The 70,981-nt window shown below is 48.8% G+C and overlaps 3 protein-coding genes, 1 long non-coding RNA gene and 1 other non-coding gene across 10 annotated transcripts in view; 3 read left to right on the forward strand and 2 right to left on the reverse strand.

The window, feature by feature from the left end:
• Positions 1-19,781: 19,781 nt before the first annotated feature.
• On the forward strand, positions 19,782-28,264 carry LOC125538884 (gamma-tubulin complex component 2). Of its 2 annotated transcripts, XM_048702198.1 has the most exons (21): positions 19,782-19,939; positions 20,027-20,091; positions 20,190-20,247; positions 20,990-21,124; positions 21,189-21,320; positions 21,571-21,654; positions 21,751-21,849; positions 23,469-23,560; positions 23,749-23,821; positions 23,949-24,101; positions 24,190-24,309; positions 24,393-24,446; positions 24,719-24,802; positions 24,940-25,014; positions 25,090-25,233; positions 25,316-25,441; positions 25,520-25,627; positions 25,706-25,768; positions 25,852-25,926; positions 27,409-27,602; positions 27,698-28,264. In XM_048702198.1, the coding sequence occupies exons 1-21, from the start codon at positions 19,871-19,873 to the stop codon at positions 27,822-27,824; spliced, it is 2,130 nt and encodes a 709-aa protein (XP_048558155.1). In that variant the 5' UTR covers positions 19,782-19,870; the 3' UTR covers positions 27,825-28,264. The 2 variants fall into 2 exon arrangements, with proteins under 2 accessions (XP_048558155.1, XP_048558154.1); XM_048702197.1 differs by having other exon boundaries at positions 19,810-20,091.
• A 742-nt stretch (positions 28,265-29,006) lies between these two features.
• On the forward strand, positions 29,007-31,646 carry LOC125538885. Its single transcript, XM_048702199.1, has 3 exons — positions 29,007-29,543; positions 29,770-29,793; positions 31,012-31,646. The coding sequence occupies exons 1-3, from the start codon at positions 29,327-29,329 to the stop codon at positions 31,332-31,334; spliced, it is 564 nt and encodes a 187-aa protein (XP_048558156.1). The 5' UTR covers positions 29,007-29,326; the 3' UTR covers positions 31,335-31,646.
• Positions 31,647-32,113: 467 nt separating this feature from the next.
• TRNAI-AAU lies at positions 32,114-32,187 on the reverse strand. The gene has a single exon. It is a non-coding gene; the product is annotated as a tRNA-Ile (tRNA).
• Positions 32,176-33,089, reverse strand: LOC125533675 (heavy metal-associated isoprenylated plant protein 20-like). The gene is made up of 3 exons (XM_048697047.1): positions 32,921-33,089; positions 32,694-32,775; positions 32,176-32,605 (listed from the first exon to the last, which is right to left on the reverse strand). Exons 1-3 carry the CDS (start codon positions 32,948-32,950, stop codon positions 32,295-32,297), a joined length of 423 nt encoding a protein of 140 aa, XP_048553004.1. The 5' UTR covers positions 32,951-33,089; the 3' UTR covers positions 32,176-32,294.
• A 37,281-nt stretch (positions 33,090-70,370) lies between these two features.
• LOC125538886 overlaps positions 70,371-70,981 on the forward strand; it is a 4,161-nt gene continuing 3,550 nt past the window's right edge. For all 5 annotated transcript variants that reach the window (XR_007296529.1, XR_007296528.1, XR_007296526.1 and 2 more), the window contains exon 1: positions 70,371-70,909. This is a non-coding gene — a long non-coding RNA (uncharacterized LOC125538886). The remainder of the gene's footprint in view (positions 70,910-70,981) is intronic.

Here is a 70,981-nt window from a genome sequence, read left to right on the forward strand (position 1 = left end):
TGTAGTATTAATGTACAATGTCGGTAAGAGCATCCTTTGAGGGCTTTGAGCGTTGATTAGCATGTGTGCCCGTGTGCGTTTTTTGTGTTAATCATTAGAAGATCACAAAACACACAGTTTCTATGCCATACCCGTCTACCTTTTTGGCGTTAATGACCCATAAGTCAATTACCTGTGTGATATTTCCTAATAAACTAGGCATATCATTGACCGAAAAAATCAAGTACACGTGTACATTTTTTTGGAGACGGGATCTGCCAACTTTCTTTTTTCTCGCACATGAGTATTTTACGCGCTTCATCTGCATTGTGTGTTTCCCCCGCCCAAGTTTCAAATTTCGCACCGAAATTTTCATTAGGTGCGCGATTTCAGAATTTATTCCTCCAACCACATCCCCTTCCCCTCAGTATCCCCCCTCCCTCGCGCCTTCCCCTACCGGCATCTCAAACCGCCGCCACCGCAACCACATCTTCAACCACATCTACATTCTGCTCGGATCCAGTTAGGTAACCCACCGATCTCTATCATGTCCCCAGCCTGATTGCTTAAATGGCGCCTGCGAAACATCCTCATGCCTCCAAATCCCCCCCGCCAAGAGCTGATGGCGGTCCATGCTGCGATGGCCACTGTGCGTGTTGACCCGGAGGAACACCTCGCCTCCGCCACCGCCGACGACATGGTGCAGGCTCTGGCCCAGATGAAGTCCCCCAGCGACTACCCCCCAGGACTTAACAGGTAAGATCTGACCAGCTAAATCTTACCAATACCACTTGCAACGGCTATGATTTGTACGGTTGATGTATTAAGCATGTTCGTGCCTTGTTTATTTCAGTACTACACACTGTGTGATGTTCAAATATTACCGTGTCCAGCTCAATTTCACCAATACCAGCAACAAACTTATAATACATGACTCAAGATATCACTAGAGATGCTGCCCATTTGCTATTTTTAGTGGATGCTAACCCTGTTGCACTTAACATGCATGTCCATGCACTTACGCAGGGTCATAACGGCCGATGCTTTTGTTTGCCGTCGAGGTGAGTTGCATCCCATGTCTTATAGTATTTCACATAATTTGTGCAATTGCAGTTTAACTTCTATCCATTTACTGGTTGCGTGTAGGTACACATGTCAGTGGCACCGATCCACGCTTCGACCCAGAGGAACAGCTCGCCTCCTTCATCGCTGACTTTGGGCGATCTCTGGCCAAGGTGAAGTGCCCCAGCAACTACCTCTCAGTACTTACCAAGTATGTACTCACCAGTTCAATCTTACCAATACCGGTTGCAATTAATGGCTATGTTATGTACGGTCGATGTATTAAGCATGTTCTAGTAAACATGCCTAACACGTTTTTGCTACTTTCCCTACCTTTTTATAGACATATGCGCCATTCTCTGCTCTGGCAGCACCTGCCTTGTGATGTTTAACTATGCCAATTGCATTTTTATCAGTACCGGTTTCAATGTCTATTAAGCCTGTTGCAATTAACAGTTGAATCCATTTTTAAACAATTGCATTTCAATGGCTACAAACTTACAAAACATGACTTGGGATGTTGTTAAGCCTGTTGCAATTAACAGTCGTATCCGTTTTTTAATCTATCCATTTGCTACCATGCTACTCTCCGCAATGAAGATATACTAGAGATGCTTCCCCATTTACTTTTTTGGTGGATGCTAACCCTGTTGCACTTAACATGCTTGTCCATATACTTACGCAGGGTCATAACGGCCGATGCTGTTGTTTGCCATCAAGGTTAGCTGCATCCCATGTCTTACAGTATTTCACATCGTTTGTGCAATTGCCGTTTAACTACTACCATTTACTCGTTGCCTCTGGGTACACATGTCAGTGGCATTGATCCACGCTTCGACCCGGAGGAACAGCTCGCCTCCGCCGCCGCTGACTTTGGGCGGGCTCTGGCCAAGATGAAGTGCCCCAGCAACTACCTCTCAGGACTTACCAAGTATGTACCCACCAGTTCAATATTACCAATACGAGTTGCAATTAATGGCTATGTTTTGTACTGTCGATATATTAAGCATGTTGTAGTAAACATGCCTAACATGTTTGAGCTATTTTCCCTACCTTTTTATAGACAACTGGGCCATTACCTGCTCTGGCAGCACCTTCCCTGTGATGTTTAACTCTGCCAATTGCATTTTTATCAGTACCTGTTTCAGTGGCCATTAAGCCTGTTGCAATTAACAGTTGTATCCATTTTTAAAGAGTTGTGTTTTAATGGCTACAAACTTACAAAACATGAATTAGGATGTTGTTAAGCCTGTTGCAATTAACAATTGTATCCATTTTTTAATCCGTCCCTTTGCTACCGTGCTACTCTTCAAAATGAAGATATTTTTCACAACCCTAGTTCAGTAATGCACTTGGGTTAGTTCTGCTTGTTGCATCATGTTTAAATTCTTTTGAATAAAAAATGGGGACTGTTAAACCCTAGCAGCAAATGAAATTCAACTAGGGTCAAAATTAAATCTTTTCAATGAACCAAAAATGCCCTTAATAAATGTTCATCATTTTTTAATTGGTCTAGAACCTCTTCCAAAAATGGCGCACACTTTTCTAGGACATCCTGGATTTTTGAATTAATCCATATTGTATTTGAATTGGAGCAAATAAAATCTATAAATAATTTTATAGCTCCAAATGTTTTGAAAATAATTGTGGGTCTCTAGAATAACTTAGTTAACATCCACAATAATTTTTAGCATTTATAAAAATGGTTTAGTGCCTAAACTAAATCAGAACACAGAAAACAAAATAGAAAACAGAAATAAAAGAGAGAGAGAGAGAGAGACTCACCAGGCAAACTACAGAGCGGCCCAACACTGTAGCTGCCGGCCCAGCCCACCTGGGCCTCCCCTGTCGTCTTCTTCCTCTGCCAGGAGGACGAGCGCATGGCCGCAGCGCACCGGCACGTGCCCCGGCCACCTCCTTCTTGCCGCTTTCCCCCTCGATGCCTTGGAGATGCCACGCGACCCCCTGGAGCCGTATGGATCCCCCCACTCCTCTTCCCTCCACTACTCTTTCTCTCACCCACCCGAGCGGAGTTCATCGCCGCCGACGCCATTCACCAAGGCCATCGGACCTCCCTCTCCCATCCAATGTGTTCGGGAGAACCGCCACAGATCCGTACTCCTCATCGTTGATGTACACAAGCCGGGACGCACCGCAACACTGCCACCGTCGTCATCTTCAACCTCGGGTGCCAGAGATTGTCATCGCCGCCCGTGCGTAGTGATGACCCGAGGGGTGGGCTATGATGCGGTAGGCACGTGGCCGGGTATGTCGGGCGCCCGTTTGGTGTCGCAGAACCCTATACACATCGTTCGGGCCGTATGTGGAAACCTCGGCCGGACTACCTGCAGATGGAACCTGAATAGGCGATAAACCTGGACTAGGGACTTGTGTGGTTAGTCAGGTCGTGGCCGACACCCTCGCTAGGCTTCCGCTTGAAGGTTGCCGAGATACATGACGTGTACATGGTGGTAAGTGGCGAGAGCGTGTGTGAAGAAGTACACCCCTACAGGGTTAACATCATCTATTTGAATAGCCGCGTCCGTGGTAAAGGACCTCTGGGTTGCCTGTACAGTTCATAGACAAGTGAAAGTGGATACTCTAAAATGCGCAAGATAAGCGTGAGTGCTATGGATGGCGTTCTCGTAGGGAGACGGGAGTGAATCCATAGTGGTGTATTGATATGGTGAATATGTGAACTCGTGTGCGCCACCTCAAAAGAGTTACTTGTAGCCGTAGTTTAGGATAGCCACCGAGTCAAAGCTGGCTTGGTGTAGTTAAACTCCACCACCCCCTTAATTTGTTGATACCGATGCATATGTAGTTAGTTCTGATGTAAGTCTTGTTGGGTACATTTGTACTCACATTTGCTTAATTTATGTTTTTGCAGAGAGACTTCAGTCTCGCTAATAGTTCCGCATGGACTTCGATGTCTAGCTTGTTACCTCAGCTACGATCTTGTGCCCTCGGCAGGGTCTTGTAGATAGTCAGGCTTCTCGGCCTTTTTCATTTGTAGTTGTCTGTACTCGGACAAGTTAAGCTTCCGCATGTGCTTGTTGCTTGTATGCTCTGTATGTTGGGTCATGAGACCCATGTTTGTAATAATTGGCTCCTCGGAGCCTAATGAATAAATACTTTGAGTAGAGTTTTGTTGTGATGCCATGTTGTATTTGCACATATCGAGCATATTGTGTGTATGATTTGAAATGCTTGGTATGTGTGGGATCCGACAACCTAGTTGTTTATCCTTGGTAGCCTCTCTTACCGGGAAATGTGTCCTAGTGCTTCCACCGAGCCATGGTAGCTTGCTACTGCTCCGGAACACTTAGGCTGGCCGGCATGTGTCCTTCTTCATTCCTGTGTCTGTCCCTTTGGGGAAATGTCACGCGGTGTCTACCGGAGTCCTGTTAGCCTGCTACAGCCCGGATTCTCCGGAGTCCTGTTAGCCCAGCTGCTACAGCCCGGATTCACTCGCTGATGACCGACATGTTCGTTGCTGGGTCATGTATGCCTGTCCCTGTAAGTTAGTGCCACTTTGGGTTTACGACTAGTCATGTCAGCCCGGGTTCTTTGTCATATGGATGCTAGCGACACTATCATATACGTGAGCCAAAAGGCGCAAACGGTCCCGGGCGAGGTAAGGTGGCACCCATGGGAATACCGTGCGTGCGCCGCAAGGTGATATGATGTGTTACATGCTAGATCGGTGTGACTTAGGATCGGGGTCCTGACAATATCACTATAGATGATGTCGTTTTATTACCATTTGCTATTTTTGGTGGATGTTAACCCTGTTGTAGTTAACATTGGCTTCCCATGTACTTACACAGGGCTACAATGGGCGATGCTGTTGTTTGCCGTCGAGGTTAGCTGCATCCCATGTCTTATACACTATCTATTCCTAAATGTAAGTATTTTTAGAGATTCCAATATAGACTACATAAGGAGCAAAATGAGTGAATCTAGATTCTAATCTAAACTATATCTATAATTCTATATACATCCGTATGTAGTTCATATTGAAATCTTAAAAACAATACTTGTACTTAGGAACATAGGTAGTTGTATTTTACATCATTTGTGCAATCTCAGTTTAGCTTCTAACATTTACTGGTTGCTTGTAGGTACATATATGAGGGGTATTGATCCACGCTTCGATCCCTTTTGTGTATGGGGCAATGAGATTTTCATGAACAAGCGTCAAGTGAGGAAACTAAGAAAGATTGTTAGGCGAAAGAAACAGGTGATTGGAATTAAGCTCTTTATTTACACTTTGTCGAAGACAACAGTGAACTTTAGGATGGTAATTAATGTGTTGCCTTTTCCCCCTACCCACAACAAGTTACTCTATTAGACCTCAGTATCTGATATTTTTCTCTTTTCAGTGGTTTTCGAAGCTATTTACTGATGATTACCTTGCAAACTACATGGCCGGAGTGGAGGCAACTAAGGTTAAAGTATATAATTCATGCTACCATGATAATGCTCTAGAAGTCTTCGTGAAGGCGGTGAAGGATGGGCGGGCGATCGTCACAAGGGGTTGGACAAAAGTGGTTCGTGCCTATGGCATGCAGGAAGGCACATTATGGGCATTCCGCTTCTTCAACACCGTCGACAATCAAAATGATTTACACTTGTCTCTTCACCTTTACCGCCTTTAAATACCGCGGTTCATCATAGTTAATTGCTGCCTAATCCTGTAATTACTGAACATATTGTACTGGCAATTTTATTTATGGATTCGTTGTTGAACCATTGTGTTGAGAATTTGAATTGCATGTTTTGTATTTCAAAATTTCCAATTCGAATAATAAATTATAGGCAAAAATAAAAATAGAACAGACGGTCATGGACCTTTGCAAATGGTTCTAGCAGTAAAAGCGCTTGCGATGGATAGCCCAATGCCACACAGTTTTCTACATCAAATCGTCTGTGATGTAGTTAATGAAAGCAAACAGTTAACCAAGGCAGAGCGTGTGTGATAGTTACACCTTTCACACACGAGCGTATACATAAAACCGTGTGGGATGTACATCCGAACGAAAACGTTTTCCCTGGATTGACTGTGTGGGATGTACATAAGAACGGAAACGTATTCCTTGGATTGACTATGTGTGATATACATACGAACGGAAATGTTTTTCTGGGATTCACCATGTGGGATGTACATGCCTACGAAAATGATTTTCTCGGATTACCGTGTGGGATGTACATACCTACGGAAATGATTTTCTCGGATTACCGCGTGGGATGTACAGACCAATGGAAATGATTGGGTTTCGATGCCTCGCCCGATCGCACACGGCCCCAGCCTGGGTCCCAGGAGGGCCTATCCCCGATGATTTTTGGGTCGTGTGGGAAGGAAACCCTATCGCACACACTCACTTGGCAACGGTTCCAAATGCCGTCGTGGAAAGGGGTAAAAAACCGTTTGTTTAGGACCGACGCGCACCAGTGTGTGATCCTCTTTCGTGTTACCTTCTGCAGAAGTTTGATAACCACAAGCATACGAAGTCAACTCTAGATCTTTTTGACAGAGAGAGTGTCGAACCCAACACGGAGCAGGAAGAATTGGCTTATGAAAATTAGAAAGAATCAATGCAAAAGTTACAATGGTAATTTGTATGTATGTTTGATTGACAAAACAAATGATGTAAATATATATATATCAATGAAAGTAAATAAGTGCACTGAATGACCAGATCCCTTGTGCTAAGGACATGTCAGTTGTATTCCATATACAGATTAAGATTAGATCATTCTGAAGGATGGCAGGTATTTTGCAATGTTGTTTTCACCTAGTTCCATTGACAATATCTCTCATTACTTTGACACGTATTGTGTGGTGGAGCCTGATTACCTTTTGAAAGGGCTTGTTGCCCCCATGTTTGGTTTTGGTAATTGATGACAATCCCTATGGACTAATGGTTGCTTTGAGTTATACTTTGAGGTTTGTCCATAGGCTTTTCTTGAAGACCATTTGTTGGTTTCAAGGTTATAAGAAGGATATTATGTGTTGACAAAAGTGTTATTCAAGGAGTTATCCAAAGATTGTTCATGGAGAGTATAGTGATGTCTACTGTGCAACTTATTTCTTATAGACTCGTGTTGGGCCTCCAAGCGCAGAGTTTTGTAGGACAATAGCAATTTTCCCTCAAGTGGATGACCTAAGGTTTATCAATCCATTGGAGGTGTAGGATGAAGATGGTCTCTCTCAAACAACCCTGCAACCAACTAGCAAAGAGACTCTTGTGTCCCCAACACACCAAATACAATGGTAAATTGTTAGTTCGGCGAAGAGATGGCGATACAAGTGTAATAATGATAGTAGATATTGATTTTTGTAGTAGGAACAATAAAAAACAGCAAGGTAGCAAGTAACAAAAGTGAGCACAAATGGTACTGCAATGCTTGAAAATGAAGTTGTCGGATTCGGGGCTTCGCAGACCCAAGAAAGATTCAAACTCTGGGGGTGTGCGAAGAACTCAATCTCCACAGCCTACCAACTCGACGCTCCCACAACCTAGCTCGATGAATAGGAAAGGAAAGAGACACGGCAGTTTACCCAGGTTCGGGCCACCTTGCGGTGTAATACCCTACTCCTGCTTTGTGGTGGATTGGCCTCGAGGTGGGTTGAGGATGAACTAGTACAGAGGAAGAACAACCTCAGGAGCTCTGTTCTTGTGTTGGTGTAAGCTGGTGAGGGCTCGGATCAATCCCCCCCCCTATGGTGGTGGCTAACCTATATTTATAGTGGCCTTGGTCCTCTTCCCCCAAAATGAAGGCGGGAAGGGATCCCACAATGGCCAAGTTTGAAGGGAGACAAATAGTACATCTTAATCTGACGAAAGGTGGTCTTCGCCTACAAAGCTTCTCGTCGTGACATCGTGGTGGGCTCGGCGATGACCTCCGTCCTACCATCCTGGCGGTCTTGGTCTTGTAGCACGAGAATGGAAACCTTTGGCTGATTCCTCGGGACTCCACGCCTATGCTTGCCTCCTTAGCACCAAAGAGGAAACCTGTTGTACTGCGCCTGCTAGCGCCCGCCTGGCCGTGGTCGTCATGGCTTACGTCATCCGGACCTCATGAGATGGGCGCTTGCATAGGAATCTCCGCTCCTCAGGAGCCAGCCTAGGAGGCCGCTCCCTTTGGAGGCCTTGGCGTCATCCGCCTCACAAGGCTTGGCCCCTCGTGAGGGTCTTGTCTTGTCGATGCTGAAGATGGGCCGTACCAGGCCATTGACGGAGCCACGCCGGGGGCTGTAGGCAGGCATGTCTGGGTACCTTGGTTCCTAGAATGCTAATAGAAGCATAGGGTTCATACTTCTGCTAGTGTAATCTCTCAACAGTGCTAATATAATTGGATCATATAACCATCCCTCAACGTGCGATGAAGATACACTCGAAATTTCTTATCTAGCAGAGAAGTTTGGGTACCATGGTTCCCAGAACACCGACAGTATCCCCTGGGCCCAAGGCGCGCTCGGACTTGGCTTCAAGGCGAAGCCAAAGGGCAAGGGCGAAGCTCCATGGGCCCAATCGCCTGCGGGCCCGGTCGACGCGTGGCGCTTGATGGGATGTGGGCGTCTCCGCTTCCCCATGCTGCCTCGGCAACCGTCTCGGGCTGACAAAAGGACTGGCGCTCGCCACTGAACCTTCATTGCCTTCCCTTCGTCTTGCTCCAGATCCCCTTTTCTTCCTGCTGAGAGCGCTTCAAGATCTATCGAACCTTTCCCCAAGTTCACCACCGATGGCAACCGAGAAGGCGAAGCTCGCCGCTCCTTCCGCGTGTTCAGCCTCCTCGCCCGACCCAGCCCTCAGTGTGTCCACCATCACCGTGGAGAAGCACCTCACCGTTGTGCTCCCGCTGACAGTGAGTGGTGACAATGAGGGGAGGGAGACAGTGCTTCGGGTTGGCTCCACCAAGCAGGGCACCTTGACGAGGACCTTCTACCCCTTCTTCATGCACAGCGTCTTCGTGGGGCTTGTCCCTCCTTTCTCCAATTTCTTCTTCGTCGTCCTCGAGCATTACCAAATCCGCTCCCTTCATCTCCATCCCAACTCCATCCTCCTCCTGTCGATCTTTGCCTTTTACTACGAGGCATTCATGGGGGTGGCGCCCTCCGTTGCGCTGTTCCGCCACTTCTTCTACCTCCGGGTGCGCAGCTCAACCCAGTGCTCTAGGTGTGTCTATCTTGTTGCGTCCCATGGCAGCAACGCGCTCTCGAGGGCCGGAAAGAAGGTGGATGACTTCTGGCGCAAGTGGATATTAATGGACGCCAAGCGCCTCCATGCTCGGCTGGAGCTGCCGACCGCGATGCAGGAGGAACTGGACTGGTGGGCTCACGAGAAGCTCCCCGACCCTCGGGCGGCGTCGGTCCTAGAGAAGATGACAACGGATCTGGAGGCGGAGAAGCTAACAGGGCCATGCTCGTCAAGGAGTTCCCGACGCAGCGCCTGGCTCCATTCCAGGCGCACTCACACCCCTTGTGGGATCTCAAGGGTGCGGAATACGACCTCCGGCTGCACCCAGAAAGCTTGACGGACGAGGAGCTGAGCAAGGCCATGCACACCTTGCTTGAGAAGGACCCGGGTGGCCTCCCGGAGGCCTACCTCCCACTGTACCGCTGCGACAACGGGGCAGAGGTGGCCGCTGCCATGCTTGTCTTCAACGAGCCAGGGCTTGTGCCGCCTAAGCTCCCCAAATCCCCGGTGCCGATGTCCTCCGGTGAGAGCTCTGGGGTGGAGGGGGAGGAGGACTCGGAGGCGACCATGGAGGAGGTGGGGGAGACCTCTCCTCCGCTGCAGAGCGAGCTCCTCCGCGATTTCTCCGATGACAATGACACTGATGACCCACAATTATAGGGCATCAATTGTAGCTCTTTTCGATAAGTAAGAGTGTCGAACCCAACAAGGAGCAGAAGGAAATGACAAGTGGTTTTCAGTAAGGTAATTAATGTCTGCAAGTGCTGAAATTGTAAGTAGCAGAGTAGTTTGATAGCAAGATAATTTGTAACGAGCAAGTAACAAAAGTAGCAACAAAAGTTATGAAAGGTAGCCCAATCCTTTTGAGGCAAAGGATAGGCCAAAACGGTCTCTTATGATAAGCAAAGTGTTCTTGAGGGTACACGGGAATTTTATCTAGTCACTTTCATCATGTTGGCTTAATTCGTGTACGGTACTTTGATAATTTGATATGTGGGTGGACCGGTGCTTAGGTAACGTTCTTACTTGAAAAAACCTCCTACTTATGATTAACCCCCTCCCCCCGCAAGCATCTGCAACTACGAGAAAAGTATCAAAATATCGAACACATATCAAGTTCACATGATTACTTGCAACATGATTTCTCCCGTGACCTCAAGAACAAAAGTAACTACTCACAAATGATAAGCATGCTCATGATCAGAGGGGTATTAAATAGCATATTTGATCTGAACATATAATCTTCCACCAAATAAACCATATAGTAATCAACTATAAGCTATAATCAACACTACTAGTCACCCACAAGCACCAATCTATAGTTCCGGTAACAATATTGAACACAAGAGATGAACTAGGGTTTGAGAGGATATGGTGCTATTGAAGATGTTGATGGAGATTGCCCTCCCCAAGATGGAAGAGTTGTTGGTGATGATGATGACGATGATTTCCCTCTCCGGGAGGGAAGTTCCCCCAGCGGAATAGCTCTGCCGGAGGGCAAAAGTGCTCATGCCCAAGTTCCGCCTCAAGGAGGCGGCGCTCCATCCCGAAAGTCCTCTCCTTATTTTTTTCTAGGTCAAAATGACTTATATACCAGAAGATGGGCACCGGAGGTGGGCCTGGATGAGCACAACCCACCAGGGCGCGCCTGGGCTCCCTGGCGCGCCCATGTGGGTTGTGCCCACCTAGTGGGCCCCCTCTAGTGGTTATTTGCTCCAATATTCCTCAAATATTCCATAAAAAATCTCCGTGAAGTTTCAGCTCGTTTGGAGTTGTGCAGAATAGGTAGCCTGACGTAGCTTTTCCAGGTCGAGATTTCCAGCTGCCGGAATTCTCCCTCTTTGTGTATACCTTGCATATTATAATAGAAAAGGCATTAGAATTACTCCAAAAATCATTATTATGGATAAAAACATTATAAATAATAGTAAGAAAACATGATGCAAAATGGACGTATCAACTCCCCCAAGCTTAGACCTCGCTTGTCCTCAAGCGAAAACCGGAATCGAAAAACATGACCACATGCTTTGAGAGAGAGGTGTCGATAAAAACAAAATACGAACATGGAAGCATCATGTTGATTATTATAACAACAACAAACTTAAATATAAAACTTTTATCATAGGAATTTTATCATATACTTCTCATGAATAAGTAAGAATTCATCACACAATCAAAATATGAAGCAAAAACTCTATTAGAAACCAACAAACTATGTTCTAAGTCAACTTTGCAACTACAATTCATCATCTTTTCAGGAACGGTCACGTGTCGGGGCCTTTAGGCAAGTCCACATACTCAACCATCATATAGTCTTCTATGATTGCTGATATGTCTCCGTCGTATCTATAATTTTTTATTGTTCCATGTCAATATTCTACAACTTTTACATACTTTTGGCAACTTTTTATACTATTTTGGGACTAACATATTGATCCAGTGCCCAGTGTGAGTTCCTGTTTGTTGCATGTTTTTTGTTTCGCAGAAAATCCATATCAAACAGAGTCCAAACAGGATAAAAACTTACAGAGATTTTTTTGGAATATATGTGAATTTTGGGAAGTGGAATCAATGCGAGACGATGCCCGAGGGGGCCACGAGGGTGAGGGGCACGCCCCAGGGGGTAGGGTGTGCCCTGGGCCCTCGTGGCCACTCCGTAAGGCGGTTGGTGCCCTTCTTTCGCCGCAAGAAAGCCAATATCCAGATAAAAATTGTGACAAAATTTTAGCCCAATCGGAGTTATGGATCTCCAGGAATTTAAGAAACAGTGAAAGGGTAGAATCAGGGAGTGCAGAAACAGAAGGAAACACAGAGAGAGATCCAATCTCGAAGGGGCTCTCGCCCCTCCGCCGCCATGGAGGCCATGGACCAGAGGGGAAACCCTTCTCCCATCTAGGGGGAAGGTCAAGGAAGAAGAAGAAGAAGGGGGTCTCTCTCCCCCTCTCTCCTGGTGGCACCGGAACACCGCCGGGGCCATCGTCGCGACAATGATCTGCACCAACAACTTCACTGTCGTCATCACCAACTCTCCCCCCCTCTATGCAGCGGTGTAAACCCTCTTTTACCCGCTGTAATATCTACTTAAACATGGTTCTCAACACTATATATTATTTCCCAATGATGTATGGCTACCCTATGATGGTTGAGTAGATCCACTTTGTCCTATGGGTTAATTGATGATCGTGATTGGTTTGAGTTGCATGTTTTATTATTGGTGTTATCCTATGGTGCTCTCCGTGTCGCGCAAGCGTGAGGGATCCCCGCTGTAGGGTTTGCAATATGTTCATGATTTTCTTATGGTGGGTGGCATGAGTGACAGAAGCATAGACCCGAGTAAGTAGGTTGTTTGCGTATGGGAGTAAAAGAGGACTTGATGCCTTATAATGCTATGGTTGGGTTTTACCTTAATGATCTTTAGTAGTTGCGGATGCTTGCTAGAGTTCCAATCATAAGTGCATATGATCTAAGAAGAGAAAGTATGTTAGCTTATGCCTCTCCCTCAAATAAAATTGCAATAATGGTTACCGGTCTAGTTATCGATTGTCTAGGGACAAATAACTTTCTTGTGACAAAAAGCTCTCTACTGAAACTAACTTAGTTGTGTCTTTATCTAAACAGCCCCTAGCTTTTATTTACGTGCTCTTTATTATCTTGCAAACCTATCCAACAACACCTACAAAGTACTTCTAGTTTCATACTTGTTCTAGGTAAAGCGAACGTTAAGCGTGCGTAGAGTTGTATCTGTGAGCGATAGACTTGAGGGAATCTGTGTTCTACCTTTAGCTCCTCGTTGGGTTCGACACTCCTACTTATCGAAAGAGGCTACAATTGATCCCCTATACTTGTGGGTTATCAAGACCTTTTTCTGGCGCCGTTGCCGGGGAGCAATAGCATGGGGTGAATATTCTCATGTGTGCTTGTTTGCTTTATCACTAAGTGGATTTTATTTGCTGTACTAAGTTGTTCTCTGTCTTTAGTTATGGATATGGAACACGAAATACCAAAAAAATTAGATTTACTTGCTACTCATGGAGATGGGGAACCTCCTAAAACCCTCGATGCTCATTACGTGAAAGATATTATGCACTACTTTAATAATCCCGAGAAAACCCCATTCAATTATATAATGGGAGACACGTTGGATCAACGTGAATACTTTAGGTATTACCGCTTGACTCAAAAAGGGAAACTATTATGGCAAATTTATATGTTGCATTGGTATGCTCGACAACTATGCTTGAGATATGATTATACTTGTTGCTCTAGGATGAAGGCTCCACACCTCCCCTTTTCATGCAAATTCAATGATAATGAAACCTTAGCTTCTTATGCTAATGGTATATATGATTACTATGATGTGGAATGAATAGAAGAATTTGTTGCTTTTAAGGGTGCGTGTGGAATTGGATCTTTGTTTAAAGAGTTTAAAGATTTTGATGATTCAGTTTATAGACCTGAAAATTTAGCTATCCTTAAATATTGCTATGAGAATTATAAATACAATTATGATATTTATGAATTTATTGAGAAATTCTCCGCTGTCCGAGAAGAGACTAATATTTTGCAGGAGTCTATGGAAGAAGAAATTGATGAAACTATGAGCTCATTGGATGAAAAAGATGATGAGGAGAGCGAAGAACAAAAGGAGGAAGATCGGATTAGCTACCCGTGCCCACCTTCTAATGAGAGTAACTCTCCAACTCATACATTATTTAATGTCCCTTCGTTCTTACCGAAGGATGAATGCCATGATAATTGCTATGATCCTGTTGATTTGTGTGAAATATCCCTTTTTGATGAACTTGATGCTTGCTATTCTTGTGGCCAAGATGCCTATGCTTATGGAGATGAACTTGTTATTGTTCCTTATGTTAAACATGAAATTGTTGCTATTGCACCCACACATGATAGTCCTATTATCTTTTTGAATTCTCCAAACTACACTATATCGGAGAAGTTTGCACTTATTAAGGATTATATTGATGGGTGGCCTTTTACCATTGTACATGATAATTTTGATGAATATAGTATGCATGTGCTTGCTGCTCCTACTTGCAATTATTATGAGAGAGGAACTACATCTCCGCCTCTCTATGTTTCCAACACGATAAAATTGCAAGAAACTTCTTATGCTATGCATTGGCCTTTACTTGATGTGCATGAATTGTTCTTGTATGACATGCCGATGCATAGGAAGAGAGTTAGACTTCGTCATTGCTTGATATATGTTGCTTTGTGCTCACTACTAAATGCCAAATCATTGCTAATTCAAATTGGCTTTGATATACCTTGGGATCCGGGTGGATTCATTACTTGAGCACCTTATGCCTAGCTTAATGGATTTAAAGAAAGCGCTGCCAGGGAGACAACCCGGAAGTTTTAGAGAGTCATTTATTTCTATTAAGTGCTTTTATAGAGTTTAAAAACAAAAAAAATAAAGAGGGGAACCCAAAACTTTTCAAAAAGGAAAGTGAAAGTGAGGGAGCTCCTTGAACTTTGTTTATGCTCACGGAAACTTTGTGAATCTTGATTACAGAAACTTTTCAACAAAAATAATTATCCCCTTGTACAATTCCATTGTATTATAAAAATAATGTGCCCAGATTTGCCTTTAGGATGTTTACATTGCTTGTTGGTTTGTGCGGTGCAAAACTGAAACTTTGGCTGTAGTGCGCGATTTTACATTTTTTACTGGAACGTCAAACGGTTCTGAAACTTTTTTTACTGTCTTTCTATACAAATTGTTTATTTTTCCTATTTTTTCAGAAATTTTTTGGAGTACCAGAATTATGGTGAATGTTTAGATTACTACAGATTGTCCTGTTTAAGACAGATTCTGTTTTTGATGCATTGTTTGCGTGTTTTGATGAAACTATAGATTTATATCAGTGAATTAAGCCATAGAAAAGTTATATTACAGTAGCTACAATGCAAAAACAAAATATGAATTGGTTTGCAACAGTACTTAGAGTAGTGATTTGCTTTATTATACTAACAGATCTTACTGAACTTTCTGTTGAGTTTTGTGTGGATGAAGTGATCAAGGATCGAGGAGGTCTCGATATGAGGAGGAGGAGGAGAGGCAAGAGATCAAGCTTGGGGATGCCCAAGGAACCCCAAGTAAATATTCAAGGAGACTCAAGAGTCTAAGCTTAGGGATGCCCCAGAAGGCATCCCATCTTTCTTCAACAAGTATCGGTATGTTTTTGGTTTTGTTCATGTGATATGTGCAAATCTTGGAGCGTCTTTTGCATTCAGTTTTCACTTTTCTTTGATGCACCATGCTGGTATGAGATAGTCCATGGTTGATTTATAGAATGCTAATTGCACTTCACTTATATCTTTTGAGAATGGCTTTATAGAATGCTTCATGTGCATCACATATATCATTTAAAGTTTGGATTGCCTGTTTCCTTACACATAGAAAACCGCCATTTGTAGAATGCTCTTTTACTTCACTTATATCTGTTAGAGCGTGGGCATATCTTTTGTAGAAAGAATTAAACTCTCTTGCTTCACTTATATCTATTTAGAGAGATGACAGGAATTGGTCATTCACATGGTTAGTCATTAAATCCTACATAAAACTTGTAGATCACTGAATATGATATGTTTGATTCCTTGCAATAGCTTTGCGGTATAAAGATGGTGATATTAGAGTCATGCTAGTGGGTAGTTGTGGATTGTAAAAAATACTTGTGTTGAAGTTTGTGATTCTCGTAGCATGCACGTACGATGAACCGTAATGTAATGAAGTTGGAGCATGAGGTATTTATTGATTGTCTTCCTTATGAGTAGCGGTCGAGGACGAGTGATGGTCTTTTCCTACCAATCTATCTCCCTAGGAGCATGCGCATAGTACTTTGTTTCGATGACTAATAGATTTTTGCAATAAGTATGTGAGTTCTTTATGTCTAATGTTGAGTCCATGCATTATACGCACTCTCACCCTTCCATCATTCCTAGCCTCTTCGGTACCGTGCATTGCCCTTTCTCACCTTGAGAGTCGGTGCAAACTTTGCCGGTGTATCCAAACCCCGTGATATGATACGCTCTATCACACATAAGCCTCCTTATATCTTCCTCAAAACAATCACCATACCTATCTATCATGGCATTTCCATAGCCATTCCGAGATATATTGCCATGCAACTTCCATCATCATCATATACATGACTTGATCATTTATTGTCATATTGCTTTGCATGATCGTAAGATAGCTAGCATTGATGTTTTCATGGCTTGTCACTTTTTTGATTTCATTGCCACACTAGATCATTGCACATCTCGGTACACCGCCAGAGGCATTCATATAGAGTCATATTTTTGTTCTAGTATCGAGTTGTAATATTGAGTTGTAAGTAAATAAAAGTGTGATGATCATCATTATTAGAACATTGTCTCATGTGAGGTTATCAAAATAAAAGTGGACAGAGAAGCCCCCTCCCCCAAAGAGAGAGAGAGAGAGAGGGAGAGAGAGAGAGAAAGAGAGACCAAAGAAGCCTACAAAAAAAGAAAAAAAAATGAGAGAAAAGAGAGAAGGGACCATGTTACTATCCTTTTACCACACTTGTGCTTTAGAGTAGTACCATGTTCTTCATATAGAGGGTCTCTTCAGTTATCACTTTCATATACTAGTGGGAATTTTCATTATAGAACTTGGCTTGTATGTTCCAACGATGGGCTTCCTCAAGTGCCCTAGGTGTTCATGAGCAAGCAAGTTGGATGCACACCCACTTAGTTTTAGTTTGAGCTTTCATACACTTATAGCTCTAGTGCATCTGTTGCATGGCAATCCCTACTCCTTGCATTGACATCAATTGATGGGCATATCCATAGCCCGTTGATTAGCCACATCGATATGAGACTTTCTCCCTTTTTGTCTTCTCCACACAACCTTCATCATCATATTCTATTCCATCTATAGTGTTATATCCATGCCTCACGCTCATGTATTGCATGAAAGTTGAAAAGGTTTAAGAACATCAAAAGTATGAAACAATTGCTTGGCTTGTCATCGGGGTTGTGCATGATTTGAATATTTTGTGTGATGAAGATGGAGCATAGCCAGACTATATGATTTTGTAGGGATAACTTTCTTTGGCCATGTTATTTTGAAAAGACATGATTGCTTTATTAGTATGCTTGAAGTATTATTTTCTTAATGTCAAATGATAGACTATTGCTTTGAATCACTCGTGTCTTAATATTCATGCCATGATTAGATTACATCATCAAGATTATGCTAGGTAGCATTCCACATCAAAAATTATCTTTTTTATCATTTACCTACTCGAGACGAGCATGAATTAAGCTTGGGGATGCTGATACGTCTCCGTCGTATCTGTAATTTTTGATTGTTCCATGCCAATATTCTACAACTTTTACATACTTTTGACAATTTTTTATACTATTTTTGGGACTAACATATTGATCCAGTGCCTAGTGCCAGTTCCTATTTTTTTGCATGTTTTTTGTTTCGCAGAAAATCCATATCAAACGGGATAAAAACTTACGGAGATTTTTTTGGAATACATGTGAATTTTGGGAAGTGGAATCAATGCGAGACGATGCCCGAGGGGACCGCGAGGGTGAGCACGACAGAGACCCGGAAGTACTACCGCAAAACCCGACACGAAAAATCGAGGCCCCAACCACGAGCGATAGTATGAGCGGGACTAGCAGCGGTACTACCGCTGCTGCCCGCGGTACTACCGCTTGCAACACTCCACCACTCCTTCAGTACACAAGATGGACAACTCCAAAGAGGCGGAAAGTGGCGATGGGTGCAAGATGTGAGTGTACGGTTTGATTCCACCCAAACCTTTCCGAAGCAGACCCCCTCTTAATAGTACGTTTTTCCCTACGACTCAAGTCCACCAAAAAGAAACGCAGGAAAGAAAACCGTCTTCACTTGAGACTCCGAGGGGCATGAATCATCTTGTGCCATATGCTTGAAAGTATGAATTGCTCAATGCACATGATTAGTTCGCAAACACATTGTCAGCAATCCCCAAAAGCACTTAGGGAGAAATATGCCCTAACAGGGGGATTCGTGTAAATAGTAGTCGGATGTACTAATGAGAGTACGCACAAGGGTTTATACAGGTTCGAGCCCTCTTCGGTGGAGGTAACCCCCTACTCCTGTGGCGCTCTTACCTCTTGCCATAAGGTACACAGGGTGAATGCTCCACCATCATCCCGGTGCTCCCCTCCCGGCTTATATAGAGTGCGCTAGGAGGGGCACATAATGAGCTGGTATTAATGCTATTCATGGGCACATGCATGGCTGAATGTTCCAAGCTGTTATTGTTAGTAACTCCCGTATTTAACTAGATTATGTCATCGTTGGGTAACTGAAGTCATTAAGACATAATGGGTGTGAGGCATCCTAGGTAGCATCTAACTGTAAGACAAACCGGCTACCCCGTCTTCTTATAGATCGACTATAGGATCACCCATCAAGGGGTGTAGGATCCGACTGTAGGGTCTTAGTATGGTCCTGAGCCACCCCTCTGGTCTTTGATAGCTTGGGCTTTATCTTCGGCGGGCCAATGGTGATAACCCTTGGCCCGTGATCTTTTGGGGCGTATCCTTGATGGGCTATGGCTCCCATACTAGGTCATTCGTATACTTGGGCCTACCCCGTATCTGTAACCTCGACAAGATGTAATTAAATTTTCCTCGGTATTTCGCAATGGACCTCCTTGGCAGGGTTCAATATTGATCTCATATCTAAGTATAAGGCACTAGGACCAAATCCCCATGTGCCTTGGCAATCGCCAACCACTTCGCCTCCACTCGTTTGTCGCTTAGCTCATTTTATAGGGCACATATAGTTTGCTCGCCTTGTTTCTCCATGGAAAGGAGCATAGAGGAACCCTACTACCCCATGATCTTAAATTCAAGCGCCAAAGGAACACGTACCAAGATAATATTATATCGCCTTGACCACTTGCATCGAATCAGACTCGATATAATATTATTGCAACCTAGTATATTTGCTAAGATACCATTGCACAAATAAAAATAGTTCTTTTAGACACGACGCAATTTTTTCTAGAAATGAGGTGACCAAAGGAGGGAGACTATAATCCATCATGGTGTGTTTGGTTGCAAAGTTTTTCTTTTTGAAAGTATTTCAAGAACACCATAGTATCTTGAAAAACAATGTTTTCAAACACTTTGAGGTGTTTGGCTCTAGTTAAACTTGTATTTTTATAAATCACAGTATCCATATTTTTGGTATTTTGTAGTATTAAAAAGAGAGACAGAGACCCATTTTTTCTTTTAAAATCCGAGAAACGCAACAAACGCTCTCTCCAATGAAGTCTAAATACATTGCTACTATTTTTGTAAATAGTACCCCCTCTGGAAACTAATATAAGTCATTTTAGGTCATTAACTGATGTTTTCATAAACTATAGTATGCATTGTCATGGGATAAAAAACAATAGTATCAGTCTTCTAAATTTTTTTGCTTCCAGAGTCTCAACCTTATGTGCCCTGCTTGCTTGACGGGCGTGTACCGTTGATTTCAAACAAACGGCCGGGATCTGTCCTAACTCGACTCTTTTTCCACACGTCCCCGTCGCCAGTCGCCACCGCTCCCCGCCCACCTCGAAATGGATCCCGCGCCGGCGACCCCTCGCTGGAACCTGGAGCGCCCCTACCTCACCGGACGCTTCCACCAGGTAAGCCCTTCCTCTTCCCAGCAATATCCAACCCGCCCCACCAGTATTGCTGCGCCGGCCTCACATCCTCCGCTCGTGCCCTGGCAGGAGGCGAAGGTGTCCGCGGCGTCGCAGGCGCCCGGATCCAAGCCTTTCTCTCTCGACTCCTTCAGGTACGTATGGCGGATAAATTCGTGTCCTGTGGACGGTTGCCTCGTGGTTCTGTTTCCTCGGGTGGTCTCTGATGCCTGGAGTTGGTTTGAATCTGCAGCCGCGGTGCTGGCGGCGGCGCTGGGAGTGTCCTCGGATCGTACGCTGTTTCTGTGCAGGTAAGCGGAATTTTGAAAATTTCAACCGGCGAAATTGGAGCTTGGGTTTACTTGTATATGTTTGTGAACTGGAGCTAGGGTTTTGATTTTGAACTTGAGCTCAGTGATTCGGTAATTAGAAGGGTTTTGATTTTGAATTTGTGCTCAGTCATTTGGCAATTAGAAGGGTTTTGATGTGTTTTTTTGTTTTTGTTTTTTACTAGTATGTGAACTTTAAATCTTTGTTAATCGCTGTTTGAGATTGTAGCCACTGTGCAGGGAGTTCCATTGAAGTATGGGATTTTGCTTTTTGAGATTTTCTACTTCATGAATTTCAGCAATTGATATGCTCTTCTTTTTCCAGTAATGCATAGATTCTTACTTAGGCATTATCATTATTATTTTTGGATTGGATGGCCAATCTGGTGTGGATTGAAAACAGTTTGGGATAGTCTCTTTTACAAATATGCAGTTTTTTTTAAAGGAAATATGCAGTTTCTGGTCGAATGTGGTTTCAGTTTTGCATTTAGAGCATATGGGTTGGTATGTTTGCGGTGCTTTAGGAAATGATGCACTAAATATAACGTTCACTGTGATAAGACCACAGAACATTGCTGAATTTCCACACCATTTCCGAAAATAGCCATCCGGAGAGGATTAACATCTGTACTTTCAGTTAGAAATGCTAAATTGATGGAGCTTTCGCAATCAACTGTGTTGCGTAACAACTTTATTAATTGTAACTGTCCTGATTGAAATGCAGGAGCTTTTAGTTATTGATGATTTGCTATCAGCTCTGGTGGGTATTGAGGGAAGATACATTTCGATTAAGAGAGTACGCGGAAAGGAGGGATATGTTGTCTTCCAGATTGATTCTTCAATGGACCTTGCACTCCAGGTAAGCTGTGACCATGCCAAAAAAGGGAGGATATATTTGGGTTTGGCTAATCTTGCTCTTGCAGGAGTTGACTCGCCGAATTTTCCCCTTATGTGAAGATTTTGTGCTAGCAAGCCAGTTTGTGGAGTCCAGGTCTCATTTCAAAAATGGTTTGGTCAACCATGCTCTAGCGGCTGCTCTAAGGGCATTCCTCCTGGTATAGTTCCTATCATGAGAGAGACAATTTAGATTTTTCCATGTGTACAACCTTTCTTCTATTTGGGAAAGTGGGAGAAGGAATATAGTGCTGACTGTATAATGTGTTGAGGGTTCATTCTTGTATTGAGATAATCCCACTGATAGGCATTAACCTTGTTACATTGTTCTCCACAGAGCTCTTTGACAGTATCGGTGCTTCTATGTGAATTTGGCACAACATTATTAAGTCTAGTATTTTTTAATAACAGGATTATCAGGCAATGGTTGCTCAACTGGAGCATCAATTCCGTCTTGGAAGGCTCTCTGTTCAAGGATTATGGTTCTTTTGTCAAGTATTTCTTCTTTATCTGCATTTAACCAATTATTTGTAAACTTATCAGTGTCTGGTTACTGTTTTGAGCACTGTAAGTCCTGTGTTTCTTTCACAGCGGATGATGAGTTCATTGAATGCACTGGCTGTTCTAATAGAGAAGGCAATGTCCAATAATACCAGTGGTTCGGCGACACTTAATCTACTTCATAGTCAGGTAAATTTAGTGAAAGAGGTTTTTAGATCCTTGATAAGTACATTTCCCCTTTTCCTCCTAAATCTGAGCTAAACAGACCTGGCCAGCTCCTCTTTTGTTTCCCAGTGATAGAACAACTTGAGCTAAATATACCAGTGGTGCTTGAACTTGCCATGGATGTTCACTTTGGTGCCTAAACTTGAAAAATACACCAAACTAGTTCTAAAACTTGGCACGAACGTGCAAATACGGTGCCAATGTTGTCCGTAGATGTACCTTCGGGGATCCCTGTGCTAGCCACCAGAACCAACATGTTTTGTTGACAAAGAGAGTCCCTCAAGTATTATGTATTGAACAAAAAAACTCTTATGTGCATAAATTGACTGCAGCCAGTGGCCCATGTTGGAAACATTTTTTTAAAATGTAAAAAGTATGTAAATAATAATCATAATAATAAAAGTTAGATTCAAATATTCATGTGTTATTAATATTTACCTCATGCTATGCAAATATCGGTGTGCACACAGAGTAAATATATAGAGGTATGCGATAAAAAAATTTACTTTTAGAAATACTAATTATTTGGAAAATACTATTTTAAATATAACATATGAGTGTTTCAAACTGTTCATAAACAAACATTGAAAATAGACAGTCATGGATTATATTTAACAATGATATACAAATATATAAAATGTACAGTCATGAATAATATATATGAATTATAACAATGTTTGAATAATATAAATAATTCATTTATTTTAGATTACCATTTGTAAATATTCGTTCAATTATTCAAACATTTGAATAATTATTAACATATTTTCAATTTTTATATTTACAAATATTTTTAAACAATCATGTATTATATTTAAAAATGAATTTTCTAAATAATAAGTCAATATTTCTAAAACTTACAGGAACATTTTTTAGTAAGTTATTTTATTAAACTCCTCTATATATTTATTTTTTGTGCACACGGATATTTGTGTAGCATGGGGTAATTATTACTCACACATATTTGAATCTGCATTTTATTATTATGATTAGTACTAATATGCTTTTCACTTTTTTTTGAAAAAATAACGTGTGCAAAATGGGCCACTGGCTACAGCCAATTTATGGGCACAAGACTTTTATATAAAATACATATAAATGGAGTTGCCATTTTTATAACCAGTACATGTTTGGTAATAGTGGGTATCGCAACTAGCGAGCACACATCAGGTTGCTTGTTCGATTCCTGTCGCATGTTTTCATTCTTCATATTAATTTTTCTAATGTACTGACAGGTGGGTCCACTAGTTATAGAGTCAAGTAATAATTCTGTTTCCTAGCTACAATTGGGGCCTACGCCATGTCGGTGCCACATCATCCATATACGGCACTTTGCATCTACAGATGGGATTAGCACCGTATTTGCACGTTCGTGCCAAGTTTTAGAACCAGTTCGGTGTATTTTTCAAGTTCAGGCACTAAAGTGAACATCCATGACAAGTTAAAGCACCACTAGCGTATTTACCTCGAACAACTTCTATAGAACTAATCTTTTAAGGTTCAGTTCTTCATAGCTTGTTTAGCTTAGTCCACGCGATTATCTCTTTTACCATGTAATTTAATAATCCTATCTTTCTAATTAGGCAAAGGCGATGGCTGGCGATAGTGCTGTTCGGTCATTACTGGAGAAGATGACCGATTGTGCAAGTGCAGCATACCTCAGGATGTTGGAAAGGTTTGTGATGGTTCGTAACTACCTTTATCATTCAGTTTTAGGACTGAGGCACTTCCTCGATCCATAAAAATTCTATATTGGCTAGCTGTGTCTTATTTGGACTTTTAATATTGGGTGTTGCTTAGAAAAAATATTTTAGTAAGCTTGTTTGCAGCGTCATTAATTTCACTTTCTGATTATCATTTTAGATGGGTGTATGAGGGTGTCATAGATGACCCTTATGGTGAATTCTTCATTGCTGAAAACAAATCTCTGCAGAAGGTACTTATTGACTTGTAAAATTTTGGATCTACTTAACGTCCACTGTTCTCTGTATTTACCTAAAATGCTGGGCATATTTGTGTCTTAAGTTAATCAGGTGCTTTGCCTTCTTCTTTTATTTTGGTAGGAGAGTCTGACTCAAGATTATGATGCCAAATATTGGCAGCAACGGTACAGCCTAAAAGATGGCATCCCTAGTTTTCTCAATAATGTTGCTGCCACCATTCTGACAACAGGAAAGTATCTTAATGTTATGAGAGAATGTGGGCACAATGTTCAGGTACACATGATTATTCTTTGGTTGAATGATAGAGTATTATGTTATATTTGTGTTTACAAAATGCACTTATGTTGGATATTTTATTTAGGTTTCCCTGTCAGAAAACTCTAAGCTGACGAGCTTTGGTTCAAACCACCAATATCTTGAGTGCATCAAATCTGCTTATGATTTTGCAAGTGGTGAGCTCTTGACTCTAATGAAGGATAAGGTAACGACTGTTTGTAGGTAATATACTACTGCGTTTCACTCGCTTCTAAGGTCACTTGCTAAATTCAGTGTGCATATTTACAGTATGATCTCATTGGGAAACTGCGATCATTGAAGCGCTATCTACTTCTTGACCAAGTATGTGTAACATTTACTCTTCATAGTTTTGTGTTGTTACTATATATAAGTACTCATTGACTTACATCTGATGTACATCTACACCTGGGCTTTATGATTTTGAATATTATGTGCGTGTAGTCTGTTAAAATACAGAAAAACACATTCTTTGTGCATTCTGTTTTATGAATGCCTTAATAGTGAGAATGATTCATGTTGCCCAACTTGATTTTAAACATTCATGTTTATTTTTCTCGCACTAGTTATCTAATTTGTTTCCTTTAGTTTTGCAGGGTGATTTTTTGGTTCATTTTATGGATATTGCCCGAGAGGAGCTTACAAAGAAACCAGAAGATATATCCGTTGAAAAACTTCAGGTTCCTCTTGTGCTATGTTGTTGTCTCTTTGTTTCTCGTCATGGTGAAAACAGATTTTTGTCAGCTCTTGTCATGATAATTGATAAGCTAACTGTCCGCCATTGTGTTATTCTCTCTCTATTCATTATCTACACCAGTCTCTTGTTGACATTGCGTTGCGAAGTACAGCAGCTGCTTCCGATCCAAGTCATGAAGATTTGACTTGTTGCATTGTAAGTCTATTATCCGAGTCTAGTCAAATCATACTGTATCCGTTGACTATCATATTCACATATTTTATGAAACAGGAAAGAAGTTCCCTGCTTAAAAAGCTGACAACCCTGAAAGACTTGGACTGTGCTTACTCTTCAGACAAGCTTGCTGCAGCTGATGTTGATCAGCCCATGACATTAAACATAACTGGCTTGGAAACGTTCTGCCTTGGCTACAAGGTTTTTGTTTGTATTTTCTTTAAGTATTTCTCATTGCATTTATCTTGTGATAGTGAAATGATATACCTGAACGATATTGCAGATTCCATGGCCACTATCTCTTGTAATTTCAAGGAAGGCTTTAACAAAGTATCAATTGATCTTTCGTCTATTGTTTCACTGCAAACATGTTAGTCGCCAATTGTGTCAAGCGTGGCAGATCCAACAAGTATGACATAACCTTATATCCATTAAGTCAGTTACATTATTATTTTTGTTTACATACTCATGTCAACCTCTCAAACAGGGGTTCCGGTCTGTCAAGATTCTAGGAACACCAATTCTACGGTCATCGATTCTTTGTCGCAGCATGCTCAAGTTTGTAAACAGCCTTCTACATTATCTAACTTTTGAGGTAAACCATCCATACCAGTTTCACCATACCTACTGTTACTGAAGGTGATAAAATTGTTAATTACTCCTTGGCCCTCAGGTTCTTGAACCAAACTGGCATTCAATGCATGGCCGCCTTCAAACTGCAAGGAGCATCGATGAGGTTTTAACCATGTCCTTATGATTAAGTTATCTGCACCGCCAACAGTGCAGATTACGTTACTTTTGCTGTGATGCTGATTGCAGGTCATCCAGATACACGATTTCTTCCTCCAGAAGTGTCTAAAGGAATGCTTGCTGTTGTTGCCTGAGCTCCTCATGGTCTGTCCTTGCTCTTTGTCTGTTTGTTTAAAATAATTAAAAGGAAATTACAGTTCAAAAGTAATTGTTACGCATCAATAACTGCAGTCCATTTTCTTCTTTTTAACTGTTGACGAACTATCTGTTTAATTCAATGACCCTTGTTGTCATGATCTTTACATGCTCGACCTGTAAAGAGTGAAGGCATCATGTGTCCTAACTTGAATGTTGTGAATCATCTACACGTGGCCAAAGTTCAACATTTAGCTCATATTCCATCAAAACGCCATGCTTATCTCATCCTTATTTTCCATTAAGGAGTCATAAGAGTTATAACTTTGGTTTGTCGGATGGGACTGAGGCCTTGTTTGTTTGGGCTTCGGCTTGCATAGAATCAGTTGTGGATTCACTGTGGTGGAAAAGCTGATTCGCTGAGGAATCAGCTGCAGTGAAGGTTAGCCGTTTGGCAAAGTAGCTGTGGGTTCGGCTTTGATCCAGTGAAAAGGCTGAAACGCCCCTAAAGTCCCGAGATGAGTGTAGGGAGGCCGGCGTGCTCACCCCAGCTGGCGCCATTGATACACGAGAAGATAGGTGACACGCTCCGGGAGGTAGGGATGCCGGCATGCTCCGGCGTTGGAGAGGTGTCCTGCTACTCGAGGTCCGGGAGGCCGGCTTTGGGTCAAGGTTGCAGAGGACAGAGGGGAGGTGGCAGACGATCGGAGTTGGGCCGAGGTGACAGGCAACCAGCGACCGACGTCCGGGAAAGGCGGTGAACGACTGAGAGGAGGATCCGTTGAGGTGACCCGTGTTGGGACGGCGGCGGCGGCGCCCGATGTGGCTAGAAAACCTAGCCTTGATCTGTTTCAGGACGGGGGCATCGAACGAGACGAGTACTCGATGGCTGCCTGCGGTGGCATTTTTGCCGTAATTACCGTGAAGTGCCAGGGGCGGGGTTGACGTGGGAACCAGCTTCGCTGCTGAAGTACCCCCATGGGTGCTTCAGCCCATTGCACTTCGAACAGCCTGAATCGGCTCTCGGCTTCGATTCCACAGCTGGCCTAATCTACGCGTTTGTTTCAGCTTCAGATTAATCCTATGAGAATCTGCCTTGTAAATCTGAAACAAACAGGGCCTGAGTTTTGCAAATTTATTAACCCGTGTGTTTCTTTTCAAACGTAGCTATAGTGCATAATCTGTTGGGAAAATGTAGCTATATATGGTGACATAGTTAAAAAAAGTGCGCCTAAGCGAGCGGTTAAGTGCGCCTAGGCTCTAGGCGATAGCAAAACGCCTAGCGCATAGCTGCGCTTAATCTGCGCATAATTGCGCATAAGCATGCGCTTTGGTCAGAAAAGCGCAAGGCGGTGGCAGAACGCACAATTAACGGCTTGCGCTTTTTTGAACTATGATATGGTCTCGAAACAATATTTTGAAGCGGGCACCATTTAGCATCGTGCTTGCCGTAAAAGCAACAACTTATTATCATTTATCTGTGATGTGCAGAAAGTTGAGAAGCTGAAAGCATTATGTCTCCAATACGCGACTTCCATCCAGCTCTTGATGCCGTCCATCGAGGTCGCTGCTCCTGAGAGCAAATCGAAATCTGGGTCGTCGAGAGCAAGAGCCAAGAGATCACAGGACAGAGACGAGCAACTGAAACTAGCATCCGAGAACGTCGTGATGTCGCAGTCAATCCTGTATGTATCTCGATGTCCCAGTCAGTCAATTTTACAAAGTCTCGTTCCTACGCAGTTCAGGATTGTAACACACCATCTTGCCTTGTCTGCCGCAGGAAATTCGAGTCGGAGTTCAACGCGGAGCTCCAGAGCCTCGCTCCTACGCTGAGCAAGAGCTCACAGGCCGAACCGTACCTGACCCATCTCGCGCAGTGCATTCTCGGCGTCGGAATCGACCAGTGAGCTTCTTCAGGGGTTCCATGTTCAGATGGTTGCAAAGTTTGCATGTGTGGTTGTGTGCGTGTGCGATTCCGCGGCGCGGCAGTGCGCTTGCTGCCGTCGACGCCGGTGTGCGGTCTTGTGGGTGAGCTGGAAACTTGTAAAACATACAGAATTATGCTTCCACGTGGTGGATGTAGTCATGTAGATGCTTGGTTAGGCTTTAATTAGCTGGTGCTGTAGGCTGGTGTAACTGTTTGATTATACATACTCTGGTGGTGTGTTTGTGTGCTGCGATTCAGCATGCCAGGCTCTGTGCCTCAGGGACTGGCTCGTGTTGTTTGAGACGAGTCGCCGATGTAGTAAGCCTGCAGCTTCAAGAGCCTGGCTACGACTCAGAGGGTAAGCCTCATTTTTTTTTTTGAGGATCAGGGGAAGCCTCAATTGTGACCTGTGGTTTGTTCCGTCCATGTGTTGTGTGCGTGCGTGATGGGCCGAACTTTTTTCCCTTTTCTTTTTCATTTTATGATACTGTGATCGGCCAAACTGGGTACCACATGTTATGTTATCAAACGTCGTAATGATTGGTCTGGTACCTGCATCCCATTTCATGTGTAGAGAAGCACCACTGCAGACTAAATAATGCCTGTCGTGCATCACCACTAACACCCGCCTCGAAGCACCACTGCATCCACTTGGCAAGGAGGCCAGGGCTTCTTTGGTACTCTCTTTATAAAGAAATATAATAGCGTTTAGTTCACTAGAGTAGTAACCTAAACGCTTTTATATTTCTCTATGGAAGGGGTACAAAGGAATTCCATAGGATTTGAACCCTTAGGAATATGTCCTGTGATGATAGCTTTGATTTGCGAGATTGGAAACCTTAGAATTTTTTTTGTAGGATCCATTCGTATTATATTTTGGAGGAAAATTTTCATCCACTCAAACCTTTTTAAACAATTCCTTTTGTTTATCCGACGCTATCAGACACCCCCTCAAATCCTGTAGAGCACTATAGGACATGTCACTCATCCTGCATTTTTCCTATTCCTGTGTTTTCACTGTTTTTGAGAATCCTGCGCGGCCACGATGCGGGCGAAAGAGACGAAGCTGGCTTGCGACCTGACGTTTTCCCCGTACTTGTCAAAGTTTCGGGTCCATATCCACGCAGACGGAACACGCCGGTGGGACGATCTGAAGCCGGAAAGAGGCCGCAATCCAGCGCACGACGCCCCTTCTTTCACCGCCCGCACCGGTCGACGGCCGATCCCCTGAACCTTCACTGCGCACCCACCCGCAGTTAGCTCACTTCCCACTCACACACTCCTTCACTGCCCAGTACCCACCCCACTGCCATCGCCCCCACCACCGGTACTACCAGCAGGTCCAGCGCCACCATCGCCCTACGCCCCCACAGCAACACGAGAAAACCACCGCAAGCACGCGCCCCGCTCCGCCCCGAGACGCGACGGTGGAACCCGGCAGGCACGAGCACGGCGCGCGGACACATAGCCCGAGCGCGCGCGATGGCAGTCGGAGGGCGGCGCGCGGCGGCGGCGGGGTGCGGGCGGTGGTGCCTGGTGATCCTCGCCGTGGCCTCCGCGCTCGGCGTCTCCGGGCCCGCACTCTACTGGCGCTACAAGAAGGGCTTCTCCTCCGCCGCGGCCGCCGTCTCCGCCCCCTCCTGCCCGCCCTGCACCTGCGACTGCCCGCCGCCGCTCTCCCTCCAGTCCATCGCGCCCGGTGAGAGCCCCCCTCTCTTCAGATCTCGCACCGACGCGCGGTTCTATGCATAACGAAAATGGGCCCATCGGTTGAGACTAGCGTTAACTAGGTGGATGCGGTTGCTTATGAGTGTCGACGGACTGAATACACTGCTAGCAATAGACAATTTATATTGTACATATATGCTTTTAACTGGATCGATAAAGTGATGTCTGACATGGTTTTGCATTTCCTTCCTTTGCAGGGCTCGTGAACTTCTCAATTTCAGGTTTGAGCTCCTTCTTCACAGTCCATTTAATAGAGGTTCAGTATTATCCAGTCTTCTCATTGTAATTTGTTGAGTGTGCACCGTCAAAAAAAATTTGTTGAGTGTGAACTGAAACAAGAGAGAGTATAGCTGACATCTGATGGAGAACGACGTCACTTGTGAAGTTCTGATCATGATATTTTCTATACCAGACAGTTCAACCTGCAACTTTAGAATTTCCTGGAATCTTATCACCCTCCGACACAATTTAGACGTCCAGGGTTGTTGACATGCCTGTCATTTTAATGGTGTTATTCTTCACAGTTCCTGTTGCCAAATTGTTTGAACAAAGTAGTGCCTGTCAGCAGTACTGAAGTTTTATAGTAACCAAAACATAAGTAATACTCTATGAAGTGTTAGGTAAAATATTATCCCCAGTTTGTTTTATGTTCATATATTGCTCTTTTAAACTACTGGCGAGTTAAGTATCAGGCTGGATATAGATCATTTTGCAGTTTCTGAAAGACTTGACTCTTAAGGACTTCAGCATGAAACCTGTGAGATTTGTCTAATGATAGACTCTATTGAATGACCTAGTGTATACTATTTGCTAAATCAACCAAATATATTGAGAAAAACGTGTGTTTATATTTGCTCAGAGTTTTGATGCTTTTGTCGTATAGTAATGTGAACAATACACAAGAAAGGCTAATGATGCTGTTGTTCTTAATTTATGTTGGTATGCATCATATGCTCACAAGCTTAGGTCCAAATATTACTTCTTATGTACAATACCATCCAAATTCTTGGTTTGTCTCATAACACATTAACTTTTTGCAACCAAACATGGATTACTTCATGCTATTTCCAGTGGCACCTTAACATTAAAACCAAACATGGATTACTTCCTGTTATTTCTAGTAAGGGGTGATTACTCCCCTGCACTGGTTTTACATGCCATGCAGCTTACAAATGCCGACAAAGTAATACATTTTTCTCAGTAGTATCTATCAACCACTTAAGAAACTAGCACTACACCTGCACATATGGCTTTCACCTACATAACTCATCGTTGATGGTACAATTACAAATGCTCTATAAGAGAAATTAGTGTAAACCATTTCCAGTATTGCTGCCCAAGTTCTTGTGAGCTGGAACTATCGTAAATTCCTTTTCACATGGTTATATCTGTTATGAGGCTGTGTTGACTGGAAAAATAATTTGAATTGAAATATGCAGCTTGCGGCACAAATGACCCTGAGCGTACCAAGGAGATGGAGAAGCAGTTTGTTGATCTCCTCAACGAGGAACTCAAGCTGCAGCAGGTTGTAGCTGAGGAGCACATCCATCACATGAATGCCACACTTGTCGAAGCAAAAAGACAGGCTACCCTGTACCAGCGAGAGGCGGAGAAGTGTAACGCGGCCACAGAGACTTGTGAGGAAGCCAGGGAGAAGTCTGAGGGGGCAATCTCAAAGGAGAGGAAACTGACAGCACTGTGGGAACGCCGAGCTCGCGAATCGGGTTGGCAGGATTCTCGAGCCGCGACCGCCGCACGATAGCTTGGTAAGCAGTTTGCTTCTGCAGGTAAAAGTATTTGCAGCAGACGACATTTTTACCATACCGTCACCGAGCAATGTTAGCTGTAATGGTCCACGTGTAATGTTTGCCAGTGTATTATGAGTTGTCCCAGTTGAAGTATAGTTACTCTAGACACTGTAGATTCCTTATAAATGTAACTAGTATACATTGTTTAAGCATGCAAGCTTTATTGTAACGTATATTGAAGACATTCAGTGTAGTGTTGTGGCTGTAGATCAAAAGGCGGTTTCTGCCTTCGACGAAATTCAGTAATGCATCTGCAGTTTGATTCACAGTATCGAGCTTCAAGCTATTTTTACCAGCAGGCTCGTGGAGACAGATCTTGCTTTACTTTTGGTCTTTATTTTCATGGTGTTCAGCAAGATGATGCACATCTTCTTAGAGCTAGTGCTTGGTACCATCATATGTTCGGAATGTGCACTATTTCTGTTAGCATGGAGACACCTTCAGTTTTTCTTTTTTGACGGGTGGAGACACCTTAAGTTAGTACTGTTCAGTGCTTGTAGTTGGGAAATACCATTTGTTTTGGGTTGTGTTTATTCCAAGAGGAGCCCAACATTTTGCACCAGCATATGAACTGCTCAGAGAATAAAAGCTGCACCAGGCGAAAAGTAATGCTCCCTCCATCCCAAATGTGTAATCTTTTTATTTTACCAGCAGATTCATGGATAGGCCCGTGCAAAAAGAGTAAATGTCAGTTTGGAAAAAAAATGCCCGTGGAAAACGAGTAAAAAAGTAGTGGCCCATACAGGTCTCGAACCTGTGACCTTCGCGTTATTAGCACGACGCTCTAACCAGCTGAGCTAATAGGCCAATTTGATATATGAAATGGTTATAATACATCACTACCTGTAAGTTAGGAGAACCAAGGAATATATATACTACCGCCCCGAAATCAGATGCTGCTCTAGCATTACTCCCTACATGATCCTACACGCTTCCGTGTTCTCGTCGTCGAAATAATGGAGGTCCCATCGCGGCGGCCTCTGGAACTCGTTGCCTAGAACGGCGTCCATGTCCGGCGCCGGACGGCCGTAACCGTAAGGAGCGTAAGCATCGTCGTCGGGCTCCTGCTTCTCTTCCTCCTGGTTTTCTTCTTCTGGGTCCGGAGGCAGAATCTCCGCCTCCTTCCCGGTCTTCTTCTTGAGCTTCCTCAGCACCTTCTCGGCCTTGAAATCCCCCGTCACCATCACCTTGTTCTCCTCCCTGTCCACCTCCACCGTCTCCACGCCTGCAACCATGGACGGTCATCAGACGTTTACTCCCCATAACATGAACAGGCGTGGAATTCAGCACTTAGTTCTTATTTTTAGTAGTACCATCGATTTTCTTGATGGTGCGGCGCACCGATCTTTCGCAGGCGTCGCAGTGCATGTATACCCTCACGTTCACCGTGACGCTCTGCACAGGGAACAGGTAGCAGGCGCTCCTCCGTGAGTGAACAGAACAGAGGAGGATCGTGTGTGGAAACGGAACTTGGAATGTGTAAATGAACATGGATTCAGATTCCTGCAAGTTCATTATTTGGGGGGTGAAAAATGCTTACATTCGCGGATGCAGCATTCTCCTCTCCCATGACGCCTACTGAAACTCCGGAGAACGCGATAAGCAGAACACCCTGAACAGATGCGGAACATGGGATGTAAGCGAGCGTGGTTCTGAATCAAGGTGGGCAGAACAGAAGGAGCGTCGACCCCATGTTCTAGCTTCGATAATTATGGTCTCAAACCAGGATTACGAGAAGCGCGTAGCGTTCTTATGATCCTGGGAAAGTGAGAAACGGGAAGGAAATGCAAAATCCCCAGCTGCATTGACGCATTGTGTTGCATGCAGAGCTTGCTCGGCATGCATGCGGAAAGCTCTTCTTACCCGGCTGTTTTGTTCATGTCGATTGCGTGTGCGCTATAGCTCCCCTCCTGGTACGGGCTCGAAGGACCTGCCAACGCTGTAATCGAATCTGAATCTCAAGGAAATCTCCAAGGGCAATTAGATGAGTGAACCTAGCTATGGGATGAAGACGGCCCCGAAAAAGGCAAAGCCGTTCTTGGCCATGACGCCTATGTAGGGAAGAAGAGAGGCATGAGGAGAAGCTCTTCTTGGCCAGTTATAGGTCTCGGAAGGCAGAGGTTGATCGACCTGTTTGGGAAATCGTATTGACCACCAGCCAACCAGCCATGAGGGTGTTCATGAGAGGCGGGAATGCAGGGAAGAGGCTTGCTTCGGTGGTCCTTCGACTGACCGCGCTGTCGTCCCCCCGCCACGGATCCGACCCACGTCGACCTACGCCGGCGACGTCTACAGCGCGGCCCTCGTGTTGCACGTCGCCGCCGTCTTGCATCTCACCCTCGTGTTGCACGTCGCCGCTGGCTAGACCCCTGCCTGAAGGCCCGTCATCGGACACAGGCGACGTCTATTGGAAATATGCCCTAAAGGCAATAATAAATTAATTATTATTATATCATATTTCATTGTTCATGATAATCGTTAACTATCCATGCTAGAATTGTATTGAAAGGAAACTCAGATACATGTGTGGATACATAGACAACACCATGTCCCTAGTAAGCCTCTAGTTGACTAGCTCGTTGATCAATAGATGGTTACGGTTTCCTAACCATGGACATTGGATGTCGTTGATAACGGGATCACATCATTAGGAGAATGATGTGATGGACAAGACCCAATCCTAAGCCTAGCACAAGATCGTGTAGTCCGTATGCTAAAGCTTTTCTAATGTCAAGTATCATTTTCTTAGACCATGAGTTGTGCAACTCCCGGATACCGTAGGAGTGCTTTGGGTGTACCAAACGTCACAACGTAACTGGGTGGCTATAAAGGTTCACTACAGGTATCTCCGAAAGTGTCTGTTGGGTTGGCACGAATCGAGACTGAGATTTGTCACTCCGTGTAAACGGAGAGGTATCTTTGGGCCCACTCGGTAGGACATCATCATAATGTGCACAATGTGACCAAGGAGTTGATCACGGGATGATGTGTTATGGAACGAGTAAAGAGACTTTCCGGTAACGAGATTGAACAACGTATCGGGATACCGACGATCGAATCTCGGGCAAGTATCGTACCGATGGACAAAGGGAATTCTATACAGGATTGATTGAATCCTTGACATCGTGGTTCATCCGATGAGATCATCGTGGAATATGTGGGAGCCAACATGGGTATCCAGATCCCGCTGTTGGTTATTGACCGAAGAGTTGTCTCGGCCATGTCTGCATGACTCCCGAACCCGTAGGGTCTACACACTTAAGGTTCAATGATGCTAGGGTTATAGGGAAAGTATGTACGCGGTTACCGAATGTTGTTCGGAGTCCCGGATGAGATCCCGGGCATCACGAGGAGTTCCGGAATGGTCCGGAGGTAAAGATTAATATATAGGAAGTATGGTTTTGGCCACCGGAAGTGTTCCGGGCATCACCGGTAGTGTACCGGGACCACCGGAGGGGTCCGGGGGTCCACCAGGTGGGGCCACCAGCCCCGGAGGCCTACATGGGCCAATAGTGGGAAGGGACCAGCCCCTAGGTGGGCTGGGGCGCCTCCCACCAAGGCCCAAGGCGCCTCCAAGAGGGGAGGGGGGCAAACCCTAGGGCAGATGGGCCCTAAGGCCCACCTCAGGTGCGCCTCCCCCTCTCCCCCTTGTGGCCGCCACCCTAGATGGGATCTAGGGCTGCCGCCACCCCTACGGAGGAAACCCTAGGTGGGGGCGCAGCCCTCCCTCTCCCCCTATATATAGTGGAGGCAAAGGGGCAGCCCAACAGATGAAGTTCCTCCCCTGTTGGCGCAGCCCTACCCCTCTCCCTCCCCGTCTCTCGTAGTGCTTGGCGAAGCCCTGCTGGAGTCCCGCGCTCCTCCACCACCACGCCATCATGCTGCTGCTGGATGGAGTCTTCCCCAACCTCTCCTTCTCCCCTTGCTGGATCAAGGCGTAGGAGAAGTCACCGGGCTGTACGTGTGTTGAACGCGGAGGTGCCGTCAGTTCGGCACTAGGATCATCGGTGATTTGGATCACGACGAGTACGACTCCATCAACCCCGTTCACTTGAACGCTTCCGCTTAGCAATCTACAAGGGTATGTAGATGCACTCTCCTTCCCCTCGTTGCTAGATCACTCCATAGATTGATCTTGGTGATGCGTAGAAAATTTTAAATTTCTGCTACGTTCCCCAACAGTGGCATCATGAGCTAGGTCTATGCGTAGTTTCTATGCACGAGTAGAACACAAAGCAGTTGTGGGCGTCGATTTTGTCAATTTACTTGCCGTTACTAGTCTTATCTTGATTCGGCGGCATCGTGGGATGAAGCGGCCCGGACCGACCTTACACGTACTCTTACGTGAGACTGGTTCCACCGACTGACATGCACTAGTTGCATAAGGTGGCTAGCGGGTGTCTGTCTCTCCCACTTTAGTCGGATCGGATTCGATGAAAAGGGTCCTTATGAAGGGTAAATGGAAATTGGCATATCATGTTGTGGTTTTCGCGTAGGTAAGAAACGTTCTTGCTAGAAACCTATAGCAGCCACGTAAAAACTTGCAACAACAATTAGAGGACGTCTAACTTGTTTTTGCAGCATATGCTTTATGATGTGATATGGCCAAAAGGATGTGATGAATGATATATGTGATGTATGAGATTGATCATGTTCTTGTAATAGGAATCACGACTTGCATGTCGATGAGTATGACAACCGACAGGAGCCATAGGAGTTGTCTTAATTTATTTATGACCTGCGTGTCAACATAAACGTCATGTAATTACTTTACTTTATTGCTAAAGCGTTAGCCATAGTAGTAGAAGTAATAGATGACGAGACAACTTTAAGAAGACACGATGATGGAGATCATGATGATGGAGATCATGGTGTCATACCGGTGACAACGATGATCATGGAGCCCCGAAGATGGAGATCAAAAGGAGCAAAATGATATTGGCCATATCATGTCACTATTTGATTGCATGTGATGTTTATCATGTTTTACATCTTATTTGCTTAGAACGACGGTAGCTTAAATAAGATGACCCCTCACTAAAATTTCAAGAAAAGTGTTCCCCCTAACTGTGCACCGTTGCGAAGGTTCGTCGTTTCGAAGCACCACGTGATGATCGGGTGTGATAGATTCTAACGTTCGAATACAACGGGTGTAAGCTAGATTTACACACGCAATATACTTAGGTTGACTTGACGAGCCTAGCATGTACAGACATGGCCTCAGAACACGGAAGACCGAAAGGTCGAGCATGAGTCATATAGAAGATACGATCAACATGAAGATGTTCACCGATGTTGACTAGTCCGTCTCACGTGATGATCGGACACGGCCTAGTTGACTCAGATCATGTTTCACTTAGATGACTAGAGGATGTCTATCTGAGTGGGAGTTCATTAAATAATTTGATTAGATGAACTCAATTATCATGAACATAGTCTAAATTGTCTTTGCAAATATGTTGTAGATGAATAGCTCACGTTGTAGCTCCCTGTTTCAATACGTTCCTAGATAAAGACCAAGTTGAAAGATATTGTAAGCACTGATGCGGACTAGGTCCGTAGTCCGAGGAGTGTCCTCACTGCTACACAGAAGGCTTACGTCTTTGATGCACCGCTCAATGTGCAAACCCCTACAACGTCGTCTGTGGATGTTGTGAACACCTGACAGACACATCCTGATGACTACTTGATAGTTTAGTGCACCATACTTTACGGCTTAGAATCGGGATTCCAATGACGTTTTGAACGCCATAGAACATATGAGATGTTCCAAGAGCTGAAATTGGGATTTCAGGCTCATGCCCGTGTCGAGAGGTGTGAGACCTCTGACAAGTTCTTTTGCCAACAAGATGGAGGAGAATAGCTCAGCTAGTGAGCATGTGCTCAGAATGTCTGGGTGCTACAATCACTTAAATCAAGTGGGAGTTAAACTTCCAGATAAGATAGTGATTGATAGAGTTCTCTAGCCACTATCACTAAGCCACTAGATTTTCGTGATGAACTATGACATGCAAGGGATGGAGTTGATCCCGAAGCTGTTCGCGGTGCTTAAGACCGCAAAAGGTAGAAATCAAGAAGGAGCATCAAGTGTTGATGGTTTAACAAGACCACTGGTTTCAAGAAGGGCAAGGGCTAGAAGGGAAACTTCATGGATGGCAAACCAGTTGCCGCTCCAGTGAAGGAACCCAAGGTTGAACCCAAACCCGAGACTAAGTGCTTCTATTGTAAGGGGAACGGTCACTGGTAGCGGAATTACCCCAAATGCATGGTAGATAAGAAGGCTGGCAACTTCAACAAAGTATATACGTGTTTTTAATGTGACCTGTGAGTGTTAATCACATGACGATGTGAACTAGATTATTGACTCTAGTGCAAGTGGGAGACTGTTGGAAATATGCCCTAGAGGCAATAATAAATTAGTTATTATTATATCATATTTCATTGTTCATGATAATCGTTTATTATCCATGCTAGAATTGTATTGAAAGGAAACTCAGATACATGTGTGGATACATAGACAACACCATGTCCCTAGTAAGCCTCTAGTTGACTAGCTCGTTGATCAATAGATGGTTACGGTTTCCTAACCATGGACATTGGATGTCGTTGATAACGGGATCACATCATTAGGAGACTGATGTGATGGACAAGACCCAATCCTAAGCCTAGCACAAGATCGTGTAGTTCGTATGCTAAAGCTTTTCTAATGTCAAGTATCATTTCCTTAGACCATGAGATTGTGCAACTCCCGGATACCGTAGGAGTGCTTTGGGTGTGCCAAACGTCACAACGTAACTGGGTGGCTATAAAGGTTCACTACAGGTATCTCCGAAAGTGTCTGTTGGGTTGGCACGAATCGAGACTGGGATTTGTCACTCCGTGTAAATGGAGAGGTATCTCTGGGCCCACTCGGTAGGACATCATCATAATGTGCACAATGTGACCAAGGAGTTGATCATGGGATGATGTGTTACGGAACGAGTAAAGAGACTTGCCGGTAACGATATTGAACAAGGTATCGGGATACCGACGATTGAATCTCGGGCAAGTATCGTACCGATGGACAAAGGGAATTGTATACGGGATTGATTGAATCCTTGACATCGTGGTTCATCCGATGAGATCATCGTGGAACATATGGGAGCCAACATGGGTATCCAAATCCCGCTGTTGGTTATTGACCGGAGAGTTGTCTCGGCCATGTCTGCATGACTCCTGAACCCGCAGGGTCTACACACTTAAGGTTCATTGACGCTAGGGTTATAGGGAAAGTATGTACGCGGTTACCGAATGTTTTTCGGAGTCCCGGATGAGATCCCGGATGTCACGAGGAGTTCTGGAATGGTCCGGAGGTAAAGATTAATATATAGGAAGTATGGTTTTGGCCACCGGAAGTGTTCCGGGCATCGCCGGTAGTGTACCGGGACCACCGGAGGGGTCCGGGGGTCCACCAGGTGGGGCCACCAGCCTCGGAGGCCTACATGGGCCAATAGTGGGAAGGGACCAGCCCCTAGGTGGGCTGGGGCGCCTCCCACCAAGGCCCAAGGCGCCTCCAAGAGGGGAGGGGGCAAACCCTAGGGCAGATGGGCCCTAAGGCCCACCTCAGGTGCGCCTCCCCCTCTCCCCCTTGTGGCCGCCACCCTAGATGGGATCTAGGGCTGCCGCCACCCCTAGGGAGGAAACCCTAGGTGGGGGCGCAGCCCTCCCTCTCCCCCTATATATAGTGGAGGCAAAGGGGCAGCCCAACAGATGAAGTTCCTCCCCTGTTGGCGCAGCCCTACCCCTCTCCCTCCTCGTCTCTCGTAGTGCTTGGCGAAGCCCTACTGGAGTCCCGCGCTCCTCCACCACCACCACGCCGTTGTGCTGCTGCTGGATGGAGTCTTCCCCAACCTCTCCTTCTCCCCTTGCTGGATCAAGGCGTAGGAGACGTCACCGGGCTGTACGTGTGTTGAACGCGGAGGTGCCGTCCGTTCGGCACTAGGATCATCGGTGATTTGGATCACGACGAGTACGACTCCATCAACCCCGTTCACTTGAACGCTTCCACTTAGCGATCTACAAGGGTATGTAGATGCACTCTCCTTCCCCTCGTTGCTAGATTACTCCATAGATTGATCTTGGTGATGCGTAGAAAATTTTATATTTCTACTACGTTCCCCAACAACGTCTACACCGCGGTCAAAGGTTTGCCATCTAATCTCGATCTCGTCATCTAAACCTAGCATGCTAGATGATAGGAGTCACACATAGTGATCTAGGGTTTAGGATTCATGTAAACATGCCCTCGCAGCGCGGCCTCCACAGACGACCGCATGTTGTACAAAGTTGGTGTTGCACTTGGGTATGATCCACTGTACGAACTTAACAGATGATGAATGTTCAATGTTGTGCAGTTTCATGAGTTACGAGTGTTGCCATGGACGAACAAACCACATTCACGGGAAATGAGAATGGTACTCATAAGGCGACTCGGAATGATAACGATATTTTTAATGAAGATGATGACAACAGCGACAACGATTCCGTCTCGTCATATGATATATTTGTCAGAGTAATGGGCCACGGGTAGGCCAACCCGAGCCCCACGACCTTTCAAGACATCGGGGCAGGCTGCGCCCCTCAAGACCACCGGGCGAAGAGCCGCCTCCTGGGGAGTCTACGGCAAGGCGGCCGACTGCCCGCTCACGGCCGAGTCCCAGGGACGACTTCCAGAGAAGCCGGCTTTGGGAAGTCGGCCGGCGACTCCAACAAACCGTGACCTCATCAAGGGGGACGGGGCAGGGGCGTGGCTACAATGAAGCCCACTCCCCGCCACTTACCAAGGGCAGGCATGGCTATAGTGCGCCGTACTTGGGAAGATCTCCCCGCGGCGTGGCACTGTTGCCCAGCCGGCCCTAACATCAGCACCACTGTACCTGGTCCTGCGCCCACGATGGCTTGTCTATACGGCCTGGAGGCAGCAGGGCCCACCAGCCAGCGAGACCTCGGGAGACGGCGGGAGCACCGCCAGTCGGACCTAATGGGAGTCGGCCCGGGGGAGTCGGCCGAGCCCTCCCTCGGGCCCATGCGCCATTAATCAAGAAGAGATGGGGAGTGGCCACAGTGATCGCCCGCCAGGCGGCGGGGCTGTTGCCACGACCCCATGACCAAGCTTGCATCATCAGGAGCACGGCTACAGTAATCAGCAGCCGGCAAGACCAGCCCGCGGCGGACGCGGCCTGTCGGCTCCGTACCAGACTAGTCGGCGGGGCCCACCAGTCGGCGGGCCCCACCAGTCGGCGGAGAAGTCGGAGGTTGGAGACACTGACGGCTGGGCCCGCGCCCAGTCACATTACCATTGTACCCCTGGGGGTAGGCCTATATAAACCCCCCAGGGCACCCATGCAAAGGGTTGGATCCCGGTAGTTCTATACCTCACCAGATAGAGGAAGAGAGCTAGCCTTGCCCTCTCCTACCACCATACACAGCTCGAGGAGCAACCGTGTAAACACTTGACCATAGTGATCATGCGGAGACCCCGCAGAGCAGCAGTAGGGGTATTATCTCCCCGGAGAGCCCCGAAGCTGGGTAAGATTCGCCGGCGTGCATGTCTTCACCTCATCCCATTTCCAGGCACCGACGGCGTTCTACTCGCCCCCACCATGATAAGCCATCCGTTGGCATATGTCGCACCAAACCCCCGACATTTGGCGCCCACCGTGGGGCATGGTGCACCGCCGTCCGGAGATCTGTTCTGGACGGGAACCCTTTTCCTCCCTGGCGAGCGCAGCCAGCCAGGCACGCCAGACGAAGTTTGCGTCGATGCGCTGCGCGGCGTGGAGATCGCCTGCGCAACCAGCTCCTTGGCCGAACTTGTCGGCGAGGTCCGCCTCTCCGACGAACCTGCGTCCGACGCAGGTGTAGGCGGCCCCGAAAACCTCCTCGCGGGCCTCCTCGATCAACTCCACGTTTCCAGCGAGCCTGCCGTAGACTTGGAGTCCGTAGGCTCCACCGACCCGATGCTGGTCGACTCCAACACCGCGTCGGTCGACGCTTTCCCCTCCAACGTGGTGGTCTACGACGAACCTCTCCCCCACGCGGAGAGCGACGGGAGCACCGTCACTGAGGTGCTGGTCATCAGTCATGACGAGTTCCTTGGTGGAAGGGCGCCCGACTCACTCGGCGCGGCGCTGCAAGATCTAGTTGCGCCCATTCCAGAAGATGCTGACGCAGAGACGTTAGAAGCGCGCCGCCTTCAGCTTGTTGAAGGCGCGAAGAAGCTAGCCAGCATGAGACGCTTGTCAGAAGCTTACCAGCGGGAGATGGATTGCGCTGTTGGTGGCTCGCCGGCTCCAGCAGGGCCCAGCCGCCTTGGCGCGGTTCAGCAGCGCGGCATAGCCATCGCCAGCCTGTTTGGGGCTAGCCGCCCTGTGTATGCCACGCCAGCGGAGAACATCCGAGCCGCCCAGGTAGCGGCGGATGAGCTGGACAATTTCGAGGGCGAAGAGCGCCGCCTCATGATGGAGCGAGTCCAGCGGCTCCTCGACGCGGCCGCCGCACAGAACGAGGCCGGCTGCCGCACGGAGGCACCGCAACGGCCAAACGACGACCCGCACCGAGATCAAGGTGCGACGTCTCGGACGCCGACTGGCGGTACCCGAGGAAGGAAGGACAAGGAGCCGGCTGTCAGCCACAGTCGGACTCGGATTACCATAGAGCGCGACCGAGACGGCCGCCCGAGAGCAGTGGAACGACGGGACGACTGTCCCCTCCCCCTCCCCGCAAGGAGAGGCGAGTCTCCCCGCCGCCTGTTGACCATCCGACTCTCGGTGACCGCCTTGGCCGCCGAGAGGGAGTTGGGGAGAATGACGCCCGCCACCGGATCGACCGACTTCACCGGTCCCTGGCGCTGGAAGAAGAAGACAAGCTGGGTCCGCCTTGTTTTGGGCCCCGCATTCGGGATGAGCCCTTTCCCAGAGGGTTCACGCTCCCAAGAGACACGCCCAAGTATACCGGCTCGTGAAGCCGGAAGACTGGCTAGTCGACTACTCCACGGCTGTCAGCATAGCAAACGGCAACAAGCGTGTCGCCGTAAAGTACGTTCCGCTCATGCTCCAGGGCACGGCCCGGGCATGGCTGAACAACCTAAAGCCCCGCAACATCAACAGCTGGGTCGACTTCACCGAAGCATTCGTTCGCAACTTCACCAGCACGTACAAGCGTCCTCCCAAGCCTCGCCAACTCTCCCTATGCGTGCAAGGTCCTGATGAGTCGACTCGCGACTACCTCACGCGTTGGGCTGAGCTCCGGAACTCCTGCGAGGGCGTGCACGAGGTGCAGGCCATCGAGTACTTCACAGCCGGGTGCCGAGAAGGCACCCTCCTCAAGCACAAGCTCCTCTGCGACGAGTCAGAAACCCCCGACGAGCTGCTGATCATAGCGGACAAGTACGCTACGGCCGACTCCTCCATGAAGACGGAAGTTCAAATCAGCACGACTGGCAAAGTAGCTCCTCAGGCTCCAAGAACTCCGGCAGCAGACGCCGGCCGGCGACAACAGCAGGGCGACCACAAGCGCAAGGCCCGGCAGCCGGCTTCCAGCAGCCGGCAGGTCGCGACCGTCGAAGCCCAGCAGCCAGAAGAGCAGCCTCCGCCTAAGCGACAGAAAGGCGGCAAGCCGAACTGGTTGCCGGCCTTCTCCTACGAGCAGACCTTGGATGGACCTTGCAAGTTCCATAGCGGCGCGAAGCCATCAAATCACACCACCCGGAAGTGCCACTGGCTCACCAGGATCGCCAAGGGAGACAGCCTCCTGCCACCCCCGCCTGCTGGGTACCCGCCTCTGCCTCCGCCCCAGCAGCCGGCAGTCAGGCCAGTCGGCGCAGTACAAGATGAGTACCCTGAAGAGCACGGAGCCTACGTGGTGTTCACCAATGTGGCTGACGATCGACGCAGCAGGCGGCTGCAGCGACAAGAGGTGAACGCGGTAGCCTTAGAGACGCCAGAGTTCATGCACTGGTCAGAGAGGCCCATCAGCTGGAGCAGGGCTGACCACCCAGAAGTGATGCCGAGTCCAGGATCCTACGCCTTGGTCCTGGACGCCACCTTTGCCACAGACAAACGGGCCACGCGTTTCTTGTGAGTTCTGATAGATGGGGGCAGCAGCATCAACATCCTGTACAAGGACACCATGGAGAAGTTAGGAATCAAGCAGAGACAGCTTCAGAACAGCCGAACTGTGTTCCACGGCATTGTTCGTGGGCTTTCCTGTTCACCAATCAGCAAGATCCTGATTGACGTCCTCTTTGGGGACAAAGATCACTTCCGAAGAGAGTCTGTTTGGTTTGAGGTGGTGGACCTTGGGAGCCCATACCATGCGCTACTTGGCCGGCCCGCCTTGGCCAAGTTCATGGCGGTCCCCCACTACGCCTACTTCAAGATGAAGATGCCCAGTTCCAAGGGAATTCTGACTGTGGCCGGCGACTACCGGAAGTCGTCCACTTGTGCGGCCGAGAGCAGTCGGCTGGCCGAGTCCCTGGTGATTGCGGCCGAGAAGCGACTCCTTGAGCGAGCTATGGCGATGGCCGGCAAGCAGCCGGAGATATCGCCCGACCCGAAGGAGTCGGAAGCCAAAGGTTCGTTCAAGCCGGCCAAAGAGACAAAGAAGATACCCTTGGATCCGGAACACCCAGAGAGGTACGCCGTCGTAGGTGCAAACCTCGATAGCAAATAGGAAGGCGAGCTCGTCAATTTCCTCCGTGAGAATCGGGACATCTTCGCATGGTCTCCCAAAGACATGCCAGGTGTGCCAACGGAATTGCCCGAGCACAAGTTACACGTCCGATCTAATGCAAAGCCGGTCAGGCAGCCCCTGCGCCGCTTATCAGAAGAGAAAAGAAGAGTTGTCGGAGAAGAGATAGCCTGACTCCTAGCAGCCGGCTTCATTATGGAAGTTTTCTTCCCGGAGTGGCTGGCAAATCCGGTCCTGGTGCTAAAGAAGAACAAGCAATGGCGAATGTGTATTGACTACACGAGCCTCAACAAGGCTTGCCCCAAGGACCTGTTTGCTCTGCCGAGAATTGATCAGGTGATAGACTCCACAGCCGGATGCGAGCTGTTGAGTTTCTTGGATGCGTACTCAGGATATCACCAGATCAAGCTGAACCCGGCTGATAGATTGAAGACCGCCTTCATCACGCCGTTTGGAGCATTCTGCTACCTCACCATGACGTTCGTCTTGAGGAATGCCGGCGCCACCTTTCAGCGTTGCATGCAGAAGTGCCTCCTCAAGCAGCTCGGTAGGAACGCCCACGTTTACGTGGACGGCGTGGTGGTGAAGATGGAAAAGCGAGGAACATTGCTGGAAGACCTCAAGGAGACCTTTGAGAACCTGCGCCGGTTCCAGATCAAGCTCAACCCCGAGAAGTGTGTCTTCGGAGTACCAGCCGGCCAGCTGCTAGGTTTCCTGGTCTCTGAACGTGGCATAGAATGCAACCCAGTAAAAATCAAGGCCATCGAGAGAATGATGGTACCTAGCCGACTGCTGGATGTGCAGAAGTTCACCGGCTGCTTGGCGTCCATCAGCCGATTCATCAGTCGGCTGGGCCAGAAAGCTCTCCCCTTATACCAACTCATGAAGAAGACCACTTTTTTCGAGTGGAACCATAAGGCGGACGAAGCTTTCCACCAGTTGAAGAAGATGCTGACTACTCCACCCGTCCTGGCGGCTCCGACTCCCAAGGAACCTATGCTCCTATACATCGCCGCCACCAGCCGAGTAGCCAGCACAGTCATTGTAGTAGAGCGCAAGGAGGAAGGCAAGGCGCTACCGGTCCAGAGACCAGTATATTACCTGAGCGAGGTACTGTCGACCTCCAAGCAGAACTACCCCCACTACCAGAAGATGTGCTATGGCGTGCACTTTGCTGCCAAGAAATTGAAGCCTTACTTTCAAGAACATCCAATCACGGTTGTCTGCACGGCTTCACTTGCCGAGATCATCGGCAGCCGTGATGCCTCTGGTCGAGTGGCCAAGTGGGCCATAGAGCTGGCTCCTTACACCATCTACTACTAGCCCCGCACCGCTATCAAATCACAAGCACTGGCCGACTTCCTCGTCGACTGGGCCGAGACCCAGTACCTACCTCCAGCACCTGACTCCACCCATTGGCGGATGCACTTCGACGACTCCAAGATGCGCACCGGCCTGGGAGCCGGCGTCGTCCTCACCTCTCCCAAAGGCGACAAGCTCAAATATGCACTACAAATCCATTTTGCCGCCTCCAACAACGTGGCCGAGTACGAGGCGCTCATTCACGGGCTCCGGCTTGCCAAAGAACTTGGCATCCACCAGATCTTGTGTTATGGCGACTCGGACTTAGTGGTCCAGCAGTCATTTGGCGACTGGGACGCCAAAGACGCAAACATGGAGAGCTATCGTTTCCTCGTGCAGCAACTCAGCGGGTATTTCGAAGGGTGCGAGTTCCTCCATGTGCCAAGAAACGACAATGACCAAGCAGACGCCTTGGCATGAATCGGCTCTACCCGCCAAGCAATACCATCTGGCGTCACCCTTCAACGCCTCCTCAAGCCGTCTGTCAAGCCTTCACCAGAATCAGACTCCATCTTTGTGCCGACTCCTCCCGAAGACGGCGGACCCAACTCCAGAGTTCCGGCAGTCGGAACGGGGACTTTGGCAGGCGACTCCAAAGCTGCCACAGTCGAGCCCGGCCAGGGGACTGCGGTGACGGACTTGAAGATTCCAGAACTCGGCCCAAGGACCGAGCCAGTCGGCCTGGGGACTTCATCAGCCCAACAAGCGGTTGTTGACTCCAGCCCGCCGCCTCCCAGCCCAGCCGCCCTCGTCCAAGTCGCAGTTATGATAGTCGACGAAATAGCAACACCCTCATGGGCCCAGCCCATCCTCAAATTTCTGGTGAACAAAGAGCTACCAACTGATGAGACCTCAGCTCGGCAAGTACAACGCCGGGCTGCAGCCTATACCATAATCAACAGAGAGCTGGTCAGGCGCAGCATCACTGGTGTCTACCAGCGCTGCGTAGAGCCAGAGCAAGGCCAGGCGATCCTCAAAGACATCCATCAAGGCGAATGTGGCCACCATGCGGCTTCAAGAGCACTCGTCGCCAAAGCTTTTCGGCACGGTTTCTTTTGGCCGACTGCCTTGGAAGAGGCCAAGGAGTTGGTCCAAAAATGCAAAGGGTGCCAGAAGTTCAGCTCCAAGCCGCACCAGCCGGCTTCCGCGCTCAAGACCATCCCCATTGCTTGGCCTTTCGCTGTTTGGGGCCTAGACATGGTGGGACCATTCAAAACAGCACGAGGTGGTCTGACTCACCTACTTGTTGCAGTGGACAAGTTCACCAAGTGGGTGGAAGTAAAGCCAATTAAGAAACTGAAAGGTCCGACTGCCGTACCTTCATCACCGATATCACAATTTGGTACGGCATACCACACAGCATCATCACCGACAACGGCACAAATTTTGCCAGAGGCGCCTTGGCCCGTTTCTGCGCAACACAGGGCATCCGACTGGACCTAGCGTCCGTCGCCCATCCGCAGTCAAACGGCCAAGTGGAGCGAGAAAATGGCCTCATCCTGTCCGGCATCAAGCCTCGGTTGATCGAGCCTCTAGAGCGCTCGGCTGGCTGCTGGCTCGACGAGCTGCCAGCCGTCCTCTGGAGTCTGCGCACGACTCCAAACAAGTCAACCGGCTTCACGCCCTTCTTCCTCGTCTACGGTGCCGAAGCCGTCATCCCAACGGACATAGAGTTCGACTCCCCACGAGTCACCATGTACACCGAGGAGAAAGCAGAAGAAGCATGACAAGACGGCCTCGATCTGCTGGAAGAGGGCCGGCTGTTGGCACTCAGCCGGTCCAGCATCTACCAGCAGAGCCTGCGCCGATACCACAACAGGAAGGTCAGGCCAAGATCTTTCCAAGAAGGCGACCTTGTACTCCGGCTGACCCAGCGAACAGCCGGCCAGCACAAGCTGTCGCCGCCTTGGGAAGGCCCTTTCATCATCAGCAAAGTACTAGGCAACGACTCCTAATACCTGATCGACGCTCAGAAGCCCCGAGCACGCAAGAGGGACGACTCCGGCAAGGAGACAAAGTGACCATGGAATGCAAATCTTCTCCGAAGATTTTACAGTTGATGCAGTATGTACCACGCTACCCTTTCTATTAAAGTACCAAGACTTCGGGCCCCCCGAGACGAGCTCGGGGACTGCCCTCTTTTGTCTATATGATAAAAATTATGCCTACAAGTATGTTACTCTTTGTCATGTCGCTTGGCACCGGGCTCGATAAGTCGGCCCGGGGACTTGCCGCCTTGCACTATGAAATGCTTCCTACAGCCAGACAAGTAGTGTGTAACATCTAAGCCGTCTTCTGTCAGAAGCCGCAGCTCGCAGAGCGACTATACGGTGGGCAGAGGTAAGGTAGAATGGGTGATCGCACGAAAAATGGCTAGGGACTCAAAGCGTAAAACATAGCTCAAGACGGCTTCCAGGCCCTTCTCGCAAACTGACTCTCGGACAGTCGGATTGTCGTTTTCTATCCAACTTGCTCAAACAATCTTAAAATCGGCTAAGTACTTGCTTTCCCAAAGTAGCCTAGCACTTGATCCAGCAATAGTCTGCAGAGCGGCTGTCCGATTGGCCAGGCAGGCAACTAGGAGAAAGCGGCAAAGGAAAACAGCCAAAAGAACAATGAGCAAAAAAGATAGACATATATACATAACACAGGCCCTTGGCTGAATTGTCAAGCAGAGGTTCAGAATACACCCCGCGGGTGGAATTGTGCGAATTAACAAGTTCTTCAAAAGACTACTAAAGCAGATAAAACAAAAGACACATCGGCAGCTTAGGAGGTGGCAGACGGAGTCGGGGGGTCGGAGGAGGCGCTAGCGTCAGTCGTCGGGGCGGTCGGCCGGCTAGTCTCGGCTTGATCGCCTCCGACAGCAGTCGGATCGGTCGCACGCGGCTTGTTGCTGGAGGCGCGGTCGGGCTGAGGCTGGCCGTCTGCCCCGTCTTCTGGTGCCTCCGCCTCGCCCTCATCCTCTGCCTCATCCTCCTCCTCGACACTGGAGCCGATCACCTCCGCCGAGTCTTCGCCGTAGTCTGGGTTCATCCCAAACCACTCCGGCGGGACCTCCTCGCCGTCTTCAGATCGCTCGGGGACGAAGATGCCCGTGTCGGTGTACTCGGCGATCACCGCAGCACGCTTGACGAGGGCGTCTTCCGCAGCCGCCAGCTCCGGCTGGGCCTTCGACCGAAGCGTGGCCAACCGGTCTAGATCCAGCCCCGGGTACCACGCCTTGATGAACTCCAAGGCCCGGCGCGCTCCAGCCCGGGCCGAAGAGCCCTTCCAGGCCTCGAGGCGACCAGCCGTGACCTCCAACCAGTTGGCCGTCAGGCTGGGGGTGCGCGGAGCCTACATATCCGGCCAAAGGGCGGAGATCACCTGGGCGCCGACGCGCTGAAGCCGGCGCAGTATCCGGTGAGCCGGCCGGAGGCGAGCCTCGATACTCAAGATGTGCTCATCAAGAGTTCGGGGGGCATCGGCGGCGATCTCTGCGCCCTCCGCCCTCCGACTTGCACGATCGGCCTCGATGGCTTGGATAGCGGCCTGAGACTGCCCAGGGAAGAAGTCTGCAAAAGACACGAAGAAACAAAAAAGTGAGTCAAAACCAGGAGTCGGCACGACCTAGGTCGGCGGCTCAAAGAAAGAAAACAAAGAGACTCACCATCAACGATGTCTTCGATCTTGTGGAAGCCGGAGGACAGCATCGCCTCCTTGTCAGACCAGGAAGAGCGCTCGCTCGCGAACTCGGCCAGGAGGGCGGCCTCCGTCTCCTCCGCCTCCCTCTGCGACTTCCCGAGCAGCCCCTTCTGCTCTGCCAACTGAGTGGTCAGCAGATCGCGCTCCGCGGCGAGCTTGCCGCACTCCTCCCCTTTGGCGAGCAGGGCGGAGTTGGCTTCGCTCAGCTGCTGTTGAAGAGCAGCGTTGGCCCCTGAAGGAAAGAAAGAAAGACAGCAGTCGTCAATAAAGTAGGTCGCCGGGGAGATCCGGCCCGACTACTCACCAGTCGGCCCGAATCTCGGGGACTACAGCCCGAGGGTGTGCTAGCGCGCCCCCGCAGAGAAGAGAAAAAGGAGAAGGACTTACTCCGGCTCTCCGCCAAGTCGGTGGTCCGCTTGCCCAACTCTTCAACATTACGGTTGAAGACTGTGACGCGAAGGTTGTGGTAGTACTGCAACAAGCATTTCAGACAAAGTTAGTACCCAGAAGTTGACCGCCTGCTCAGCAGCCGACCCGAAACTCGGAGACTACACCCAGTGGGTGCGCTGGCGCGCCCCCATAGAGAGAAACAAGGAAAATAAAGGCCCAAAGAAAAGACATACCCGGACGGCCGCCCGCGACGCCAAGAACGCCTTGGTGCAGCTTTGGAGGGCGTCGCCCTCAGCGCGGAGTTTCGCCTGGACGTCCAGGAGCGCCCGGTTCGGCGGCCCTGTGTCGCCTCCCCGCACCCACCCAACAGGTGCGGCGCTCGTCGCCTCGGCGTCTGGAGCCGCGGAGCTGGCGGTGCCGGCCTCCAGGGGGCTGGGTGCCGAAGTCGCCTTCTCCAGACAACGGCGCGCTCGCGAGCCAACCTGGAGGAGTAGCCTCGCCACGGCCTCTTCTTCGGTCGGCGGCACCGGAGGGTCCGCTGGCTGCTCGCCTCGCACGCCTTTAGACGGCGGCGGAGGCGACGGCGGAACGTTCGCGCCCGGAGTAGAGGGCTCGCCGCCTTCCCTCTCCTCGACGAGGTTCTCCCCGCCGGCTCCTCCAGTCTGCCCCGTGAACTCCGGCGGCGGCGGTGCAGAGTTCAGCGGGGTAACAAGCAAGGCCGCCTGGCGGCGTGCGGCTTCCTCAGCCTGCTGCTTCGCCGCGGCGGCGGCGGCTTCGGCCTCCGCTAGTTTTTTCTTGGCGTCGGCCTCCGCCTTCTCCAGGCGGAGGGCCTCTTCTTCATTGCGCTTCTCCTGCGCATTCCGCTCCGTCGCCTCCCGGAGGTCGGCAGCGGGGTCTATCCGCCGAGTGGTGGCGGGCGTCCCCGCTGACCCCATGACGGAGGCGGCGGCAACCCGCTCAAGAGAGAGGGGAGCCCTGAAGAAAGAAGGGCGAGCAGAGACTCACAGAAAACACGAAGAAAGAATAAACTTTGAAGTCAGAATACTCACGCAGAGACCAACGGCGGCTTCATCACTTCCTTACGGAAGCGGATGGCCTTCGCGGCTGCCTCGTCCCGCCGGGTCACCGCAGCCGAACCCTTGGGCTTCTTCGGCCGGCTGCCAAACAAAGTCGGCGCAGCCCGGCGCTTCTTCCCGCCGCCTGGAGCGCCCGACGCAGCAGAAGAGCCCGCGCCCAGCTGGCTGGCTCCTGGCCGATGGTGAGGGGCGACTCCTCCCTCGGCGTCATCTTCAGGCCAGTCGGCGAAGGTAGCCGAGGGCCTGAAGTCGCCTGTCGTCCCTCCTCCTTCCTCAGCGTCATCTTCCAGAGCCGCCGCCCCCAGATCGGGGTCGTCGACGTCGCTCTCCGCCCAATCGGCGGCGAACTCACGGGCCGGCCCCGAGGTGCCGGCTGGTGGGTGAAGAAGGGGATTCTAACCAAAAAGCAGACTGATTAGAACAAGACTCGGCAAGAAGAAGACAATCTAAAGAAAAGAAAGGCGACTCACCACGGGCGGGGGGTTGGCGTGGGAGTATGGCTCCTTGCCGAATCGCCAGTCCTCCGGGAGCCTGCTGTCCAAGAGGTAGTTCACCATCAGGGCCACCTCTTCGTGAGGCATGTCATTGGTGCACATCCGACTCAGGCCGCTACCCCCGCCCATCTGGCATATCAGGTGAGGGCGGCCTTGGAGTGGGAGAACTCGGCGTGAGACGAAGGCGGCCAGCAGGTCCGGGCCAGTCAGACCCTCCGACTGCGTTAGCACTCGGAGTCGTGTGATGGCGCCGGCTCCCGCAGGCGTCAGCGACCTGGCCCGGTACGACCAGTTGGGCAGTCTGCCAGCCAGCGGGCCGGCTTCGAAAGCCGGCATATTAACCCAGTCGCCCCTCGTGGCGACGTTCCTGACATAGAAGTAGGACCACTGCCACATCTTCACCGACTTCAGCAGCGAGATGGAGGGGAAGTGGTTGTCGGCTCCTGTCCTTCGCACGGCGATGAAGGCGCCGCACTGAGCCGGCACGCCCGCGGCCTGGGTGCCGAGCTTGGAGAAGAAGAACTCCCCCCAGAGCTCGAGGGTGGGCAGGACTCCAAGGAAGCCCTCGCACAGAGCCACGAAGGCGGACAGCAGCACCACTGTGTTGGGGGTGAGGTGGTGCGGCTGGAGTCCGTAAAACTCCATGAACGACCGGAATAAGCTGCTCGCCGGCAGCCCCAGCCCGTGCAGGCAGTGCGAGCGAAAGATGACCCGCTCACCCTCCCACGGGGCGGGGGAAATCTCCCCCTCCGGCGCGAGACGCACCTGCACGCGATCCTCGCCGGGAAGCCGACGGGTCCGGCGGAGGAACTCGATATGGTCTTCGTGGACCTCGGAGCCGTCCCAGGTGCCGGAGCGCACTGGGGGAGGCACGGCCGCGGAGGAAGAGCTCATCGCGAAGCTGTCGCCGCGGCGTTCGCCGGAGTTTGGGTGTGCGGCAAGGCGAAGGAGAGAAGAGGAAGCGGGAGAGCGAGGAGCTGCGAGGAGGAAGAAGCGAGGGGTAGTGGGAAGGAGGGGCGCGCGTGCCCCCCTCTTCCCCCTACTTATAGTCCTAAGGGCTGCGAATCCGAGGGGGCGGACGTGGGAATTTACTGCGCCCGCAGCCCCACGACCCCCACGATCCACGTAAAGTTACTGCGTGCAGTAACTTCACGGGAATCCCAACCGCCCGCCAGGACCGCAGCGGATCCGCTCGGGCACCGAGGCGCGGTAGTGGCGGGCCCCGCCTATGGTCCTGTCCCGTCGCACGCGTGGGATGGCAGAACGGCCTGGCCACGTGCCCTCGTGTGACAGGCCAGGAACGGGCGGCAGCCTGGAAGCTTAGCTAGCACGCCACATGAAATCCCACCGCGACGTTCGAACTACTGAGCAAGTCAGAGTTGAGTGAGTCCGACTCCTTCTAGTCAGCCTGGCGGAAGTCAATCAAGACCATGTGTTGCGCCCGGAAAGAGAAACTGCTGAGGCTTCTCGGCCGATCGTCCACGGCGCCTCACCAGCTTCGGGGACTACTGTCGGAGTAATGGGCCACGGGTAGGCCAACCTGAGCCCCACGACCTTTCAAGACATCGGGGCAGGCTGCGCCCCTCAAGACCACCGGGCGAAGAGCCGCCTCCTGGGGAGTCTACGGCAAGGCGGCCGACTGCCCGCTCACGACCGAGTCCCAGGGACGACTTCCAGAGAAGCCGGCTTTGGGAAGTCGGCCGGCGACTCCAACAAACCGTGACCTCATCGAGGGGGACGGAGCAGGGGCATGGCTACAATGAAGCCCACTCCCCGCCCCTTACCAATGGCAGGCATGGCTACAGCGCGCCGTACTTGGGAAGATCTCCCCGCGGCGTGGCACTGTTGCCCAGCCGGCCCTGACATCAGCACCACTGTACCTGGTCCTGCGCCCACGATGGCTTGTCTGTACGGCCTGGAGGCAGCAGGGCCCACCAGCCAGCGAGACCTCGGGAGACGGCGGGAGCACCGCCAGTCGGACCCAACGGGAGTCGGCCCGGGGGAGTCGGCCGAGCCCTCCCCCGGGCCCACGCGCCATTAATCAAGAAGAGATGGGGAGTGGCCACAATGATCGCCGCCAGGCGGCGGGGCTGTTGCCACGACCCCATGACCAAGCTTGCATCATCAAGAGCACGGCTACAGTAATCAGTAGCCGGCAAGACCCGCCCGCGGCGGACGCGGCCTGTCGGCTCCGTACCAGACCAGTCGGCAGGGCCCACCAGTCGGCGGAGAAGTCGGAGGTCGGAGACACTGACGGCTGGGCCCGCGCCCAGTCACATTACCATTGTACCCCTGGGGGGTAGGCCTATGTAAACCCCCCAGGGCACCCATGCAAAGGGTTGGATCCCAGTAGTTCTATACCTCACCAGATAGAGGGAGAGAGCTAGCCTTGCCCTCTCCTACCACCATACACAGCTCGAGGAGCAACCGTGTAAACACTTGACCATAGTGATCATGCGGAGACCCTGTAGAGCAGCAGTAGGGGTATTATCTCCCCGGAGAGCCCCGAAGCTGGGTAAGATTCGCCGGCGTGCATGTCTTCGCCTCATCCCGTTTCCAGGCACCGGCGACGTTCTACTGGCCCCCACCATGATAAGCCATCCGTTGGCATATGTCGCACCAAACCCCCGACAATATTGCCTCCGGAGGATTTTGATAATAATGAACATGGCGCAAATAGTGAAAACGTAAGTTGCGTATATTTTGATTTCATCTTTGAATCTGCAATGCATGGCATGGCTGACTATTTATCGATGTATACAAATTTGCAGGAAGATGTGGATGTTGACAATGTGCAAAATAGTATTCAGGAATCATTCGCAGATAACTTGAGCCAGGTTCGTTGATAGATGTTGTACATCGATGAATAGTATGAATTAAATGATAGTAATTGACATATATTTTTTCATATGAATTTTGTAGGAGGAGTCAGCTGGTGTTAGCGGTGATCACGATGAGGGGGAGATCGACATTGAGGAGGCTAGAAGGCAGCAACAGATACTTGAGACACATTGGAAGGTGATGGCTATGACCTTTCGATCGCAAGGGGATGCATACATATTCTACAACAATCATGCCAAAGAGAACGGATTTAGCATCAGGAAACAGAAGGTGCAACGAGGTGCTTCAGGAATGATACGTTACCGGCGGTTTCTTTGCTCCAGGGCTGGGAGAAGGCAGAGCAAGTTTCTAACCATGGAGGGCCACAAGCACAGGCTTAGACCGGAGACTCGTTGCGACTGCGGTGCACATATGGTGGTGAAGCTGGACAGAGAACGTGGCGTTTGGTTCGTCGCGTCATTCATGGATGATCACAACCACACGATGGCTAGGTGGTCACACAAACGGATTGGAGAAGGCACGAGGGCAGAGATATTGGCGATGGAAGCGGCCGGGATAAGAAAGCATATAATAATGGACAACTTCATCAACAGATACGGTTCATACGATAAGTGCGGGCTTATCAGGAGGGACATTTACAATCTTTGTTGCAAAGAAAAAAATGAAGATCATTGCAAAGTGTGACACTGAGACGGCAGTTGGCATTATGAGGAGCAGGAAGGAGAAGGACCCTGAGTTTTTTTTGAGTATGTGCGTGACAAGGAAGGGCGACTGAAGAGTATGTTTTGGTGTGATGCACAGTCGTGAAGGGACTATCAGGACTACGGAGATGTGGTCGTGTTTGATAGCATGTATAAGATGAATATGTATGGTATGTCGTTCGTCCTCTTTGTCGGAGTTAACAACCACCGTTGCACCACAGTGTTTGGTTGTGCCATCATTGCTGACGAGACGGAAGGGAGATACGTGTGGCTGCTGCAGACATTTATGAAGGCAAACTGTCAGGTGAAGCCAAAGTCAATAATCACAGACGGTGACGCTGCAATGATTCAGGCTATTAGGACTGTCCTTTCAGATGTGTTCCATCGTCTTTGCTCCTGGCATATCGAGAAAAATATGCAGAGGCACCTACATTACAAGTCACTGGATGAGTTCAGATCGCTCCTATACTATGCCACCTCTCAAGTGAACTTTGAGCAGAGATGGACCGCTTTCTATGATAAGTGGAAGACGGATAGAACTCAAGAGTGGCTTGACAGGATGTACAGGAAGAGAAGACATTGGGTAGCACCATATCTTTCTGATGGTTTCTTTCTTGGTATGCGAAGCAACCAGAGGAGCGAAAGCCTCAACTCCTGCCTTCACCTTCACCTGGACTACGGTATGCCAATAGTTGATTTGGTAGTGCATTATGAGAACTGTATAGTTCGCCTGCGTGAGAACGAGGCGTACGATGACTGTGAGGCACACCAGAAAGACCCACCGTCGGTTACTGAATATAAGGCTCTTGAGGAGCATGCCGCCAAAGTATTCACACATGCTAATTTTTACATCCTGCAAAAAGATTTGCAAAATATGGGTCAGCTGGAGATATTTGAGACGCTCGTGGGACTTGAGCGTCTGACATTTACGGTGACATGGAAGGATAACCACAAGTTCATGTACAATGTTGTTTATGAACTAGGTAACTCAGAAGAAACTATAATATGCAGTTGTCTTAGGATGGTTCGCAAAGGGCTACCATGCAAACACATTCTTTTTGTTCTCCATCATCTGAGCAAAACTGAAATAGCAAAGTGTTGTGTCCTTCATTGGTTGTCAAAAAATGCGAGAGATGGGTTGCCTGTGCAGCGGAAGAGTGATATGTTTGGATGGGGTTGGTCAGGGCCATTAGAGAGAGACCAGTATAGTCAAATAAGCATAAAAACCGCAGAGGCTGCTCATGTTGCAGCAAATGATCCCTTCTTGTTTGACGAGTTGATGAAGTGTCTGGACAACATAATAGCGCAGAAAAAGATACCAGAGGAGAAACTTATAGGAAGTAGAAGGTATGCTAAGCTTATGAAGGAGGCAAGTCAGGCGCAACAAGTTGAACCTGGTATTGGTGATCCTCACAAAGTTTCAACGAAGGGTGCACCTAAGAAGGGGCGGTCAAAAGGGGGGCCCGACGTTACAAAGAATGGTAGGCCAAAAGACTTTACAGAGAAAAAAGTGGTCCTTTGTGCAGTCCGTGCAGTCTCCCAGGTCATAACAAGGCTACATGTAAATTGAACGAGAAGTAAGATGGAACCTCCTCATTTTTGTTATGTTGCTTCTTTCATTTCACTAACTATCTTTTCTCATCAATTTCTTTATGTTTTGTTCAGGAATTGGAAGTAGACAAGAAGCTTGGTTTGTTGGAAGAATGAAAGTGGTCACACTAGTCATCTCTGAATAATCTATGTTATTTTTTATTCGTACGTGCGTCTCAGAAAACTTAATAAGTGATTTCTTCATGTTTGATGAAAATACTTATGTGAACATATGTGATATGACGCAAAACTTTTTACACGTGCTCCGTGGACAATGGGAAGCACGAACGACAATTTTTGGTCCTTTTGAAGTCCGATGCATTTTTACGTTTTCCAGGCAAAAATACTGTAACACCCCAGGAATAAGCTACAGTAATCACACACAAATGGTGCCATGTCATCACAATTAATTTGCTAATACGCACCTTGGTCCAAACCGAGTTCAAATTCAAGTTTTAAAGTAAAGTCAAATAAATCATTTATTCAAACTGCAAAACAAAAGTGTTCATAATATTTCAAATAATCCACTGATATTTTTCATGAAGAAACCCCACTTGAGAGAGTTTCTAAAATGCCCCTAACTAATTTTAGAATGTACCAACATCATTTAAAGTGGTCCAACTAAATGCAAACGCAATTATAAACTTTTCCAGTTGGCCTCAAACTTTTTGAGCAACCTCATAATATTCCAAATAATTTATGTACCAAGTTTAATATTTAGCAAAAAAATGTTTGGACACTCTTTCAATTAGAAAACAGTGGCAATTTTTTTTCAAAGCAAGAAAATGCTAAAGACCTAGTGTACTAATGGGCCATAAGTGGCTGCAGTAACACGGCCCAGCCCATAGAGGCCTCCTTCTACCTCTCGCTACAGGAGGAAGAGAGGTCGTGGCGCACATCCAGGGCGCCATGCCCATGGATGGCCACCACGTCGCCCCCCCTTGATGCTATATCTATGTTCCCCGGAAACCCTAGACAACCCTCTTCCATTCCCTCCTCGTTCCCCCTTCACCCCCTTCCTCTACTACGCGAATTCCACCTCCAAAGTGCGTGCGGTGACCACTACCTCGCCTTCGTTGTCACGGCCACCGACCTCTCCGGTGTGCGGGAACACGTCCAGGAGGTCTGCCGCAGTCGTCTTCGTCCGTTCAGGGGACCAACTCAAGCCGGGATGCCCCTCCTCAACGCTTGCATCGTCTTCCTCCGTCTCGGCCATCGCATCTCGCGTCCCCATTGCCGCTGCTCCGAGCCGTCCCCTGTCTCCACAACCTCGCCGTCGCGCTCTCGGTGAGCAACTCCTCCAGATCCCTCTTCCTCCGCCTCGATCCGTTCTCTGTTTGCCGGCCCCGAGCACACCCGAGCTCCCCTGTACGCGTACGCGTACGTGTGTGCCGCCCTGCTGCTCCTTGCTACTGTCGCGCTACCGCCTCCCAGTGCCTGCCGCCGCTGCTCTGGCTCCGCTGCTACTTGGCCACTGCTGCTACTCCGCCGCAGGTCGCCTGCTGCCGCTGCTGCCTACTGCGTCGCTGCTCCTCCTCCTGTCGCACGCACTGGCTGGCTGGGCCGCTCTCACATGCGCCGCGCTACGCCCGCCCGCCGCTGGCAAGCCTCGCACTCGGCCGCTGCGCGCCCGTGTGCCTGGGTGCGCACGAGCACATCCGGGCCTTGCCGCCGTGCCTCTGGCCGGCTGACAAGTTTAGGCCTAATGGCCACTGCTACTTGGGCTCTGTCCCCGGTTAATTAGAGTAGGCCTAATTAACTTAGCCTAAAACCACCCACTCTTAAAAACACACACTCTTTGGTATATCATGTGTCTATTACATGCGGGCCCCATTGCTAATAGAAGATTAAATCAATCTATTATTTAGATGACTCCATGACATGTAGGACCCATTTACATTGTTCACCTTTGACCAGTCAACACTGACTGGGTTGTTGACTTTGACCCTGGCCCACTGTCAGCCTCCGGTACAGCGTTGGGTGCACTGGACCGGGTGCACCTAGCCCTTTTATTTTAATTTATTTAAAATTAAATAAATTCCAGAATTTTAGAAAAGGATTTAAAACTTGAAATATTAATAGAAAATAAACCGTAAGTCAGATGGAAAAACTTTGTACATGAAAGTTGCTCAGAACGACGAGGCAAATCCGGATACGCAGCCGTTCGTCCGCCACACATCCCTAGCATAGCGAACACGCAACTTTTCCCCTCCGATTCATCTGTCCGAAAACGCGAAACACCGGGGATATTTTCCCGGATGTTTCCTCCCTTCACCGGTATCACCTAGTACTGTGTTAGGTCACCTCTAGCACCGCGCATTGCCACATTACGTTTTGTGTTACTTTGATTGCTCTGTTATTTATTGTATTCCCCCTCCGTTACTTCTTTCCGGTAGACCCCGAGACTGTCGGCGACCCCCCAGTTCGACTACGGTGTTGACGACCCCTCTCTCTTGCCAAAGCAACCAGGCAAGCCCCCCCCTTTGATCACCAGATATCGCCTACTCTTTTCTCTACTTCTGGCATTAGAGTAGTGTGGCATTTTACTGCTTTCCGTTAATCCTATCCTGATGCATAGCCTGTCCTTGCTACTACTGTTGTTACCTTTACCTGCAATCCTAATGCTTAGTATATGATGCTAGTTTAGATCAGTGGCCCTACATTCTTGTCCGTCTGCCATGCTATACTATCGGGCCGTGATCACTCGGGAGGTGATCACAGGTATATACTATATACATTTTACATGATACATGTGATGACTAAAGTCGGGTTGGCTCGAGGAGTACCCGCGGTTGATTCACGAATTGGGGGCTGGAAGGACATACTTTCCCGACGGCCCTCTGTGTGGATCTTTGTGGCGAAGCGACAGGGCAGGTTGAGACCACCTAGGAGAGAGGTGGGCCTGGCCCTGGTCGGCGTTCGCGGTTATTTCAAGATAACACGTTTAACGAGATCTTGGTATTTGATCTGAGTCTGGCCACTGGCCTATACGCACTAACCATCTACGCGGGGATAGTTATGGGCACTCGACGTCGTGGTATCAGCCGAAGCCTTCGTGACGTCAGCGACTGAGCGGCGCGCGCCGGATTGGACTGGAACGCCTGCTAGGCTAGGTCTGCTTTCGGCCGCGTTCGCAACGTGCAGGTGTGCAAAGGGCGATGGGCCCAGACCCCTGCGCCATAGGATTTAGACAGGCGTGCTGACCTCTCTGTTGTGCCTAGGTAGGGATGCGACGTGTTGATCTTCTGAGGCTGGGCATGACGCAGAAAAGTGTGTCCGGCCAAATGGGATCGAGCGTGTTGGGTTATGTGGTGCACCCCTGCAGGGAAGTTAATCTATTCGAATAGCCATGATCTTCGGTAACAGGACGACTTGGAGTTGTACCTTGACCTTATGACAACTAGAACCGGATACTTAATAAAACACACCCTTCCAAGTGCCAGATACAACCGGTGGTCGCTCTCTCACAGGGCGACGAGGAGAGGATCGCCGGTTAGGATTATGCTATGCGATGCTACTTGGTGAACTTACCATCTACTCTCTTCTCCTGCTGCAACATGGAGGTTACCAGAAGCGTAGTCTTTGATAGGACTAGCTATCCCCCTCTTATTCCGGCATTCTGCAGTTCAGTCCACATATGATACTCTTAATCCGCTTTGATACCAATGCATACATATGTAGTGTAGCTCCTTGCTTGCGATTACTTTGGATGAGTACTCACGGTTGCTTTGCTCCCTCTTTTCCCCCTTTCTATACCCGATTGCTGCGACCAGACGTTGGAGCCCAGGAGCCAGATGCCACCGTCGACGACGACTACTATTACTTGGGAGGTGCCTACTACTACGTGCAGCCCGCTGACGATGACCGGGAGTAGTTTAGGAGGATCCCAGGCAGGAGGCATGCGCCTCTTTCGATCTGTATCCCAGTTTGTGCTAGCCTTCTTAAGGCAATCTTGTTTAACTTATGTCTGTACTCAGATATTGTTGCTTCCGCTGACTCGTCTATGATCAAGCTCTTGTATTCGAGCCTTCGTGGCCCTGGCTTGTAATATGATGCTTGTATGACTTATTTTATCTGTAGAGTTGTGTTGTGATATCTTCTCGTGAGTCCCTGATCTTGATCGTACACGTTTGCATGTATGATTAGTGTACGATCGAATCAGGGGCGTCACAAGTTGGTATCAGAGCCGACTGCCTGTAGGAATCCCCCTTCCAACTCCTTGGCCGAAGTTGAGTCTAGTCGATGAAAACTGTTTTACTAACATGGCTGTGCGGCCCATGGGCCCACGTCGCCATTGGGTGGTATTAGGATCACTTATTCCTCATCTATACTCTGGGACTCTGAATCTCTCTTCTATTCTGGTTAAATGATTTTACTAACTCTGGGTCTAGGTTCTCATAACTACTTCCTTCCAGAGAGCCCCTTATTACAGATGATCGCCTGCTGCACCAGAAGGTTCCGAAGATACTCTACGATGTTCTCTTGCGACTTTGTGCCATCGCTTTTGCAATTCCCTTCCATCGATAGACCCCTATGGATAGCGATGTACACTTGACATTCATACAACCATCCCCCATTGATCTTGTTATTACAAGATACCCTGAAATCCTCTCTATTGTTCCAAGAATATTTTGTGCCCACTGCACTTGCAATTCTTTGCAACCTGAAGACCCCTATGAATACTTTCTCGCACTTATCAAGTATCCGCTCATCCCCAGTGGATACATGTATTCCGCAAAAGACTTCGAAATACTATTTGATCTTTCGAAAATCTTCAACAACCTGTTGTTCTGGGAAATCTTGCATACTTGCATTCCGGTTAATTCCATTGGTCTAGCAATTTGCTTTAAAAACCTTGGTGATTGTCATTCTGATCCTTTTGATTCAACATGTGTGTGAATGCACACAATCATCGGTTGTTCCCTGGAATTTATCCTTCCGATTCAAACGTCATTCCGGACATGAGCTGGATCCCAACCAATCAAATTGCCATCGATTGTACCTCTAAGGCTATTCAACTTAGCCATCCCCAATCAGAGCATTGCTTCTGATCCCTTGTCTTGGAATTCATAATTCCTTTGCATTTGAGCTTCGAGTTAGTCAGTTGTTTCCATAATCTGATCTCCTTGCATTGTTTCTTCTTCTGATTGTGTGCCGATGCTCACATCAGCTCCGTTATGGACCGTCAGATCCTTTGTTGGATTTTATCCGACATCGTCCTTCATATTCTATAAGCCTGTGAGCCTTTCCTCAGATACATAATGCCTTTGGTAAATTGTACCCTCTGCTTTCTCAAGCATGCTCTACTATCGAGCTTGTTTTATTTATTCTTGAAATTTGTGGTATATACTCCTAAGATGCCCCGATGGGTTGAACCTATGGCTTCCCCAAATGGTATGAACCCAAAAGTTTTCGCGAGTCATACTCTTCTGTTGTTTCGCCAGAAAAAAATTCTACACTACAACCTCATCAAAAGCGAGAAGTAAAATGAAAGGTTATGCATTGAAGAAGTGGGAGTCGACCTTGAGCCTTTGCGTTCATGCCCATGGAACCGATGTGGAACTTTTCATCGAAGCTTCTTGTAAATGATAATAATCCCCTTGTTATAAGTTCGTCCTGTATCTATGTTTGGTCCTTTGCAATCATGGTACCGACCATATTTTCTCCTTAATACCATTTCTCGGACTAGTTAAACTACTTGTCTTTTGCAGATCAATACACTTGTCAACCCTCTATTTTGCTCTACCTCTGAGTATTACCCTCTGGTATCTCGATTATATCACCAAACCATGTTGCTTATTATGAGCCTTCATCAAGTATTATTCCTCACCGATTCCATTTTTTCCTGGTTCCGAGTTGTTAGTCACCCGAGGACACCGATAACTTAATCGGGTCCGCACCATGATTAAACAACTCTTAGTAATCTCCTTTACTCATGAGTTTGTATTCAACCATGTCATTCCTAGCCTGCTCGGCTATATCATTATCATGCCGATTTTAACCGTGTTACCTGTTCCTTACTTCTGGAGCACAACTTTCGATGATGAGCTAAGCTTATGTCGATTTCCTCGTCTTATCGTTTACCTCGAACAGCAAACTTGATTCCGAGTTTGTGTCCTATCCGTGGTTTCAGTAACTTTTCGCTCCATCCTTCCTTTTGCTTGATGTCGTAGGTGAGCGATTATATCTTCATGAAACCTCTCGACAAATGTGTCATGATCATCATCAACATTCCGAGCTTCTCAAGGATATCAATTGAATTCATGATGAGAAATACCATCCTTGCCCCTCGATGATTTGTGTTATCATCGACCACTTTATTGCCTTCCGTTCAACACAAACTTGTTCGTGTTTTGTGTTATACCTTGAGATCCTTGCTACCTAGCATTTGTTCTTCTTTACCTTGGAAGTATTACCATCTTTTATGACAAGAAAGTCATGAGAATTTCACCACCTCTTTAAGAGATCTTGATACAGGTGATACTTCTTGCCATACCCATTCATTCCTTGGTCCCCATGTTGTTTTGAACCGGAAAACCGACAGTTGAACTGGGATGTGCGACTTCAAAACTTCTAGCAACCCTATTGCTTTGAAGATAATGGTCGATATTTCATTGTTAGACCATTGGTTATCGAATCACCATTCTAACATTGATCATGCTACCTAAGCCCATATTTTGGGTGCACCTTTCAGCCAATGTTTATTGTGTATGTTTTTTTAGCATACATCATTATGTCATTTGATCCGACAAATTTTATTCCCTTGTTCACATAAGTGTGGAAATTCATCTTTTGAAAATCTCAATGAATTGTCGTTGAGTCAATCAGCCACCTCCTCACCTCTCCTTCATTTAATGATGAGTTCTTGTTTTGGAACTCGCTTCCATAGTTCAATTCCAGAGAATCTTACAATGTCATCTTGACAAATTGTGTTGCACCTTTCTTCTCAGGCATCCCGAGTCTGAGTTATCCTGACACCAATCAGATCTGAATCTCGGTCAGATATGATGGTTGGAACATATTCCCAAGTGTTATAACATTGGTCTTTGACCCGATAAGGTGATGTTATGCCTAGCACACCTGGGCGGAGGACGTCTTGTTATAGTTTCCTTTTTAGCAAGCTTAGCGATTCTACCATGAGGAAATTGTAAGACTTACTCTATAAGTTGTTCCTGATTGATCCTTTGCGTATCCAAAGTCCAACCTTTGCTTGAAGACCATGTCAATGCTATCTTGAAGCATGTCTGTGGTACTCCGATTTTCAATAAGAACATTTGAAGCACAATGCTCAATTTTCTTTATCAATTATCCAAACACCGTTGTATGGGTAATGTCATGAAGTTCTCCCCCCTTGCCTAAAGAGTTTTCTACTTTATATCCTGTCATGGATATCATGCCCTACTTGTCCGTGGGAAGGATATACCCCTGGAATATGTGTTGTAACACATTTTCCTTTCCATTGTTCTGTTTAATCTGATAATCATATATTCCTTTCCATTGTTTGGTTTAACCTTTCTTGTGATCTATATGATCTAAGCAGTAATATTCTCCTACTTATGTAAACACCTCGTTGTACAATTCTGTCAGCAAGACCCTGTTACTATTGTTGATGACATTCCGGTAACCACCGATAGATGAGAACTTTGCCTATTGGTCCGCCTCGTTCAACGAGCAGGAAAAATGGTTCTCTTCGTCCCTCGCCCTTGGTACCGACGTTGTTGCCGACATAACCGACAGGCTATTCCCTGCCATGTCTTGCTATCATAACCATGCAAGATGTCAGCGCCTTTCCTACTTTAAACCCACATGATGGACCCATAACCCACAGTTCCACAGGATCGAAACCTGACTCCCCTGTACAACCGATTGTCAAAGTTATTCCTCGCGCTTGACTTCGTATGTAATTCATGAGCCACCTGCCTAGTGATCTATTCTGGTATCAGACACAATACTATTTCCCGTTGCTCTGAACCCCTTTCACACTTTGTTCTAGGCATCGAACAATTGCCTACCCGCTTGAAACTTCTCATGGTACCTTCTTACTTGGCTCTCGATATGTTTCATCCGTTCAACTCGAGAGATACTCTTGTGTTCATCCCTGGGATAACCCCAAATGATTTCCCCTTCTACCATTCTATCGTTGTAGAGCAACCCCTTACCTATTCGTAAGTACAACATAATTTTCGAAGAAAGGAGGACGATGTCATCATGATGACCTGAAAAGAAGAGAAATAAAGACACCCACGAGGAGGATCAAGTACTTCAGGAAGAGCAACCAAGACCGAGAACACTCGTTAGAATTTTGTAACCAAATCTTCCCCCCTGACTCCACCTCTTGAATCTCGGGACCAGATTTCTTGTAGTGGAGGAGATTTTTAACACCCCAGGAGTTAAGCTACAGTAATCGCACACAAATGGTGCCATGTCATCACAATTAATTTGCTAATACGCACCTTGGTCCAAACCGAGTTCAAATTCAAATTTTAAAGTAAAATCAAATAAATCATTTATTCAAACTGCAAAACAAAAGTGTTCATAATATTTCAAATAATCCACTGATATTTTTCATGAAGAAACCCCACTTGAGAGAGTTTCTAAAATGCCCCTAACTAATTTTAGAATGTACCAACATCATTTAAAGTGGTCCAATTAAATGCAAACACAATTATAAACTTTTCCAGTTGGCCTCAAACTTTTTGAGCAACATCAGAATATTCCAAATAATTTATGTACCAAGTTTAATATTTAGCAAAAAAATGTTTGGACACTCTTTCAATTAGAAAACAGCGGCAATTTTTTTAAAAGTAAGAAAATGCTAAAGACCTAGTGTACTAATGGGCCATAAGTGGCTGCAGTAACACGGCCCAGCCCACACAGGGCCTCCTTCTACCTCCTGCTACAAGAGGTAGAGAGGTCGTGGCGCACATCCAGGGCGCCATGCCCATGGATGGCCACCACGTCGCCCCCCTGATGCTATATCTATGTTCCCTGGAAACCCTAGACAACCCTCATCCATTCCCTCCTCATCCCCCCTTCACCCCCTTCCTCTACTACGCGAATTCCACCTCCGAAGTGCGTGCGGTGAACACTACCTCGCCTTCGTTGTCACGGCCACCGACCTCTGCGGTGTGCGGGAACACGTCCAGGAGGTCTGCCGCAGCCGTCTTCGTCCGTTCAGGGGACCAACTCAAGCCGGGATGCCCCTCCTCAACGCTTGCATCGTCTTCCTCCGTCTCGGCCATCGCATCTCGCGTCACCATTGCCGCTGCTCCGAGCCGTCCCCTGTCTCCCCAACCTCGCCGTCGCGCTCTCGGTGAGCAACTCCTCCGGATTCCTCTTCCTCCGCCTCGATCTGTTCTCTGTTTGCCGGCCCCGAGCACACCCGAGCTCCCCTGTACGCGTACGCGTACGTGTGTGCCGCACTGCTGCTCCTTGTTGTTGTCGTGCTACCGCCTCCCGGTGCCTGCCGCCGCTGCTCTGGCTCCGCTGCTACTTGGCCACTGCTGCTGCTCCGCCGCAGGTCGCCTGCTGCCGCTGCTGCCTACTGCGTCGCTGCTCCTCCTCCCGTCGCACACACTGGCTGGCTGGGCCGCTCTCGCATGCGTCGCGCTAAGCCCGCCCGCCCTGGCAAGCCTCGCACTCGGACGTTGCGCGCCCATGTTCCTGGGTGCGCACGAGCACATCCGGGCCTTGCCGCCGTGCCTCTGGACGGCCGGCAAGTTTAGGCCTAATGGCCACTACTACTTGAACTCTGTCCCCGGTTAATTAGAGTAGGCCTAATTAACTTAGCCTAAAACCACCCAATCTTAAAAACACACACTCTTTGGTATATCATGTGTCTATTACATGCGGGCCCCATTGCTAAAATAGGAGATTAAATCAATCTATTATTTAGATGACTCCATGACATGTAGGACCCACTTACATTGTTCACCTTTGACCAGTCAACGCTGACTGGGTTGTTGACTTTGACCGTGGCCCACTGTCAGCCTCCGGTACAACGTTGGGTGCACTGGACCGGGTGCACCTAGCCTTTTTATTTTAATTTATTTGAAATTAAATAAATTCCAGAATTTTAGAAAAGGATTTAAAACTTGAAATATTAATAGAAAATAAACCGTAAGTCAGATGGAAAAACTTTGTACATGAAAGTTGCTCAGAACGATGAGGCGAATCCGGATACGCAGCCGTTCGTCCGCCATGCATCCCTAGCATAGCGAACACGCAACTTTCCCCCTCCGATTCATCTGTCCGAAAACGCGAAACACCGGGGATATTTTCCCGGATGTTTCCCCCCTTCACCGGTATCACCTAGTACTGTGTTAGGTCACCTCTAGCACCGTGCATTGCCACATTACGTTTTGTGTTACTTTGATTGCTCTGTTATTTATTGTATTCCCCCTCCGTTACTTCTTTCCGGTAGACCCCGAGACTGTCGGCGACCCCCCAGTTCGACTACGGTGTTGACGACCCCTCTCTCTTGCCAAAGCAACCAGGCAAGCCCTTCCCTTTGATCACCAGATATCGCCTACTCTTCTCTCTACTTCTGGCATTAGAGTAGTGTAGCATGTTACTGCTTTCCGTTAATCCTATCCTGATGCATAACCTGTCCTTGCTACTACTGTTGTTACCTTTACCTGCAATCCCAATGCTTAGTATACGATGCTAGTTTATCATCAGTGGCCCTACATTCTTGTCCGTCTGCCATGCTATACTATCGGACCGTGATCACTCGGGAGGTGATCACCGGTATATACTATATACTTTTTACATGATACATGTGATGACTAAAGTCGGGTTGCCTCGAGGAGTACCCGCGGTTCATTCACGAATTGGGGGCTGGAAGGACATACTTTCCCGACGGCCCTCTGTGTGGATCTTTATGGCGAAGCGACAGGGCAGGTTGAGACCACCTAGGAGAGAGGTGGGCCTGGCCCTGGTCGGCGTTTGCGGTTATTTCAAGATAACACGTTTAACGAGATCTTGGTATTTGATCTGAGTCTGGCCACTGGCCTATACGCACTAACCATCTACGCGGGGATAGTTATGGGCACTCGACGTCGTGGTATCAGCCGAAGCCTTCGTGACGTCAGCGACTGAGTGGCGCGCGCCGGATTGGATTGGAACGCCTGCTAGGCTAGGTATGCTTCCGGCCGCGTTCGCAACGTGCAGGTGTGCAAAGGGCGATGGGCCCAGACCCCTGCGCCATAGGATTTAGACCGGCGTGCTGACCTCTCTGTTGTGCCTAGGTAGGGCTGCGACGTGTTGATCTTCCGAGGCCGGGCATGACCCAGAAAAGTGTGTCCGGCCAAATGGGATCGAGCGTGTTGGGTTATGTGGTGCACCCCTGCAGGGAAGTTAATCTATTCGAATAGCCGTGATCTTCGGTAACAGGGCGACTTGGAGTTGTACCTTGACCTTATGACAACTAGAACCGGATACTTAATAAAACACACCCTTCCAAGTGCCAGATACAACCGGTGGTCGCTCTCTCACAGGGCGACGAGGAGAGGATCGCCGGTTAGGATTATGCTATGCGATGCTACTTGGTGAACTTACCATCTACTCTCTTCTCCTGCTACAAGATGGAGGTTACCAGAAGCGTAGTCTTCAATAGGACTAGCTATCCCCCTCTTATTCCAGCATTCTGCAGTTCAGTCCACATATGATACTCTTAATCCGCTTTGATACCAATGCATACATATGTAGTGTAGCTCCTTGCTTGCGAGTACTTTGGATGAGTACTCACGGTTGCTTTGCTCCCTCTTTTCCCCCTTTCTATACCCGATTGCTGCGACCAGACGTTGGAGCCCAGGAGCCAGACGCCACCGTCGACGACGACTACTACTACTCGGGAGGTGCCTACTACTACGTGCAGCCCACTGACGACGACCAGGAGTAGTTTAGGAGGATCCCAGGAAGGAGGCCTGCGCCTCTTTCGATCTGTATTCCAGTTTGTGCTAGCCTTCTTAAGGCAATCTTGTTTAACTTATGTCTGTACTCAGATATTGTTGCTTCCGCTGACTCGTCTATGATCGAGCTCTTGTATTCGAGCCTTCGTGGCCCTGGCTTGTAATATGATGCTTGTATGACTTATTTTATTTGTAGAGTTATGTTGTGTGATATCTTCTCGTGAGTCCCTGATCTTGATCGTACACGTTTGCGTGTATGATTAGTGTACGATCGAATCAGGGGCGTCACAAATACCTAAAACACTGTCCGGACGTGGCGCGACGTTTGTTCGGTGTCCGATTTCCTTCATAACATGCGTGCGGCCCTAGGGCATGCACACACCCTCTTCCTTTCATTTTATGCATGCGAGCACGTACCGCGTTCTGGACTGCCGATATTTTATGTGTCCATACGTCTTATTTATTATGCTTTAACATATATTCGTGTACAAATGCATCATCAAATCAATAATCTCAACTAAAATGGACGAAACAAATTTCGTTGAACATAGATAAGATATTTTACATAGACGACCGAACTCGATACAGATAAGTTCATACACAAAGTCCACTACTTAGGCTTAAAACAACATAACAAGATTAATCTAAAAAAGACATTAAAAAAACTACTCCTCGTCGCTATCGATGAGGTCCACCATGATCGGGCCATCGCCGCTGTCATTGTCGCTGCTGGACCGGTTCGCGACGTCGTCCCAGTCGACCGGGTCGTCATCCGCCACCTCCGCCGGCGCCTGTTGCCACTCCGCCAGCCACTCCACCGGCGGCTGCTGCCACTCCGCCGGCGCCATCGCCGCCTGCTCTGCCGCTATCGCGCGCCTCAGCCGCTTCGATTGCGGCCGCGACCTCGGCGGCCTGCCTCGCGGCAGCCGCCGTAGCAGCAGTCGCCGCCTCCGACGCCCGTAGGGCCATGTGGTACCCCGGGGTGTCATCTGGATCACCGTCCTCCCGGAGGATGACCTGCTCCGGCGGCAACTCCAACTCCGGCGGCGAGGGAGGGGCGGCCGCCGCGGGCGCCGCTGCCGGGTCCGCCCCGTGGTGGCCGGCACGTCCGCGACGATCCCGTGATGGAGGCGGGCGCGAAGACGGCCGCTGCCGCCCGTCAGATCGGGGGTCACGCCGGCCGCTGCAAGGTGGAAGGCGGCGATGACCTCCCAGTAGTCCTTCCCATGCCAGAAATTGCGGCGGCCGAGGATGTTGTGCTGGCCGCCGTTGTGGCTCCGGAGGTCCTCCTCCGTCGCGCCGGGCCCCGGCGTCGGGTAGCCGTCCGTGTCGATCTTCCAGTTGCGTGGAAGACGACAGCCCGACGGCACGGGGAGGCGGTAGCGGTGGAGCTCCTCCGTCTCCGGCACGCCGATGCTCGTCGGCCAGGAGCCGGGGATGTCATCGTCGCCGCTGCCGCCGCCGCCGGCGCTGTTGCTGCCGTGGTAGAACGCCATCACCGGTGGGACGGGGGCTGTGTGGGGCGTCAGTGGGATGTGGGCTGCGAGGGAGGGGGGCGTCAGTGGGATGAGGGCTGTGAGGGGTCGTCGGTGGGGAGGGGGGTTTATATGGCGGCGGGGCTGCGGGGGCGAGGGGACGAGGCGGCTTAATGACCGCGGCAGGCGACCAGGCGGCTGGCGGCGTGAGCATCCGCGCCGGTTTGACCGCGCGGCGGTGTTAATCACCGCAGCAGGCGAGATGGCGTGCGGCAGGGTGCCGTCAGCGTGGGCGCGACAGGCGAGGATGCGAAAGCGGCGGCAGGCGGCAGCGGTGGTGTGCGGCAGGCGACCAGGAGACAGCGGCGGCAGGCGGCAAGTGGTGGCGTCCAGCAGGCGAGGAGGCGACTACGGCAGGCAAGCAGGCTGCACGCGCGTGCATCTCTTCTCGAGCGGCGCGATTGGCGGGACGTGCGGGTGGGTAGGGCAACGACGGGTGCGGGCGGGTGGGGGGTAGGGCTGCCGCGTTGATCGCGGGGGGGGCAGGACTGTTTTTTTCGTGGCGGGCGGGACATCTTTACCTATATATTATATATATATATATATATACACTAATAAATCACCTATGGCTTCTGGTCGTCCGTCGTCGTCAATTTGTAAAAAAGTCCCTGTGATTTTCTATAATCAACCCGCGGTCCTTTTTAAAGTGAGAAAAACGGTTCGAGCCCAGATCTGGCCCGCCCAGCCCGAGTGCCGCCGCACATACGCCGCCACCACCAGCCCCGCAGAGCTCCCGACCCCGAACTCCTCCTCCTGTGCGCCTCCTCGTCGGCCTCCTCGCCCGTCGTCCGGTGACCGGCGTCGCCGCCGAAGACCACCTACGTCACGCCGCCGCTCCACTGCCTTTTCTCTCTCCCCCCTCTCTCTCTCTCTCTCTCTCTCTCTAATCTCCTTGCCTCCTTCTCTCTAGGAGCACAGCGCCAGCACCATGGATGCCCAGTGCTCGAGCTCACCTTGGAGGTTCGAACGCCGCCACGGGACCTCCACCGGCCAGATCCGGCGCCTCCCTCCCGGATCCGTGCGCCCTGCACCTCCTCTACCCGATCTGGCGCCGCCCAACCTGCCATGACCTCCACCATGGAGCTCCTGTAGCTCGTCCCCTGCCTCCTCTTCATGTGCTCGAGGGAGACGCGCCTCCAGCGCATCGAGCACAAGGCGCAACCACGCCAAGGTCTACCCCGGCCACCTCTGCGTCCAGCCGGCCTACCCCGGGTAACGCTCGATCCGGTTGGGATGTGTACTAGCAGGTTCCCGGCAACTATATTATACTCTTCGGTTGGGATT

The sequence above is a fragment of the Triticum urartu genome, chromosome 2 (assembly GCF_003073215.2).
Source record: "Triticum urartu cultivar G1812 chromosome 2, Tu2.1, whole genome shotgun sequence".
NCBI lineage: Eukaryota > Viridiplantae > Streptophyta > Magnoliopsida > Poales > Poaceae > Triticum > Triticum urartu.

Bases quoted from the DNA above. Each gene is read 5' to 3' on its own strand.
- LOC125538884 (XM_048702197.1), top strand. From the start codon at position 19,871: ATGGATCCCGCGCCGGCGACCCCTCGCTGGAACCTGGAGCGCCCCTAC. The intron at 23,561-23,748 runs GTTTGTGATGGT...TTATCATTTTAG, and splicing joins TACCTCAGGATGTTGGAAAG to ATGGGTGTATGAGGGTGTCA. The intron at 25,015-25,089 runs GTAAGTCTATTA...TTTATGAAACAG, and splicing joins AAGATTTGACTTGTTGCATT to GAAAGAAGTTCCCTGCTTAA.
- LOC125538885 (XM_048702199.1), top strand. From the start codon at position 29,327: ATGGCAGTCGGAGGGCGGCGCGCGGCGGCGGCGGGGTGCGGGCGGTGG. The intron at 29,544-29,769 runs GTGAGAGCCCCC...CTTCCTTTGCAG, and splicing joins CCTCCAGTCCATCGCGCCCG to GGCTCGTGAACTTCTCAATT. The intron at 29,794-31,011 runs GTTTGAGCTCCT...TGAAATATGCAG, and splicing joins CGTGAACTTCTCAATTTCAG to CTTGCGGCACAAATGACCCT.
- LOC125533675 (XM_048697047.1), bottom strand. From the start codon at position 32,950: ATGGGAGAGGAGAATGCTGCATCCGCGAAT. The intron at 32,776-32,920 runs GTAAGCATTTTT...TTCCCTGTGCAG, and splicing joins AGAATGCTGCATCCGCGAAT to AGCGTCACGGTGAACGTGAG. The intron at 32,606-32,693 runs GTACTACTAAAA...CCATGGTTGCAG, and splicing joins CACCATCAAGAAAATCGATG to GCGTGGAGACGGTGGAGGTG.